The sequence below is a fragment of the Onychostruthus taczanowskii genome, unplaced genomic scaffold (genome assembly GCF_017590055.1).
Source record: "Onychostruthus taczanowskii isolate IOZ18803 unplaced genomic scaffold, ASM1759005v1 scaffold21, whole genome shotgun sequence".
NCBI classification, from domain to species: domain Eukaryota; kingdom Metazoa; phylum Chordata; class Aves; order Passeriformes; family Passeridae; genus Onychostruthus; species Onychostruthus taczanowskii.
This window is the reverse complement of record NW_024499351.1, coordinates 1,850,389-1,920,083: the sequence shown is the minus strand read 5'-3', so window position 1 is coordinate 1,920,083 and position 69,695 is coordinate 1,850,389. Positions and strand designations below refer to the sequence as shown.

The 69,695-nt window shown below is 47.2% G+C and overlaps 3 protein-coding genes across 10 annotated transcripts; 1 reads left to right on the top strand and 2 right to left on the bottom strand.

Annotated features, from left to right (window-relative positions):
* Positions 1-5,901: 5,901 nt before the first annotated feature.
* RAB1A (RAB1A, member RAS oncogene family) lies at positions 5,902-19,210 on the top strand. Its single transcript, XM_041404473.1, has 6 exons — positions 5,902-6,302; positions 12,212-12,284; positions 14,266-14,361; positions 15,703-15,798; positions 16,785-16,916; positions 17,176-19,210. Exons 1-6 carry the CDS (start codon positions 5,917-5,919, stop codon positions 17,371-17,373), a joined length of 981 nt encoding a protein of 326 aa, XP_041260407.1. The 5' UTR covers positions 5,902-5,916; the 3' UTR covers positions 17,374-19,210.
* A 749-nt stretch (positions 19,211-19,959) lies between these two features.
* On the bottom strand, positions 19,960-28,903 carry CEP68 (centrosomal protein 68). 2 transcript variants are annotated; one of them, XM_041404469.1, is made up of 7 exons: positions 28,460-28,903; positions 25,240-25,668; positions 23,283-24,734; positions 22,070-22,192; positions 21,748-21,844; positions 21,158-21,289; positions 19,960-20,453 (listed from the first exon to the last, which is right to left on the bottom strand). In XM_041404469.1, exons 2-7 carry the CDS (start codon positions 25,621-25,623, stop codon positions 20,422-20,424), a joined length of 2,220 nt encoding a protein of 739 aa, XP_041260403.1. In that variant the 5' UTR covers positions 25,624-25,668; positions 28,460-28,903; the 3' UTR covers positions 19,960-20,421. The 2 variants fall into 2 exon arrangements, with proteins under 2 accessions (XP_041260403.1, XP_041260401.1); XM_041404467.1 differs by lacking the exon at positions 28,460-28,903 and adding an exon at positions 27,689-28,441.
* Positions 28,904-34,629: 5,726 nt separating this feature from the next.
* SLC1A4 (solute carrier family 1 member 4) lies at positions 34,630-68,554 on the bottom strand. Of its 7 annotated transcripts, none has more exons than XR_005952637.1 (9): positions 67,853-68,554; positions 58,660-58,702; positions 57,496-57,558; positions 52,335-52,501; positions 49,408-49,641; positions 48,017-48,211; positions 46,463-46,597; positions 40,364-44,232; positions 34,630-39,617 (listed from the first exon to the last, which is right to left on the bottom strand). XR_005952637.1 is itself a non-coding variant. In XM_041404270.1 (8 exons), exons 1-8 carry the CDS (start codon positions 68,380-68,382, stop codon positions 43,998-44,000), a joined length of 1,602 nt encoding a protein of 533 aa, XP_041260204.1. In that variant the 5' UTR covers positions 68,383-68,554; the 3' UTR covers positions 34,630-43,997. The 7 variants fall into 7 exon arrangements, 2 of the variants coding, with proteins under 2 accessions (XP_041260204.1, XP_041260205.1); XR_005952639.1 differs by having other exon boundaries at positions 34,630-40,558; positions 42,148-44,232; XR_005952640.1 differs by having other exon boundaries at positions 34,630-40,558; positions 42,244-44,232.
* Positions 68,555-69,695: the final 1,141 nt, after the last annotated feature.

Genomic DNA, 69,695 nt, shown 5'->3' with positions numbered 1-69,695 from the left:
GGTCAGGCCATGAAACAAGGGAGGCATTCTGTGGTTGAATTTCATGTTGCAGGCTCCTGTAAGCATGCAGTACAGAAAGTATTGAAGATGCTGTGCAAGGCAGGTGTGTAAAAAGGATGAGCAAAGAGAGGAGGATCGTGAGCAAGGAAAAATTGAGAAGAAAGTTTTTGAAAGACGAAGAGGTCAGAATAGAGCCTGGTGGCACAAAAGCTGATAGGGAAGAAAAGGGGCATGGCAGCAGAATGAAGGCTGAAAGAAAGCACAGTCATTGATTTAATTTGCTGCTTTTCATTGGAAATGTATCCTTTTGCCAGTTCTGGGTGCCATGCACATGTGTAAGAACATATAAGCTTTTCAGCTTGCCAGGGTGAAACTGCCTTCCAGAACTCTGGTGTCAAAGGCACCTACAAGAGCCAATGAAACAACCTTCAGCATGAAATCAATGTCACTATTCAATAACATCCGGTGCCAGGCAGGGAGATGCCAGCCCAGCTGGGTGAGTATGTGCCAGAGCATTTGGATGGCAATTGGATGATGAATCGAACTCTTAAGCAAACATATACCTAGGCAAAGAGCAGAGCAGCCAAATTCCAGGGAGCACTGCCCTGCTATCTCCACTGTGTTGCAAAATCCAGTCAGGTGAGTCAGAGGGAGAAGACAGCCCCAGGCAGTACCTGCAGGGAGTACTCTGACCCCCCACTTGTGCAAACCTTGTGTTTCTGGGCCCTTTTCAAATGTGCTTCCAGGCAGGACTCTGCCCCGATGTCTGTGAGAGGTGAACCAAGGTCTGCAGCAGGAACAAAGGGTTCATTTGCTGAAAGGAGATGAGTGCTGTGAGCAGAACATCAGGAGACAGCACCCTCAAAGCCCAACCTCCTGTTCCAGAGTTGTGGTCCAGAGTCTGAGCTGTCATTATAAAAACAAACAGGCCAGATCCTCAGCTGGCACAGAGCCACAGAAACTCAGCACAGTAGCTCGAGCTGCATGTTCTTTATTGCTTGGGGCACTGAAGATTATGATTGAAAAGATGCCCAGGATGTCACAGATGAAGTAAAGTGTACTGAATTTACCAGCAGCCTTAAGTAAAAGCCTAAGTTGCTTAATTTATCCTTGGAATCATTTTAGCAGTGAGCCTTTTTTACCTTTCTTGTGGGTGCTGTCATAAATGGCCTGTGGGAAGAGTGGAATTGTCATATCTGGACATTTTCACGAATATCACTATTGAGATTCAAATAGATGCAGCTGAAGCAGAGGAACTTGAGTAGATCATCTCCTGGAGTCTCTTCCAACCTTCTTTTCTGCATGATTTTAGCAAATCTGTTTAGTTGCTGTCCTAAGCTGGCAATATGACTCTGCTTCCAGAGGCTTGTGGCTCCCAAACCCCTCTACTTCCTCCATGGCTACTCATACAATATAAAATGTGGTTTTGTCAGTTTTGCAAAATATTGTGAAATCAAGATCTGAACTGTGGCAACAGTGTGAAGTAAAACAGAAAGATATCAAAGTTAATAGGTAACCTGCTTATTACAGTGTTTTGTGTCCTGCTCAACATAATTTTCTACTTCAAATTTGCCTGACAGTTGCCCTAAAAACACAAGTGTGCTCACAGCAATACTGAAGCAAACTAGGCTTGAAGAAAGGAACCAGAACAAGGAAAACTTCTAGGAGTTCTCCAGAAGAGATGTAGCTCACCACAGTTGGACATCTGCTCCCAGAGCATCCTGCTATCACTTCACATCCAAGTGCTCCTGACACTCCACCCTGCCTGTACCTCTTGTCTCCTGCCTGTGACTGGGACCAACGTGAAACCTTGGGCTCCATTCCCCTCGCTGTAGGAGGGGAAAGCACAGGCCAGATGTCCAGCCAAAGTGAGAGGTAGAGCTGGACATGAGCTGGTTCCTGGTGATTCACAGACCACTAAATTCCCTTAAAGCAATGTGTGATAGTGGACCAGCTTTGTTGAACAGTTCCAGAATACCATTGTCCTGTCCATGACTATTTTCCAGATATCTTACTATGTCTGAGTATGGATACATTGTACTTTCCCTCCCAGGAGTACCACAGGTCCATCAGCAAGTTCTCCCTTGCCCTTGAGTTCCTAAATCAAGAATTAATAGGAAGAATTTGTTGACACCATTTTAGGTGTGCTGCCAGCACATCTGAAATGGCCTGGTTATATTGTCTAAAAAACACTGGTAGCTGACAAGTCCTGCAGAGAAATGATGCACATGGGAGGACTGTGAGCGAGGCGAGAGAGACGCTGCTGTTGATAAGCTGCAATCAGTGTTTGTTCCCCAGCACTCCCAGGACCCAAACAGCCAGTTGCAATGTTGTGTGCTCCTGGTGCCTGACCTTCTCCCGAGGCTGCTGTGCATCTGTCAGCCTGACAGCTTCCCACTTCACGGACCAGACACTGAGAAGGGGGAGGGGAAAGGAAAGGCAGGAGGGCAAATAAATACCTGTATTACTTTTTTTCCTGATTTTATACAGGATCCAGGGAAAAGGACCTAGCAGGGGGCAAATGATTTCTGAGCACTGCTGTGCTAACATGACAGCTTTATGGAGAGGCAGTTCTGGGTCAGGAGCCCAATTCCTCCTACCTTTGGTTCAAGAACTGTTACGCAGGGGAAAGAAAGACATTTCCAGGGTAAAATTATGGTAGGGTGCCAGATAGCACAGCTGAAACCTTCCTTTGCCCTGTGACTGTGTGGTGTGATTATATAGCTTAAAAATATGGACGATTTCCTAAAAAGTAAGGGCAGAAAAGAAAGGCAGAATGGATCCTGTGCAGGCTGGTGCTCTCTGCAGGTAGTCCCATCCCAGTCTCACTGCCAGCCCCGTGACATGGGGGAACTGGGGCTCTGTACTGCTATGCAAAACCTGTGCTCATGCAGCTGTAGCATTTCTCCTCCACCATCTGTGCTACTTTTCCTCCTTCCTTTCCCCCTTTACAGCTGACTGCTTTCTCCCTCCCATCCTCTGTCCACTTGTCCCTTCATTCCTCAGAGCTCCTCTGGGAAGGGCCTTTTGTGGCCTGGGGAGGAGAAAGATGGGAGCAGGAGAGGGCAGATCACCTGAGTGGAACCAGGAACCAGCAGAGTACAACCTCAAAAACATGAGTTAGTGGGTCAGGATGCTGCCCCAGGGTGGACAGGACTGAGGAAGTTGCTTAGAGGTGGAGCCAGTCTGTGCTCATGGCTTTTCCATGGCTGCTCTGGCAGAGCACTGCAGTCCAAGCCGGAGGAAATTGTGCAGCTGATTTTACTAACAGGATGAAATAAACCTCTCTTTTCACAGGCAGAATTCTGCCTGAAGGTACATGAATAATGTCCCCTGGACTTGCATCTGATACTGCTCCCTGCATTAGATCCTGTTAGCGGGGAAACAAGCGAGGCCCCTCTGACCTCCCAGTGGTTGGTGGTGTTCAGGACAAACCACAAATAACCCCTGAAGGCAGGAGGAGGGACAGGACAGAATGTGGTAGAAGGGTATAAATCATCACTGCGATCCCAGATAGAAACCAGGCAGGGGTCCTGAGCCTGCTCATCCAGTCAGACAGGTACCCGTGCAGACAGTGACACAACAGCACCAGGTGACACCACAGCAGCAGGTGACCTCAGCCCGCCGCATGGGAAGCAGAAAGCCCCCCTGCAGCTCCTGCAGAGCTGGAGGAGACCCACTCCTTCCCTCGGCCCTCACACCCTGCAGCCGTGGGCTGCTACGGCTGCCACGCTGCCCGGACAGTCACACAGATTAAATATGCTTTTAGACATGGAAGCTGTTATTTCTATGAAATGAAACAGCTTCCCACACTCTTATTAACCTGTGCCCTACTTCAGAGGTAAATCTAATTTGGAATTTCATAGTTAGCTGGTGCTGATGTTGGTTTGTCCCTGTGTCTTCTCTGATTTGGCTGGGTACATTTAGCAGCGCCATATGTGGCAGAGTCCTGCTTATTGTGGCTTTTGAGCATCATTCTTCACAACAGAGTAAGGAATTGGGGTGGTTGGAGCTTTTTGTTTCACAGATGTAGAGAAAAGTTAAAGCACATACGTTTAAAATGTCCCTGCAAAACCAATTTTTGTGTTCAGCAGAGAATGAATTGCTGTCTGCTAAATGAAGTTTGTCATCTGGGGTATTCCTGCACATCTGGTCACCTTCCATGGAGTGCCTAAAGAGAACTACTGTACCAGAGAGGAGAGCACATTTCAAAGGACTCGCTGGATTTCTGATAGCAAACATCAAACAAAACAGGCGTTGTTTCACAGATACACAAACTGATGGAGAAAGGGAAGTGGAAACTTCAGCAATGACCCCCACAGAAACAGCAGAACATACAGCAAGTTATGTGGTAGATTCAGCTGCAGATTGCATTACCCAACCAGCAGAGCAAGAGCTGAGAAAACCCAAACCCTGTGCAAGCAGTGCTCAGTGTTTCCTATTGCAGCCAGCACACTTCACCAACTTTGTCTAAGGAACTGAACCTAACTAAAACCTCGAAGATGTGTGCAGCATGAGTGGCTTTTCTTCATCTTATTGTGGGGAGAAAAAGGGACTAGAGCGCAATTTCAGTTCCTCTGCGGCTTCAGCTCTGATGCTGTCCAAGTGAAAGGCACCCCATTCCTGTGGGTTATTCCAGTAGTCCCTGGGCATGGAGCACATTTAACACCCCGATGTCTGCAGTAACACCTCCTTGGGCTTGTAGCCCAAGTCCTGCACACACACCCCTGCACAGGTGTTTCGGTGATCTCACAGTCCATTTGCAGGTTGTTCCTCCTGTCCTTTGAGCTGGTTGGAAGATAAACTTTGGTCAGTGTATTATACTGTGCCCTTTGTAATGAAATAACGTCGGGTAATGTGTATTAGTGGTGGGATTTAAATTCCCGAGCTGATTACAAGGAGCTGTTGTAAGGTTTAGCAGCGCCCTGTGGAATGATGCGTACTGTTGCAGTGCTTGTGCTCTCTCTGATGCTACTGAAAATGCCAGGGCTTTGCTAGGAACAAACCTGAGATCGTCAACAATTAAGTGTCAGCAATACAACCTGACATATGGTGAGACTGTTAAAAGTGGTTGACCACAAACCAGTCTCCCATACTGTGAAATCTTCCAGCTTTAACAGGTCGCTTGCTCAGAGATCCCAGGCGTGTGGCAGTCTCTCCATGCCCACTTCCCAGCAGTCACTAGAGCGGAGAAATATTTACTGTGCCTGCAGAATGTAGGGAAATGTGATTAATGCTTGTAAAGAAGTTTAGGTAATAGATGCAATGGCAAAATTTTTTGATAAAAGATGCAAAAAGGGACAGTGAAGAACACAGGCCGTAGAGGAGCTAGAGATGCCCAGTGCTGCCCCAGATGCGCTTCCCACGTTCCAAGTGGGAAGCCTCAAAGAGCACAGCCTGCCTCGCTGTCCGCCACCGGCCGGACGGCAGCGCCAGCACGGGCGGCGCAGCGGGGTCTCCCTTTCCTCGCCGCCTCCCCGCAGCCGCAGGCCTGCCCGCGTTCCCAGCGAGCCCCGTTCCGCACGCCGGCCCCGCCGGGTGCCGCCCCCGCAGCCCCGGGCACGGGCCCGGCTGCGGCGCGGGCAGCCCGCGGAGCCGGACCCGCCGGGCCCGGAGCCAAGGGGACCATCGGCCTGAGGGGCCGCACCGGGATGGACGGAGGGCTGCTGCCAGAAATGGAGGAAGGGACGGGAGGAGGGATTGGGGCAGGGAAGGAGCCCGGGATGGAGCCCGGGCGCGGCCCCGCCCGGCCTCGCGCGCCGAGACCCCGCCCCCGCCCCGCCCGCGCGCTGACTCGCCCGAGCTGCCACGTCTGCCCGCTGACGTCACCCCCGGCCGGCGCCTCCCGGCCAATCAGCGGCGCCGGCCGCCGCTCCGAGCCGACGGGGCTGAGGGAAGAAAGGCTGGCTACTGCGCATGCGTCGCCGCCGCCGCCGTGGCCGCCGGGAGAGCGAGTCCGCAGGAGGGGGCGCGGCCGGGAGGAGGCGGCGGCGTGGACTCGGTTTCCCGTCGCGCCCCTCGGCCGCCCCCCGGCCATGTAAGCGCTGCTCGGCGAGCGGCCGCCCCGTTTCCTGGTCGGGCTCCGGCGGCCATTTTGGGCTGAGGCGCAGCGCGGAGGCCGCGGAGCGGGCGCGGGCGGACGGGCCGAGCCGAGCGCCGGGCGATCGCGGCTCCCTCGGACCAGCGCACCGCGGAGCGCCTGCCTCGGCGGCGGGAGGTGCCGCCGCACCGCCCCCTCACAGCGCGCTCGCCGTCCCTCGGGCCGCGGGCCCCACGGACATGTCCAGCATGAACCCCGAATAGTGAGTGCGGGACGGGGCGGCCCCGGGGCCGCGCTGGGGGCGCCGCGGGGCGCGGGGGGACCGGGAGGAGGAGGAGGAGGAGGGGGGCGGGGCTGGAGGCAGCGCGGCCGCCCGGGGGTGGGTCCGGCGGGGCCGGGGGGGTTTGTGGGGTCCCTGCTGGGAACCGGCATCCGCCGCCCGGCAGCGCCGTGGGGCGCAGCCACGGCGATTTTCCCGAACCTCGGGAATGCACATCGGGGCCTTGACTCCAACAAGTGACCGGGGGGACACCGGCGCCCTGTGAAAGCCGATCCCCCGGCCGGTGGCGGCTCCGGAGCCAGGGGTCCACCCTTCGCTTTAGCTGCAAGTCATGTGTGTGTCACATGGCTCTTGCAAAACACTTCTTGCCTATGTAGATTTTGCAACGCTGTGACTTGATAATAGAACGCTCTTGAGGCTGTTTCCAGCTGAAATGGCACTTGCTTAGAAAGCCTGGTGACAACACGAGGGGTTTTTGGGAGGGTCGTTGTGTGAGTGTGGCCTTTTTCTTTAGTTGGCCTGCTCGGGAGTTGAGCTGTCTGAGCTCTGCCCAGGGGTTGTCTCTGTTCTGGAAGCTCGGGGAGCTGTGTCCTGCCCACCAGGCTGTCGGGAACAATAAACTTTATTTTCAAGACTTTCTTGTGTGAGATAGAGAAAGGATTTAGGCTTAATTTAGAAAGCAGTTCGAAAAAATCAGCTGCTGCTCTTCCAACCCTTCAGCCTTGCAGGGTGTGTTTAGGAGCCTTTCCCTGTTGCTGGCTTTGCTGGCACCCCAGTTTGGGGTGATGAAGCCACTGTCACATCTGATGCCACTGGAGTGGCTCTGGTACTGAAATGCACATGTGATGTGACATTGCTGCTCTTGGAAGACACCCACAATTTTGTCCTCTCGGCTGGGGCTCCTGACTTGTGTGGCCATGGCTCCTGTGCTCTCCACTTGCGTCAGTGGGGTTGGTTGCAAGCACTCTGAGTCCATTAAAATCACCTGAGGAGCAAACAAGTAGTCATCAGCTAGCGAGGGAGTTGGTGACACGCGGGAGGTACAGCCAGGAACTCGAGTTACATCTTGGCAAGATTACATCACAAACTTGCTCGTGTAGCTTTGGAAAACACCAAAACAGTAGCTGGAGGTGGGCAGTGGAAGAAAAACCAACAAACTGCTGGTGCCCCATGGTCCTAATGGCTCTCAAGAGTTAAACTCAAATTTACCCTGCAGACTGTTGAGTTTTGTAGCGGGAAAGCTGCCTGCAGAGTGTTGGGCCGCTAAGAGAAATGAGTTGGAGGGGGCTTTTTCCACAGCTTGTTTTTTGCCTTTCTTGCAGTCCATCAGCCCTCTAGACTGATGCAGAGGGTGGTTCCCTGCAGCCAGGTACTGAGTGCTGAGGACAGTGTTTTCAGAGAGACTCAGTGAAGAGCTCTTGGTCCTGGTGGTGAGCACAGCCGAGCTCTTGAAAGTGAAACAAAGAGGAAAAGCTGGAGTTGGAGATTAACTCGAAGTGTTAAATTGCCACTTCCTGAGAGGGTGGAGTCGGCAGGAGGAGGGGAGGAGATGGGAAGGGTGTGGTGAGACAGTGACAGAAAATACCTGTCACTGTGATGTGTGTACTTGGATCCCTGTTAAAACAGGAATAAGATTTAAGGGATTACGACATTGCTCCTTCTGTTCCCTGTGAAGAGAGATGTCCATTTGGCCTCTCAGAAGTGCCTTACATATATTGTAACACATTCTCACTTCCCTATCACAGCTTCAGATCAGGCTGCAGCCCCAAATCCTCTCTCCTGGGCATGCCAGAACTCCATCAGAAGTCAGTGGGATGGCTAGTTAAAATTTCTAACTAAAGACATACTTCCTTCAGCTTTCCTGATAAAGCTACAGGGTTAGATCCTGCTCATGCAAAGGTTTGAAGGGGAGTTGTGCTTCTGAGAGCTTCCTTGAAGCTTCAGGGCTGTGGGACAGCCAAGTGGACTGTTAGTTTTTAGATTGAGTGAAGGAGCTGAAGAGGGCTGGATGTGATACTAAAACTAGTGTTTGGAAGCTAAATTCTGAAAACATCTGCCCACCCAGCACTGGGATGTGTTCCCTCTGTTCCTCCCTGCCTGGCGGTGTTTGAGTGAGCAGAATGTCAATATTGACTCTGTTGTGACTACATCGTGTCAGGTTCAGCATTTCCTGCCCTTCTGCCGCTTGCATGTGGCATAAACACGCTGGTGAAGTGCCCGTCCAGAGCAGCCAGGTGGATCTGGAGTTAATCTTGATCAGATCAGTGCTCTGCCTGGATCTTGTTCTAGATCTTCAGAAGTGTTTGGGAATACCAGCGAGGTGGCTTTCAGTCTTGGGTGATGGTGGTTAGGAGATGGCAATTGAGTGGCAGCTCCTAGGTTGCTGGAATCATCTGAAAGTGTTTGTGTTCTAACCTTTCTGAACAGCAATCTGCCATGCAAAGCGGCAGCGTGTCTTCCGGGCTCTGTTTACCTACAGAGTGACACTCATGCACCCCTTCAAAATGTCTGGGGTGGTAGAACAAAGAGTGGGGATTGAGGCTGCTGTGAGTACCTGTTTACAGTAAACCTGCAGCTGACTACCTAGCCTTGTCTGTTTTGGCATAAAACCTTCCAGGCATTTAAAAAATCCCCACATGCCTCCTTATATAAATTAGATAAACAGCTCTATCTTAGAGGCCCAAAGATCCCTTGTTCCACACAGCTTTGGCCAGGTCTGTCCTCGACTTGATTTGGAGGTGCCTTTTTTTTTCTTTTTTGGCAAGAAGCAGTTACATTTAACATCTTTGTCCTTTATCTCTCTGGCAAGAGGAAGTTATGGGGAGGATTTGAAAGCCTCACTCTTACTCACCGTACCCACCTGCCTTGCTGCACATGCTCTTCCAGTGTGCTCTTTTAAACGACCCAAGTATGCCTGGCTTATGTAAATGGTGAGAAATAATTGAATGATTAACCTGAATTCCCAGTGTCTCCCAAGGAGTGTGGAGAGGGCTGTGCTGCATAGCTCAGCCAGCTTTATGAAGGCTCCCTCAACCAGAGGAGCTGATGAGCTTCCAGATTTAAAGAGCAAAATTCAGTGGCTTCAGAAATGTTTGTGTGGCTTTTCAGGAGTAAATACCAAATAACCTGTGTGGCTTATTGGATGCCTTGCTACAGTTGAACCCCTTACCCAAATATTCTATTGGTGTAGCTCAGTCTAGAAATAAGTTTCTGCAAATTTTTATAGATTTTTAAAATTTTATTTGATTTAAACTGTTGCTGTACCCAAGAGCTGTCTCAAGCATCACACTCTAACAAACTGCACATTTGGTTCTTATGGCCCTAAATAGGCACCTGCTGTATTTTAAAAGGCCTTGGGAGCTGTATGTTTTAAAGCTTTAAGCTGTACTTGGAAAGGAAGGCCCTATAATATTGGAATATGGAGTGTTCCAAAGAATTAAAACCCTAAGTTCCTAGAGTCTTACTTATAGTATTCCCAAACTGATGAAAGTCTTACCACCAAAATTAGGTTTTTGTGACACAACACCCATTTCTAGGGTCAGAGACAGAGCTAACTTAGTAAAGGCTGTTTCCAGCTGTGCACCTGGTGCTGGCCCTGGTTTTGGTGGGGCTGAGGCAGGTGGCTTAAGACCACTGTCTGTCTCTGTGATTCTGGAAATACTGAAGCCCAAAGTGAGGGGATAGCAAAGATACCAAATCCAGTGTTTAAGGCTTCTGAGGTCTTACTGTGTTAGCTTAACATTTGTTCTAGGTACCCACTGTTACTGTTCTTGTTTGCTGCTGAAGAGTGAGAGATGTAATGGGTAGGTTTGGCTGGGAGCTGCTCTTAGCACGAGGAGTAACAGAGGAAGGGAAGTTTTCATGTTTGGGGCCTGGGGGAACCTGAATTACTCTTGGAAGCAAGTGGAAGTTTTTAAGTGGATCTCAGACCCATGGCTGAAGCCTTACCTCTACCAGGAAGGCATTACTTTTTTTCCATTAATTTTACTGAAGGCAATACAGTGCTAATATTCTTGTGTTAATATTCTCAAGGGGATTATAACATGTTACAAGCTGTAAGTAATAATTTGACTTCAGGATTGCTGAAAATTCTGTGTTTATAGGGAACTGAGCAACCCAAGCTTCCTGCTGGAGTTGGAAGGAGCTGAGTGAAAGCTGAGGCACAGCAGTGGGGAAAAAGGCAAGGCATAGGTGTAACAGTGGAGCAGGTCCTGGAGCCCTCATACTTTACTTGGATCTCCAGGTTACAGAGTTTCTCCTGCTCTTGGGGACCAAACTGTTATTGGGGGTGAGAAGTTTTCTGGTCTGTAGTAGTGCTACAGCCACCTCAAACCTACTGAGATGTGTGGGTTGTGGGGCAATGTAGTTTAGGTCCCCTGAACAGTTTGGGTTAATTGTCATTCTCCTAAACCCATCTTGCCTTGTGGTAGTACATGACTTGACAGGTAGAGTGGTGAATTCTGTGACTGTAAACTGCTAGGTATCCTTTGACTTTTTTTTTAGTGCTTTTAGCTGTACACTGTTAGGAAAGGTTGCATTTTTAAGGACTGGGTTATTAGTTGCTACATTTAGCACTTCTGACTCCTCTCTGGTCTTGGCAGAAGTGCTGCAGGGACTGGAGGTTCCAGCTGGGTGTGTTCTGCAGCCGGGGCCCAGCCAGGTGAGAGGCACTTGAGCAGAGAAGTGCTGAGAAGCCGTGGTTGGCCATCTGCTTGGCTCTTATCAGCTGGGGATGGATGCAGTTTCCTGGCTGGATTCCTGCCAGCCAGAGGCAGTGGCGATTTTAGGGAATAATAGGTGGGGACAGTGGACTTCAGGCACTCCACATATCCTTAATCTTTACCTCTCCTTGCTTAAGTGGGCATAAAAATATGGCTGTTGAACTGTTGTGGTTAAGTGAGAACAAGACTTAGTCCTGGGCCATTACAGGGCCGAAGAGTTGTTAACTGAGAATGAGTTAGTGTAGTACTTGAGAGGCAAAATAACTTGTGTAAGTGGTGGGTTGTTATTTTTCTCTGGTACTTGTTCTCTAGCATGAAATTTCCCCATTAGTCTTAGGACCAACACAAAACCTCCTGTTTTGCCAACCATGAAATCTTCACTACTCTTTGAAGTGTAAATCTAGGCTGGTTGGTGAACTGTGCTTATTCTTTAATGTTGGGAAAACTCAACATTAAGCAAAAGGTTTGTCAGTTCTTCCAGTGTATCTTGAGAATTACTAATACCACACCTGACATCCCCCAGAGATGTATCCTCATCTGGAAATGACTTGAGCTTTGCTGTAATTCCTGGAAGGCAGGTGTGGTATTGGTCACCGCTCGTAGTCTGTTGTGGGAGGTGGGTATTCAGTTGTGCTGTTGGATTCTGCTGGAACTTAAATATGAGTAACTTGAACTGGGGAAAGAAATGGCTGCATTTGTCAGCTCCCTGGTGTTGGTGAAGCTGAGCAGTGGGATGAAACCTCTGAGTCCAGAGAAACAAAGATAATGGCCCTGGAGGGCAGCAGGCTGTTACCACCACGTGTGTTACTTGAGTTACTCTGCCAAACCAGGGGCCTTGCACTCACTGCAAGGCACGGTTTTCATCTCAGCTAGACCACAAAGGCGAGGTAGGACTGTGCTATTCCTGCTGCTAGTCCCTCTGTTATCCTCAGAGTAACTTCCCAGGGAGGCACAGTTCCACAACAATGCTGTGCTCAGAGCATCTACCTCACACTTCCCTTTCCAAGTAAATTGTGACTTTCTAAACTGAATAGAGGAGCTTGGAGTTGTAGGTGATTTCCCTAGCAGTGAATTAATTTACCCGTCTCAAAAGTCATAATATACTGGCTGTAAGGAACTTCTTTCTTGACAGTGTTCATTAAGTGACCTATTTTTTTTTTCCTTCTGCAGTGACTATTTATTCAAGCTACTTCTGATTGGAGACTCCGGTGTTGGGAAATCTTGCCTTCTACTTAGGTTTGCAGTAAGTGATCATGCTTGGCAGCTATGTAAAAGAGGTACTTAGCAAGAGCTTCCCTTCAGGTAGCAGGGCTGATGTCTGATAGGCCTGGTAATACCAAAGAATAAGTACAGTATTGCAAACTCCTCCTGTCTTCTGAATTTGTGTCTGTCTGGTGTAATTGTTTCACTAAATTGGAAAGAAATAATATCAATAATATGTCCAGCTAAGATTAATTCTAATTTTCCTCTTACTTGAGAACAAGGTACCTGAATTTAACTTCCATCATTACAGTAGTGATAGAATGCTGAGGATGGAAGGAATTCTCGGGTGTGTCCTTAGGCATGAGGAGTGCAGACCTTGATCAGTTACTACTTGATAAGAACATTTCAGCCTGATGAAGTTTGGTATCTGCAGTAAAAAGACCTACCAGTTTAGGTAGGTCTTGTTTAGTCAGAGAAGTAATGTAAATAATACTCTAGGAATAATAAGGCCTCCTGCTTTCTTTAGTGAATGTTAAAATTGCTGATGAGCTGTTCTGGCTCTAGTTTTCCTGTCAACAAGAAAATGTAAAATGGGTTTGACAGGCCTTAGTAGAAAAAGCTGAAGTCCAGTGAACTTCTTATCTCTGTCTGTGCCAAAGTGCAGCTTTATGTGTCCCTGGGAGGAGAGGAAGGGAAGCAGGATATGGAGCATGAACCTAGAAACTTGAGTGTGGCACTGCTGCAAGGTGATGGCTTTGTTTTCACAGCCTGAGCAGTTCCTCTGGGCACCTCTGGAACAAGCCTGTTGTACCTGGTGTTATTAATGTGAAGTGGTGGCCTGGGTGTCCAGACAGCCTCAGTTAAAGCCATTGTGGCTGCTGTTGGAGCAGGATGAGCAGTAGGAGGATGTCACCTGCTGTGCTCACAGTATGGAGGCAGTGGCTTGGAAGTGACACCACAGCTAGAGCAGCATTCCCAGAGTGGTCTAGCCTGCTCCTCTTGCAGATACTTTTGAATTAATTTTGGCTTCATGTAAATAATCCAACTTTTCTTTTTTGATAGCCAGCTTAAGTTTGTGCTCTGTTATCTGATGTTTCTTCACCTGAGTAGCCTTTTCCTTTTGACATGTGTTTTTCCAACTAAACTGTTTTACCCTGACATAAGGAATTACCACAGCATACCATACCTGTGTTTTCTTGCTGCTGTACGTTAAAATGTCATGTCATTCTGAAAGGCTTAATACTTTATTCTTACTTGCATGTATTACCTAAGATGTCTTCCATTCACAGCCCAGAGGAATCCCTTGCTTTTTCTGATACCTACTGGTTGCATAAAGCCTTTTGTGGTACATTGGGTACTTTAGGAGTAGAAACTTCCTTCATGCTGACAATCACTAGAAGGCAGCAAAGACTGACCCAGCAGTTTCTGTGTGCCTTAAGGCCTGTTGGAGACTGCAGTCAGGTCCCTGCAAGCTGCTGAGGCAGTGCTTCCCCTCTTGTATGGACACGGGCTGCAGAGCCTCAGCACGAGTACTCCAGCTGTAACTCTAACCTGCCTTAGCAACCAGCTGCAGCAGCAGAGGATCTGACACTCGTGTGTGACTGAGACAGAGCCTCTGGCTTGTTCTAGGTAGCTGCTCTGTAACACAGATGAAAAGCCATCGAAGGAAAATAAAAATGTGATGTGTTTCAGTAACTCTAGTGGTTATTCTAAGTAGCTCTTCAGTCTGCAACACGAGCAAAGACTGTTTTTTACACTGCAGCTCACAGGGCATTGACACTATGGGATTTCCAGAAAAGAGGCTTTTTTTTTACTGGTTCTGATTGGTGCTTTTAAAAGCTGCAGAATTTTTGAAAAGTAAATACTCAGTGGAAATGCTTGGCCACCTCCTGGACTTTGCTATGAGAGATCAGGCTGGTTTTACAAGGAAATTAAGCACCTTTGTCTGACTGGTGCATAATGAAGTAGGTGACTGCAGAAGAGGTGCAGCTGGCTTGACTTATGTTCACTCTCTCTCCTAGGATGACACGTACACAGAAAGTTACATCAGCACGATTGGTGTGGACTTCAAAATCAGAACTATAGAACTAGATGGGAAAACAATCAAGCTTCAGATAGTAAGTAGTATTTCTCAACTCCTGTGTGCTTCAGTCTGTTGGAGCATGAGTTATATCCGTAGCTATTGGTGGTCATCTTGGTACTTTAAAATACTCGCAGATACAAGGGGTATTTTCCCTGTTACAAGAGGTGAGGCAGTTTTTGCAAGACTTACCTGTCCTTAAAGAAGGGTGCTTATTATCAAGGCTGTTTGCCTGGAAGAGGAAATTCTGTGCTGGAGTGCTCTCATATCAAAACTGGTGTAGTTCCAGTGTAAGTGCAGGAATACCACACAGTTGTCCAAGATGCCTGAATTCCACAGCAGCTGTTACTACCAGGCTGCAGTGTCTTTAAGTGCTGGAAACTACTTTTGTTGACCTGAATGGAAAAACTGACACAAAGGCTTGTAACTGGCCTGGCTGCCTTAGCACTGGACAGTGTTTTCTGGTTATGCTTTTGGCCTTTCACTTGGAATAAACAGGGGAAGAGACTTGGCAATTCTTTAATCTTGAAGCACTCTAAAAGGGTGACTGGTGTGATGAAATCTAATATCTGTGCAAGGTCAGACAATCCTTGTCAGCCACTGCTTCCAGCTCAAGCAGAGGCTCTCAGGACTTGAAGGCAATGACTCAGGGATTCAGTGTTGTGGAGCAGAGTCCAGCTTACAGCCAGAAGTCTGAGCTTCCAGACGCTAATGTAACTGTCCTGAGTGCAGAGCAGCCCACTAGGAGTGCTGTCACTGCTGAAATCTGTCTGTGAAGTCTGTTTTTAATACACAGCCAGGCCTATTCTTGACACAGCTCCAGGGAGAGAAATGTTTGGGTGAGTCCTGTTCCCGTCCTGGGTGGGAGAAGAGATCAAGTGCCTTCTGTCCTTTCTTAACTCTCCCAGCAGGAGAAGGGAACCAAGTTTGGTTTGAGTTGTTGCCTTTAAATACCTTTGCTGAAGCCTGTGTGCCAAGGAAGTTGAAGGGAGCGGTCATGTTAGAGACCTGCAGCTCTCTGACCTTATTCCTAGCAGGTTTTCAAGCCCTGGCTTGTGTTTGCTTTTCTGACCATTGAACCATGGCTTCTTCGTGGGTCAAAACTGCTTAATGTTTTCCCCAGAGAGATCTCTTGACTACACTTGGCTGAAATCAAACAAAGGAGCACTTTAGAAAAGTACACACAAAGTGTATTTCTCAGTTAAAATACGTGCTCTCCTCGATCCCGTTTGATGCGTACAGCTTCAGAGCTGCTGTAGCTGTAGCATGGATGTGGTTGCAGTTGGATGGCTGCTCTGCTGAGCTGTGTTTCTGGAAGCTGATGTAGAGCACTGGCTCAGCCACGCTGCAGGAGCTGACCCTGTCACTTGTCTTGCAGTGGGACACGGCGGGACAGGAGCGGTTTCGGACTATCACTTCCAGTTACTATAGAGGAGCTCATGGCATCATAGTTGTGTATGATGTTACAGATCAGGTATGTGTTAAACCTGTGCCTGCAGTTTCTCCAGGCTGATGAGAACACTGGGAATTTAACAGCTGGGCACCTCTTGAGGGAGACAGTGACGGAGTTCTGCAGGCTGTGTTAAGGCTTATCGAGCTAAGTGTGTGTGTTTGCCTCTGGTTTGGCAGAAATAAAACACAGAAATAAAGAGAGCAGTGGGATTTGTGGCTCCTAAGCAATTGTATCTTAGGCTTAACCTAAAACTTGGTGAGCAGGTAACTGATTGTTCTGTGTGAACCCTCTCGCCCTGCCTTTGGTAGCAGGAAATCTGAGTTACTGATGGAAGTTGTTGAAAGATTTCTGAATGTACTTGAACTGTGGTCTGCAGTAAAGACCGGCATTTGGAATAGAAAATTGTCAGCCTGTGTGCAAGATACAACTGAGCCAGTGTTTTCTCTGAAAGGATCTCTGAGCTACTGGTGCAGTTGTTTGAAGGGCACTTGGGAAGTATAGCGTTTCCTGAATAAATAAAAAAAGAACACTTGTGTTCAGTCACTAACTGGAGTATCAGTCCAGCATTTCTGGAGTCAGAGGTTGTTCCACCATATCTACAACAAAGTGGCTTGCATCTAACACCTGATGCTTAGTAAATATGTGGGATGCATCTGGTGCCAGCTGTGTGCCACATTTCTTATCTCTGCTACAAGAGGAGGAAGAAGAGCCCCAGATGAGAGAAGATGTAGAATATTCAATATATGGAGCAGGGAAAAATAATGGGAGGAAGAGTGCAGGAAGGGCTGATTGTGTAGGGCTGGGAACAGGACTGTATGGCCCCTGTGGTGACCGGCCTGTCCCGAGGCCATCAGGAGAGTTGGGCAGCATTAGAGAGTCCTTTCCCATGGTTGTGAATCACATGGATAAGTGCAGTGCTTCATACTCTTTCCTGGTCATGACCAAAGGGATAGTGCTGAACTTTCCCCTTCATCAAGGGCCTTGCTTACAGTTCTCTTATCTCGTAGGAGTCTTTCAATAATGTCAAGCAGTGGCTGCAGGAGATAGACCGCTATGCCAGTGAAAACGTCAACAAGTTGTTGGTGGGGAACAAGTGTGATCTGACCACAAAGAAAGTAGTAGACTATACAACAGCAAAGGTATGTCAGGACTTGTGTGTTTGCTTGGCTGAGCCCCTGCTCTGGTTTGTCATGCACAGAGGTTCCAGTGCATGGAGGTGTCCTGGTGCCACAAATGGGGGCAGGTTAATGACCTCCTGCCCTGCAGCTCATCCTCAGACTGGAGATGGGGTGTGGGGCGGGATCCAGGAACTTGTGAGTTATCCTGTGGTGCTCCAGGAAATGAGGTGAGCTATGAACCTGTGTATGAGCTTACTGTTCACTGTTTCTCGATTTGCAGGAATTTGCAGATTCTCTTGGAATTCCGTTTTTGGAAACCAGTGCAAAGAATGCCACAAATGTAGAACAGTCTTTCATGACCATGGCTGCCGAGATTAAAAAACGAATGGGTCCGGGAGCGACAGCTGGTGGTGCAGAGAAGTCCAATGTTAAAATTCAGAGCACTCCAGTCAAGCAGTCTAGTGGAGGTTGCTGCTAAAACTTGCCTCCCCCCTTTTGTCTCACAACAATGAATTTGCAATCTGAACCCAAGTGAAAAAAAATTTGCCTGAATTGTACTGTATGTAGCTGCACTACAACAGATTCTTACCGTCTCCACAAAGGTCAGAGATTGTAAATGGTCAATACTGACTTTTTTTATTCCCTTGACTCAAGACAGCTAACTTCATTTTCAGAACTGTTTTAAACCTTTGTGTGCTGGTTTATAAACGTGTAATCCTTGTTGCTTTTCCTGATACCAGACTGTTTCCTGTGGTTGGTTAGGATGTATTTTTGTTTTGATGTTTCTATTGGCATGTTTAGATGTCAGGTTTAGTCTTCTGAAGATGAAGTTTAGCCATTTTGTATCAAACAGCACAACAGTGTCTGTCACTTTCCATGCATAAAATTTAGTAAGATATATGTAAGATCTGATTTGCTAGTTCCTTCTTGTAGAATTATAAATGGAGAGATCACACTATCTGATTAATAGTTTCTTCATACTCTGCATATAATTTGTGGCTGCAGAATATTGTAATTTGTTGCACAATATGTAACAAAACTGAAGAAATGTTTAATAAATATTGTACTTATTGGAAGTAATATCAAACTGTATGGTGATAAATATTGTCTTAATTTGTATGGCTAAGGGGGAAATCAGGCTTGCATTGTGCACAAAACAACATATCTGTGTGTGCAGCCATGGCTCTCAGACCTTCCCTGCAACTCGCCCAGTGACTGTGGCCCCAAAGCCCGAGCTGTCATGGTGCTTAAGGCACGAGTGCTGTACCAGAAACACCCAGCCAAGGTTCGTGAGGCATAATGCACTCTGAATGTACAACAGTTCCCTAACTTAGTCTTGGAACTTAATTTATTTCTCAAGGACTCTATGTAGGGAATTCCCATCAGCTTTGCATAGCAGGGGAGAGAACTGTATTTCCCTAACACGAATGATTTCAGCGAAACCTTGAGGAGGAGGTATGACTTTCTACCAGTATATTATGTCTTTTCTATATACTGTTAATTCCATCCTCTTTTAATCAGTACCTTCTGCCGTAGTGCAACAGCTTAGCTTCTGTTCCCTTCTGCAGCGAGGCACCAGGAGGGTGACATGGGGATAGCAAGGCCCCCACCATACTGTTGCTCAAAGTAGGCGCTTTCTCAAACAATTTGGAACTAACCAGCAGCCAAGAGGTTTTGGATGGTGTGTGATTCTTTGTACAGAGCTAATCAAATCATTAGTGCCTGATGTCTAGCTAAAAGCCACAGGAAAGCTAGCCTATAACACTTCCTATACATGTAAAATTGTTCAGCTTTATCTAAACTCAAATGTTCAGCCTATTCTGTAAATAGTCTCATGTTTGAAAGACCATGTAACATTCCCCTAGTAGTAAATACACCCTGTGATAGTAAAAATATAGCCTAGGTATGTTGTGAGGTATAAACTAAAACTGGTGCAAATATCCTCTGATTTTTTTTGGGGGGGGGTGACTTTGGCTAACAGCTTTCTTCAACATAGTTGCATAAATCAACAGGCAATTGTAATACATAAAGTATTGTCATGGTTAAGTTGAACTCTTCCACTTGAGACCTTCACAATAAAGTGATGTGCTTTCTAGTAGAGATGTGCTTGTTGGTATAATTCATTATAAATGTGACCTGCTGCTCTCAGGAGCGGTGAGTGCTGCTGAGATCAGGAAGTGAAGCAGAAGGAGGTGTGTTGAGGGTAAAACATCTTCCCTGCAGAGAGTGCACAAATGAACTTCAATGTCAGATGCCTGCTACATACTATCCAAACCAATGTTAATATATACAGTAATAAAAGCATTGCAAAACCAGTTGGGCTACACCAGGTGTTTGGTGGTTCTTTGTTTCCCCCTCAGTCACCAATGGGTCACTGGGCTGGTGCTGTTCCGTGCTGAAGCCTGGGGTTGTCAGGCTGAGCTGTGTGATGAGCAGGCCTAAAATTCCTGGGAAAAGGCGCTGTTGTTTCTTACCTGTGAGCTGAAATATTGAATATTTTTGCCGCAATGGGCCAAAAAAATTTGTCCTTTAAGCCAAGGATGTAGAAGATGGGAGAATACCAACTCTCCCCCACAAACCCCAATGAATTATTTGCTGTAACTGCTTCAGTTAACTTTGCTTTCACTTTCTACTTGTGCAGAACAGAAACCTCTCTGCTCTGTTCACAGGAATGGGAGGAAATCATCGTGTTCTTGTGCAGAATACATCATCACCATTCAGGTTAAAGGTTAATTAAAGCCAAGTACCAACATTCTGTAGCTTTTTTTGGCCACTTACCTTATGCTGCTTCAGAGCTGCCCTTTTTCTGTTGCAGAAGGGGCGTGGAAACCCTTGATGAATGTTCTCAGGAGCAGTAGCTGGAAGGGGGGAAGGCACAACTTCACCCCAGCAAACCAGCACAGCACTAACCCAGCTCCTGCCAGCAGCAGGTACCAGCAGCTTACACGGAACCTGGCTCCTCCCTGCCTGAACTCGCTTGTTGATTATTTTATTTGGATTCAGTATTAGTGCTTTTTGTGTTTATGAATAACAAAATTGAAAGTTAAGTAGGCTCTGCTTCAGCAGGGACTGGTAATTATAAACAGGCCCTCAGTTTGCTCCCAAGACCCAGAAGGAGTTGCTATTTCTTGGCTTCTTGCACCTATTTTTGATGAGCATAAACAAACCATGAGAACAGGGCTATTAAAATCACACGGCTTTACTTAGCGAGCGCACGGCACACTATGGATTGCTCAGTTAAAAAACTCTCCCCTGACGTTTTGCTAACACAGAACAGCCCACTTCAATTAAAAAAAAAGGAAGCTATGTTAAAAAAAACAAACTAGAAAAGGCCAACTGTACATTCCTTACACAACTCTGGACATCCCAGCACACCTGCTGTACGGGACACCTTTCTCAAGCCATGGCACAAACCCACACTGAAATCAGCCCCGTGGGCAACTGGACACAGATTTTGGCATCTCTGGCGAGGTGATGGAGGTGGTTTGGTGCTTGCTGCAATTCTTCTCAGCCCTCCTGAGATGGGCTAACGCAGCCTAGGTCTGACAGAGGCAGCACCTGAAATAAAATGAGGGGTTTGGTGCTGTGCTTTGCCTGCAGTCTGACAAAGAGAAACCCCCATGCTCTATTCCCCCACTCACCCCTGCAGAGGGTACAGCTGGGTAGAGGCAGCAATTCAAAAACCACAACAAACCAAACACTACTTCAGACACTGGTTTTGTCTTCTAAGAGGCTGGCACCCCTGAAACACTTGCCTCCAGTTTTTTTCAAGGGAGATGGTCAAGAAATAAGCAAACAAGTTTTCCAGCCCCTATACCTGAAATCACTTGCTTCCCTTTCCCACCATTAATACAGCAACCAGAATGTTTCTGAGAAAATAGAAAACCAAAATGTATCCCTTCCTCATCTCCCCTGTGCTGTGCAAGGGATCCGGGGAGAGCAGGTGTCTGTGCTGGACTGCTGCCGTGCCCCAGCCCTGAGTGACAGGGACCTGCCTGCCCAGTCCCTGCGGAGCTGCCATCGCTCCCCTCGTGCTCTTGGGTTTCATCAGCTGGTTCACCCGCACTGCTCTTTCCCTGACATGGTTAAACACGACAGGGCATCTATTCTGAGTCTCCCTGCTGCCTTCTCAGGCTTTCCAAACAGAATCAAACAAATAACAATGGAGCCTGATGTTTGGTGTTTGCTAATTCCAGTGTTTCTCTTCCTGCGCTTCCTCCCCTCTTTGCCCGCTGCAGCAAGGCTGCTTTGCCCCTGCTTACCCAGGGAGCAGCCGTGTGCTGCAGCCGCCTTGTCCTGCCCCACAGCAGCCAGGATGGACTTGTACAGGTGCTCTGCGTGGCTTTCGAGCTCCTCCGACTGTTTGGCAATCAGAGCCAGCGTGTCTTTCAGAGCTGGAAAGCAAAAAATGCCTGAATGGAGGTGACTGGAATGCCAGAATTCAGTGTCTGTCAGAGCTGACAGTTCTGCTCGTCCACGCAGACTTTGGAAGGAAATCAAGTGTTAAAAATCAATAATGTGCTGTTCATCCCATCCCCATTGTGATGTAGCATTTGCAGGGGGAGGGGACTGACCCAGGAGGCTCCAGGCTCATAATGAAGATGCAGAAATAGGGGGTCTTAGAGAAAACCTTTGGAAAGCCCATCCATAATGCAGCACTCGACCTCTAAAACCCCGTTGGTGACTGCAGCTACAGCCCAGCCCTTAGAAATCCCTTCTTCTCAATCACCAGAGCAACCACTCTGCGTGTGCTGTGGTGCTGGCCAGGCTGGGCCAGGGATTCTGGGGGGGCAGATGCCTTGGCCAGCATCACTGTGTCCATGAGCAGCCCCACACAAGTGCTCCTCCTCACCTGGCGAATTCGATGCCATGCAGTCCAGGAGGGCTTCTCCCCTCTCCAGCACACTCTCAGTCAGACTCCGGTGGTCGGCCACATCCTTCCTGAACTCCTGGCACAGCAAGGACAAGAGCAGCGTTTCTTAGGAGGGTTTTTGAAGCACACACCTGTGGCAGGTTGCCCAGGGTGCAGTTTCTGCCAAGCAGGTTCCTGGTGCTCCCAAATTTGGCTTGGCAAACCCAGTGCACCCTGGCCCATTCCAGTGATGCCTGGCTTCCCACTGCTTGCTGCCTGCAGCACAGCAGAGGGGAGGAAGCAGAGCAAGGGTGACACCCACCAGGTAGCGGTGCAGCGAGGCCAACACGCTCTCGGCATCCGGCGAGGGTGGCACCCAGCTGCCGGTGACATCCACCACGGTGTACAGCCAACGGATCAGCTCTTCCAGCTGGCAGCAAAACACCTGCTCAACAAAGCATAAAAAAGGGGTCACTGATCTATTTCTGCAACAGAGACAGCAAAGGGACATGAAAAGCTGAGCCAGTGGTGTTTTGGAAAGCGCCTGTTCCCTGGTTTTACCTGACCCTAGCACACAAACATGCCTAAGCTTGGGAAACCAAGGGTCAACGGGAAAAAGGCAAAAACAAACTCCTGAACAGTTCCAGCACTCACTGTGTGGCAAGAATTGAGGGCCACCATGAAATGTCTGCACGGAGAGGTGCTGGAGGCTGGTAGCACTCAGGCTGAAGGAGAGGTTGGTCTCCACCACCTCCCAGCCCAGGAGATATCCTCATCCTCTTCACCAGAGCCATACAGTTAATTTGCAGCTGCTTTCCCCAAGAGATTGTCTCGTTCAGTTAAGTGCTTTCATTTATTTTTAAAGTGTCTCCGTAAGGGATTATTTTTGTAAGATGCTGCATGAAACCCAGGGGCCTCTGCTGGCACCAAAATCAGGCTCAAGACCTGTTCCTGCTCCTCAAGAGTTTGCCGTAAAGCAGTGCCTTTCTCTGGCATTGCAATTTGGCATGACAAATACAGACAAGATGCTTTTAAATCAACAGAGTTATTTCCATACCAGAGGAGGGGATGAGTTTGCAGCTATGTGCATGATACCGCTCCTGTGCAAACAGCCTAGCATCGTTTCCAAATTTGTCCCAGCACTGGGGTGGGAAGATGGAGAGGAGGGTGGGAGCACAGTGCTGGGACAAATGTAATAATCCACAAACCAACCAGGAGAACTCTTCAGAGCTGCTGCAGCTCCTGCCTCCTGCCCGGTGCAGCAGCACTGCAGGACGAGTGGGTTGGGGGACCCAGCTGAGTGCCACATCTCCAGCCAGCCTGGCCTGTGACACAGCCCCAGGGAAAGCAAGATGGGCTCCTGCTCCATCAGAAGGAATTATCTGCTCTGCTGAGCCCCCCTGCATAAATTACCACCAGCTGCCAGGCAGGGCACATCATGCAGAACGGGAAGCTTTAATTAATCCTGCCATAAAGACAGGCACATTTTATGCGAGATCTTCCCAGAATAAAGTTTATTTCTGGTCTCAGCCTACCTTAACACACTGGATAAGGGACTCGCTCTGCTGGCTCTTCTTTGGACGCCCCTTGACCCGTGGTTCATTTAGGCACATCCCATCCGACGTGTCCCTGAGACCAGTTGGTAGATGAAGCCCGCGGGGAGGATCCCTGTGGATCCAGCCATTCGAGTCTGTGCTTTCCCAGCTGGGCTTTTGGGAGCTGCGGTGTTGCCACAGCCCAGCATAACCCTCAGTATTCCCTCTGTCACCCCCACCTCTCACTTCTTCAAAAGGAGCCAACCCAGATGAAAGGGGCTCCTTGCTGGTGCTGTGATGTGGAAGGTTATGGCGGTCATGCCCAGGCGTCCTTATAGTTAAGGAAAGATTGGACAAAAACTGAGCCAGCCTTTCCAGCTCCTTCAGTCTTGGAGGCAGGGAAAGAAATTCTTCATCACTCTCCCACTCCTTCCTCAGGGGGAGCACTCCTGTGGTGGGTAAAAACCTACTGGTGCTTTTCACCTGCCCTGTGTAGTTTGGGCAGGGGCTTCCTCTGGTATCCCAGCTTCTCCCATCGGCAGCAGGGCGCCCAGGTGAGCTTGGCTCAGATGATTCCACCCTTACATCCTTAGCAAAACCTCTGGAAAGGTGAGAGGAAGCACTCCTTGTAAATGATGCTTTGGCAATAGGTGAAGATTCAAAGTATGAGACAGCTCCTGAGCAGCCTCTTTTTCCAGGCTTCGGGGTGGAGAATCTCTCTGAAGAGGCCACAAACTCCCAAAGTCCATTTTCTCTGCTTCCCCGAGCCTGCCCAGCTCGGCCGTAGATGCTGGTGGACCTGGACATGCCCTCAGGAGAAGCAGAAAAGCTGTCCAGACCTATTCCTGAGTCATGGAGGAAAGGCTCCGGTATCCTTCCCAGCTTGTACCTCGGCTTCAGTGGGTAAGCATAGTCCAGCAAGTCCTCGTATTCCTTGTTGGGGTTCCAGTGGGGTGAGCTGCGGTCCGGAGATGGGGGCAGTGAATCCGGAATGGCACAGGCCCAGTAATCGGCTTGGTAGGAGGAGATCTCCCGGATGCGCCCCACGGAGCTGCGGTAATCGAGCAGAGCGCCCGGGGGCTCCCGCCTTTGCAGGGCCCTGCCTTCCACCCCCCATCGGCAGCACAGGTCCTGGGCAGCCGTGGTGGCCGCAGAAGGGACATCCGTGCTGGCTGGCAAGCTTCCGGACGGCTCCTCGGAGGGGCCGTTTCCTTCTGAGGACAGAGCAGAGAGGCTGAGCACGGAGCGGCTCCGCAGGGCGCTCTCGGGGCTGGGCGGGGTCTGGGGCCGCAGGAGCTCTGGGGTGGAAGGACACGGGGACTGAGCTCCCAGACTCTGTCTCCGACGGCCAGCATGGGCATCGTGGCGGCTGCCAGCAAGGACATTCTCCTCGGCAGAGCTGCGCCGGCTGGGAGGGCTGGACACCGGGTCCCAACCGCCCGATGCCTTCACCTGCTCAAGGATGGGATAGAAAAGGAAAGGAGAGAGAGAGAGACATGCATGAAATGAAGCACAGCATCCAGACAAAAGGGTCCTTTGTGCTGGGATATGGAGAGAAAAGCCCAGCCCCGGACCTGCCATGAGCTGAGGCTGGAAGTGAGACCCTGTTCCATCTGTGGGATGGCCGGCAGCTGCTCAGAGCAGGGCTTGCTTTTAAGGAAAGGCATCTCAAGGGCTTGGGAAGCTGCATGAGTGCTCTGGCAGCAGGAGGCTTATCTAAAGAGCACTGTCCTGAGCGAGTTCCCAGCTCTGCACTGGCCACATGGAATGGAAGCAACAGCTTGGGTGTTGGAGCCCAAGCCCTTCCCCACCACACATCTTAGCCTGGGCAGGCGTGGGCACACTCTGTCTGGGAGAGATGGAAAGCCCTTGCTAGGAGAGCCCTGACAAACAAGTCCCCACCTCTCCTGGGACTTCCCGGTGGTGCAGCAACACCTGCAGGTACAAACCCTCTCACCTGCTGTTCTTCTGAGGAGAGGAACCAGCGGCCAACTCGACAAGGCACCGGCCCACCATCAGCAGCTCTATCCACTAACAACCCTTTCCCCGAGGAGTTCGCTCTTGGTTTGGGAAGTCCGGGTGCAGATGCTGAAGACACTTCTGGGTGGCAGCTGGAGCCTCCGTGGGTAAGGTCAGCGGCCATGTGACTGTGCCTGCTCACTGCCACACCCTCTGTCCCTCGCAGGCTGGCCTTGGCTTCCTCTGTCCCTAAAAGCTGCTGCAGGCTCCCTGCCAGCTCCGGGAAGTCCGTCTCCGTGTCTGCGCTGTCCCACCTGGCATCGCCCTCGGCCTTCCTGCTCAGTGACTCCTCAGAAGGTGATTTTCCCACATCCACGGCCATCAGGACAGAGCTTCTTCCGCAGGACTGTGCTGAGCCTCGGGCTCTCTGGAATACACAGCAATGGCATCTCAGCGTCCCGCCTTGTCTCCGTGCCAAGAAACTGGGATTGCCCAGTAACTAGGAGCTGAAGCATGATCGGGGTGAGACCCCAAAATTCATAAAGGAGCATCTTGGTACACCAGGTGGGACAGTGGTAAGAGCAAATCCTCACATCCCAGCAGCATTTTCTGCTTCTGAGGATGTGACACACAGGGAAAATCGCATTCCAGCCCTGGCCATGCCAACAAGCCTGGGTTTTATACCAGGCACCGGAGTCCTGCAGTGATGGCCAATGTCCCCAGCACTTCGTGCACCATGAGGTCACTGGGCCCAAATGAGACATCATTAACCAGGACATGAAGCAGTTTCTGGCATGGCTGAGCCCTGAAGGCCACTGGGGTGGAAAGGTGGGTGTTTTTTAAAGGTACAAACCCAAAACCTTGAAGTGGAAGCTGCCCAGAAGCAAGAAGCAGCTATAAAAAGTTGGAGAGGGAGGTAGGAGGCTGTAAAACTCAAACCTGGAGTTCAGCTCTGCAGCTTCTTCCTCAATTAATGAAATTAACTCTTTGGGAAATTAATTAATGGAAATACTTGCACTGACTGGGCTTGAGTGAGGAGCTGCTGCTGGATAACCCGTGAGCCAGTTGAAGGAGACCCAACACAGCCTCCTCCAGCAACTCCAGCCCAAACCAAGGTGCTGGCAGCAGGGAAACGTCAGCAGAGTGGTTCTGCTGGTGCTGCCCCAGCTGGTGCCAGCAAAGAGACCAGCCAAGGGAGCATCTACAGCAAACTCAACTAAAATGAAATCTAAATTAAAAAAAAAAAAAAAAAAGTGAGAAAGAATTCCCAAACAATACTTGGAAGTGGGAAACAAGATGATGCTCCCTCCCTCCACCAGCTCTTTTGTCACGGTCTCGTTTTATGATCCACCCCTCCCTCTGACAAGCGGGGTTTTCCCACGGGCACGGGAACAAAGAGCGGCGGGAGGACGCGCCGGGTCTCCCGGGGAGACCAAATCCCCAGAGCCGGCAGCTGATCCCGCTCGGGGGACGAGCAGAGCCCCAGGCACAGCTGGACCCCCCAGGCCACTCCTGAGATTGCTGCCAAAGCCGACCCTGAGCACAGCACGTTATCCGAAATGGATCGCACTGCTCTCTTCGGCCCTCACAAAGGTTGGATTTGCACACGAAGAGGCGGCGTTGCTGTAAAAAATGCAATCAATAAATCTGCCCTCGTTACGTGACTTAAAAATATATGTAAAAGAAAGAAAAGATAACAGGGCATCCAAGCAGCCTCTAAAGTTTAAAAGTGAATGTGCTGTAACCAAAAGTCAGCCTCAGGACAGCTTTATTTTAAAGAAGCCACGTTAAATTCAAAGGGATTTGAACATCGTTACCTGCACCAGGTTTGCTGGTTTGGGTCAGGTGTCACCCCAGTAAAAGCAACTGTAAAAAATATTGAAGTTTGACCTTAAATCTGAAAATCATGCATTAAGCAACATAAAACAAAACTTACAGGTCATGACCCGTCTGTTATTTTCCTGACTGTGGGGAGGAGGACAAATATTCTGAAGTTAAGATCATTTGTTATCTTACAGAGGCAACATGCAGTGATTTACATTTCCACGATGCCATTGGTCTTTAAAAAAAGAGCAAGTGCTGGTTCACAGGTTCATTAAATCTCCAGAAGCTAATTGGATGCTAAAGAGAAACCAGGAAACCTGCCAATACACAGGAGTGAGAGTAAATCTGCTTACTGCAGGATTTGTAAGGGTATTTAAAGGGACACCAGAGATCTCACTGCATTTTCCAAAGTCTCTAATTCAGGCAGCTGATTTCAATTAACTTCAGAGGCAGCTGAAGTTATACCCAAACCACACCCAGACACAAACGAGACGGGGATGTCGCACACACCCCACACACAGAACAATCGGGCAGAAAGTCATATTTAACAACAAAGTGAGAACACTACTGCCACTAAGTGCAACTCCCAGCTACACGAGCGTCTAGAAAACGAGCTTTCTCACCATTTTCCAACACGCCCAAAAAAATTCAGAGGTCAGGTTGCCAGTGGCAGCGACGCATCCAGAATAACTGGCGACAGGAAGAAGCAATCCCAAATCCTCGGGCAGGACTGAGGAGGGGTGTAAGACCACAGCTACAGGCACGGTGGAAACTTTCCACTGGCCTCAAAAGCACGGGAGAACAGCCCAAACACCCAAGCCCTCAATTGTCTCACAGAAGTGATACCCGTGGCAGTGTTTTCCGATAACAGAAGACAGTGGGGCTACTTCATTCATTTCAAAGGGAAGGTCCGCGGGGATGTCTCCTGAAAAGCGATCCCTGGGCTTTTTCACGCCGCCAGAAAGGAGCCAGGCCGCACAGAGGCCGGCGGACAAGGAGGGCTCTATCCAGGGAGCGGCCCCATCCCCCGCGGGGCTCGCCTGGATGATGGAATGCACTGAGAGCAGCGGATGCTGACGGAATTTCCGTCTCCCGCCAGCTCCGCTTTGGCTGGGGAGCATTTCTGGGGTTGTTTTGGGGAAAAACCCACACCGCTCTCGCCCCTCAGGCCTGCGGGACTCTGAGAGTTGCTATTTTCTGCTCCTCTCTTTGCCCGCTTTCTGTCCGCCGCTGGTTAAAAAAAACGGCAATTAACCAAACAGACAAGAAGTAAAGGCAAAGAGGCCGAAGAGACGCCGCACCCGGGGGTACCGGGATTCCAAAGGGAACGTGGACCGGGACCCCCGGGATCCCCCCCGGGGCCCCCCTCACGCCGCGCCCCGGCCCTCACTCACCGAGCGCCGGCCCCGCCCCGCCCCCTCCGCGCCGACAGCCAATGGCAGCGCCGGGTGCGTCAGCACGTGCGCCCCCGCCGCCCGGCAGCCAATGGGAGCGGAGCTCGAGGGCAGCCCCGCCCCGCGGCCGGCGCTGACCCCGGCGCGGGAAGACCGGGGGCGCCACGAGCCGGCCCCGCCCCCTGGCCCGTCCAGGCCCCGCCCCCTGTCCCGCCCCCGCCCCTCACGGCCCGGCCCGGGCCCCGCGGGACACCGGGCACGTGAGGAGCGTCCCGGGACGCCCTTGAGGAGCTTGTGTAACAACAGGGTGTTTCCTTGTACCCCCGTATTGACCTTGCCGAGGCGGAGCTGTGCCCTGGCAGCGTCACCGCGCTGCAAACCGACTGAAACGGGCCCTGCGGGAGCGCCACGGCCAAGGGATGCCGGTGTCCTCCGGGCACAGCTGCGGGATGCCGTGCCGGTGCAAGACCTCGCCTAGGGGTGATCCCTGTGGGATGCCGGCCATGCCCTGCCCTCGGGGCAGCTTTCTGGGAAGATCCCCAAGCCACGCTTTAAAGCAGGCTGCTCTGGGCTGTGTACCTGGCCCGAGCCTTCCTTGGTGGCTGGGGTGGGCACATCCTGACAAGTTCCCATATCACGCAGAAATACAAACCTCTCTCCTTGTTGCTGTCCATTGGCTGATTCTGGTTTTTGTCCATGTCTCCTGCTCCTGGAGATTATTTCTTAGCTAATGCTGAGATTTTGTAGAGGTAAGTGTCTGATAAAGCACTTTATGGGACAATATTGTTCCCAGCTTTAGGCCAGGAAGGACCAAAGAGACATCCTGGATTTGCTTATCAGTTTGGCAGCAGGGTGAGGGGAACAGCACAGGTATCCCAAGTCCCTGGCTAGTGCTCTGGTCCTGACCACGCTCCTTGGCCCTGCAGCCTGCTCCAGGCCTGCCATCCCAGTGCTATGGTCCAGATTCCCTGGCTAGGAACTGGGTTTATTCTGCTGCACCCAGTGCAGCCAGCCCCATTTACATCCGGGAGCTGGCCCATTTACATTTTTCTCCCTAGAGAAACACAGTGGGAATATCTTTTCCAGGGTTGCTTCAAGAAGTGGAGCTGTAAGCCTGCAGTAGAACACGGTGGGTGCTCTCAGAACTCAGAGCCAGGACAAATCCAGGATCATCTCCGTTCCTGTGCAGCATTTCTGTATCGGGGGTGTCTTTGATGAATGTTACATCGAGCCTCCCGGCAGGCTGCACATCCCTCTGCCCCGGATGCACACATCCTAGAGTTGCCTTTTTATTGGCGTTCACACGGGCAAAGCCCTTGTGAAAGAAAATCCCTTTAAAATGTTGTTTACTGCTCGTTCTCCAGGGAGCCGCTTGCCTGCCAGTAGAGGCCGTGCTGATTTCAGGCCTCTGAGTGGAAAGGCGGACGCAAACACGGATGGCTCATGATTCATCCCCAGGCTGGGCTGTTTTTAGCCGGTTTAAATTACTCGGAGCTGCCAGGCATTGTTCTGGGAGCTGAATAGCACCCGGCTGCGGCCCCGGCCCGGCAGGAAAGGTCTGTGTCCTGTTCCACCCCCGATCAAACGAGTGCCAGGATGTCTGCAGGAACAGCCAAAGCGCCGAGAAACCTTTCCCCTCCCCTTGGGCTCGGGCTGAGTGGGTGTCAGCAAACAAGGGGGGAATCAGCTGGTGATCTAAAGGAGAGGTTATCAAAGAAATTCAGGGGGACAATACTGATTTTCTTCTGCTGGCATCTGGCTTTGTTAGGAACTTTGCTGAAGAGAAACTGGCTTATTTGATCTATAATACAGGGTCAACCCAGCCAAACTCCCACCCAAACTCACTCAAGGCTGGCAAAGAATAACAAGGATATTTTCTTGCTGATTTGAAACCTCAGGATTCTTTCAAACTTGGGTTTTTCCAGCAAAGACAACGGATTCCTCTGCATCTGTGGATGCAACGATTCAGCAGTAATCTCTATATCTATGACAGGAACTAGACCTTCCTTGTGATGATCAGATTTGAAAGCAGTGTACTTCTGATATATGAGAATATGCCTGTTTTTTGCACAGAACTGGATCCATCCTGAACACCAGCTGTTTGTATTCAGAGTTTTAATATGCCCCGACTGCAGTGACCTGCAGTTATCCAGTGTCTTTGGCACTTCAGTTTGTTACTTCTTTCTGCCCTGAAGGGTTTCAAGCTACAAGCCAGTCAGTCAGCTCTTTAGGATGAAACCTGAAGCCTGGAGGTGCACCATATGTTCTTGCATAGCATCTGCACTATCTTGAGCATCAAATTTCAGTCTCGCAATGCAAATGTTTGGGATGGATGAGACGTCAGCAAATGCAGGGCTTGGGCCTAACCTATCTGTTCCCTGACTGATAACAATATTAATTAGTCTTTGTACAAACTGCTCAGGACTCTGTTTGGGCTGCCTAACCCTCCTTTGAAAGGTGTTTCCAGGTGTCTGTCCTCCTCTTCTCAAGGCTTGTTAGCCTTTTCCTTTCCCCCGAGGTCAGGATTTCCACATCTTGGACCTTTCTCTCTGTTCTCATCTTCATCCTTTGGGCCACATTTCTTTGAAGCTCACCACTGATCCAAAGCTCCAGCATGGGCTTGGGTGTACTTAGGCAGAGCCGGTGTGGTAGTCCAGGCTGTGATCCTGTTACACACCCTGGAACAGGATCTGCCTTATTCACAGCACAGGACTCCTGCTTCTGACTGCCTGTAATTTCCTGATCCTGCTCCTTCACACACTGTTTCCCACCAGCAGAAGTGCAGGTAATTACTCCTATCTAGATAATTCTTTCCAGCCTCTATATTTCCCAGACTCTCTCTCAATTTTTCTGATGTTGCTATGAATTTCAGCTCTGCAGTTTTCATTATCCCAGACCTTCTTCTCCAGCTAAGGCCTGCATATTTTCTCTGTTCTGACACTTTATGTCACTAATCAGTTACTTATGGCCCTGGAACTACAGTAGGCTCCCAAGGAATCCAGTCATTCAGCTGGACAGCTGCTCTGGTGATGCCTCCATAAGCAGGTTCAAGGTCAGCCATGTTGCTTTAACTTCTTTATAAAGTTTCTTATGAGAAGACTTGCCTGAAGCCTACACACTTCCCATTGCTCCTCCAGACCATCACTGCACTATTACTGAATATTTCCTAATAAAGGTAGCTGCAGCTTTTTCTTCCTGACTTTGGAGAACCACCTGAAAATACGACTTAAGCACACCTGTGGCAGCCAACAAATGAAATATGTAAGGCAGAATTAAGGAAGAACAGAGGGAAAACTGGAGTGACAAGTATTTTAACGTCAGCATGGACGTGCTGAGTTGGGTGTGTTGTCCAGTGCTAGCAGCTGGGCTATTTGAGTCCTTTTGCCACTTGTTTGCACAGCTGGACCGAGTGGCAGGATTTATTAGCTCAGGGAAAAGGTCAAACACAGAAACTGCACTTCTCCTCTCTGGCCACACGATGTGCCCATCACACCACGAACCCAGCCTGGCCAGCATGCCAGCAATTGCAGACGTAGCCACAAAGGCAGGGGGTTCCAGGGGTTTGTATTCCTTCACAGCACCCCCTTACCTCTGGCCAGGCCCCCTAAAACACTCACACAGCTGCAGACCAGGGCCAGGTGCCGTGGAGCAGAAGGTGGTGGAGCTGGTGTGGTCCGGATGCTCTGCCTTTGAGGAAGGTGACAAGCTGCTGTGAAAAAATAGGAGTCAAGTGGTCAAGAGGCAGTGGCAACTCTTCATCAATGTGAATTATAATGGACAGTGAATAATTGGAATTAAGTTTACTTACTAAATGTGAGATTTACTTCTGCTTTTGTTGGGAAAATGTGAGCAAGTTCTTTTTCATTCTAACTGCTTGGGTGTCTTGGGCCCCTGTCATTTGTATGTTCTCTGAGCAGAACCAAGAAACTCTTCAAAACTAGAGATGGCATCTGCAGGAACCAGTCATCAGCACAGAGATTTGTAAAAGAAATATTTGGATTAGCACAGATTAAAATCTTTTTATGTAAGTGCCAGAAGAAATAGAACTGGGGGACTAAGAATGGTTTGAATTTATAACAAATTGCACCAGAAAAAAAGTTTGGGACTGATAACCACTGGACACACAACTCACTTGAGGGAGAGCCTCCTCCCTGACAGCGGAGGATAGACATCTCCCATTTGCCTCCCTTGCAGCCAGGCAGGAAGAGAGACTGCAGCAAAGGATCATCACAAAACAACTATTGTTTGTTAAGGATTACTAAACAACTGCCCCAAAACTGGGATGTTTAGTGAAGAATTCACAGGCATCACCCCTTGTGATGTATGTTGCACACAAGTGATTGGGGCTGGACAGAACTTGCTGCATGACAGTGAATGAGATCTGTAAGAGAACCAGTGTGGGTGGCTACAATGAGCATAAAATGTAAATAAATGCCACAGTCCCCTTCTGTAATATCTCCTACAATGATTCAAAGAGACTTTAGTGCTTATAATGGGGGCATAGCAGAGATCTGACTTCCAACAAACCTACACATTTTAAAGGTGACCAGTTAGTGCAGCTGTACCACACAACCTGTGTGAATCAAACCATTCATTTCAGGTCAGAATAAATGATATTGTCTTCTGTTTAACTCACAAGGCACTTTCCTATAATTCTATCTACCTTAATCAGACAAACTGGGGATTAAAAAAAAAGGACTAATCTGCTCGTTAGCCATAATTGCATTTCCTCTGCAAATATTGAGTTAGAACAATAGCAGTGGCTTTTGTAATAAATTTACTTTTAAATGCTTTTCATGTGAACAAAAGAAAGGTGTGTTGCCTGCCTAGAGCTTAGAAGAAAGAAGTGAGGAGCACTTTCTCAAAAAATGCTTCAAAAAACCCCCAAAAAAATTAAGAAGTAGTAAAGCAGGTGGCCAGATCTGTAGGTGGTGGTAGAAAAAAACCAGAATAAAATCAATAAACTTTAATTAGAACTTCTCCAACTTTTATCTCTTTGTTGAAATATTATAAGAAACCATCTCTTTTATCCATAATAATGCCTAACAAGGGCTAATAATGTCTGGCTGGAGGCACCTGGGACTCAGTCTAAGGCTTAGCTCAGCTCTCATTAAAGACAAGCAACCATTCCACCCTTTCCATGGTCTCACAAGGCTCCATGGGTTTCATATGGCAAATCACTATGGCTCTGACAGCCACCCCAGAAGACTTCAGAAAACCTGTATGGCAAAGCTGACATGTGAACGGCTCCAGGCTCTGGTCCCAGAGGACCAGAAGTGAAATAGTTCAGCTAGGAAGTGAGAAGCCAAAGACACAACCATGGAGTCAGATAGGCTTTTTGGAAACCACCACATTGGTGGTTTTGTAAGATTTACATTCCAGGGCATAACACCAGTCACAATCTGTAAATCATAAATGGGCAGGTCCTTCAAATTCTGCTTCTTTCTTCTGGTGCTTGCAATTCTTGTGAATTTTGCCCCCTTGTTTATTTGTTCTGAGAGTTTAATGCTTGAAGATAACCCACCTACACTTACATAGTAGATGTTTTTCCCTGGATTTCTAATGTTATGTGTGTGCATCTCAGGACAGACTCCAGCCTTTGGTGATATATAAGTTTTTGATAGAAAAGCTGTATCGAACCCACTTAGATGGCAAGCCCAGGCCCTCAATTCTGAGACCAGCACATTGCTTGGATGGCTATGTGGCAAATCTAAAACTACCCTGAATTTACCAACCTGCCTGCCTATTGAAAAGCATTTCCTAATGATTACTCCCACTCTTCAATCCTTCTCCAAGGAACAAAGTCAATTAGCTTGGCCGAAGGGCAGCAGGTGTGTCTGTCAGCCCTTCTACCCCACCACTGCATAGCTGCTAATCCAGGCTCTCCCAAAGACCCTTTATAGCCCAGTAGCTGTGCAGAGGGCTTGGAGAAATGCCAGCAGGGAAAGGGTTAAATGCTGACAATCAGTGACACCAGCATGCCAACAAAGGGCAGGGTCTGGGAAAGTGGAATCGAACACCAAACTGCACAATTCTCATGCAGGGGCATTTGCAAAGGAGTCTTTCCTCAGGTGACACAGCCTGATCCAGCAGGATGTCCCACTGCCTCTGCAAGGCTGATCCAACTGAAAAGCCAGGTCTTCTCCAAACAAAGATGGAGACTTGAATTCTGTTTGGGGTGGTTTTTATTTTAGATTGAGAAGCTACACAAAGAGAGAACAAATATACATTTCCATGAGAGAAGGGAAAAAGAGAATATCCCATTGTGTCACCCTCCTAATACAACAAACCATCCCAGCCAGAGCCACAGGACTGGTTGCTCCCCAGGTAGGCAGGGAGTTCTTACTGCAAAGGTTACAGCACACAACAAACATCTGTAACATCTGCCCCAGGGTCACACACCCCCAGACACAGCGGGATGGTCTGTTCTTTGCATTTGTGCACCTACATGTTCTTGGCAGACAGTGGAAAGGTGATACAGAGGGGTGAAACCCACAGCTTTGAAAGAGGAACAGCTACTGATGGGCACAAGGGCCAACACACCCACATGGCACAAACAACTCCTCAATGGAGTGGTTACTCTAAGCACAAGGCAGATACATTTGTATCAGTGATACTGGATTGTATTGGAGTGGATGGCAGTAAATTTCAGAGTTCATCTTTCTTTTTATTAAAGTAATTAAGCAAACGGTTTAGCATATAAAAATACAATAATACTCCCTCCTAATTAGAGCAATTTGTGTTCAGGTAGAAATAAAAGCACACACACACATACACACCTCAGGATTGCTGCCAGAGAGCTCACAGGATAAAGAAAAGAAAACCATTTTCCTTGTCTCACACCAGGACATCACATTCTCCCTCCTGTCTCCAGGAATAATGGAGTCTTTCAGCTTTGGTGCATAGTTATACTTGAAAGCCAAACAGCAACTTGGAATTTGTCCTGAAGGGAACCAGGACAAGGCACCTTTAAGGATAATAAGGCAGAATGGGACTCCTCATGTGCAGGGGCAGCCCTGCTATCCCTGAATCTGAGGGATTAATCAAAACCTAATCAAAGCCTTCACCCTCACGAAGTGTGAGTGAGTCAGTCTCAGTTTGCTGTAACCAAGAAGCAGTTCAGGAGCAGAGGTTTGCTCAGCTATTTGCAGTGCTATGCATGCTCTCCATCCCACACAGCATGACCTTACAAGAGTGCAGCCAGGATAGTAACTGAGGAAGTCTAAATATGACTGTGTCCTTAAAAGAATGGAATTCTCATGGATGGCAAACACATCACCTCCACACTGGTCTTCAGGGAAGAGAAGTCAACAGAGCATCTGTTGTGGAGCAGAGCAGGCAAGCAGCGACAGCTGGGCCACCTTGGTCACAATTATTTGACTAATTAAGTGTAAAATGTCATTAAGGTATTGCCTTAATGAAGCAGGGTTTGTTCAGTCAGACACTCTCCAAAGCTGAAAATTTGTCTTTTTCCCCTCCCAACAGGACAGGAAACAGTCCATGTCCTCAGATGGGGCCAGAATATCTTTAAGTTCGATCTATGTACTATAGGAGCCTGATCCTGCTGGGATCTGGGCAGACTCCAAGGAGAACAACAGACTCTGCAGGAGGGATATAGAGAAGGCAAACTGAACAAAACATGAGGAAGTTTCCTTCTGCATCAACACCGACCACTAGGAAAACACTTTTTTACTAGAGGCACCACATCATAAGAATACTCTGAGCATGTAAAATGCCTTTAGTTATAGTCAGGAAAGATTGCTTTAAAAACATTGCTTTACTGCTGCTTTGTTGAGCATGATCATCTTAAAGGGCCCAGACCATTCCTCTATGCTGCTACAAAAGTATCTCCATCAGAAATCCAGAAACCACAGAAAGCTCAGGAAATTACATCAATGCACATCAGTGAAGGCCCTGGCCTGTCCTTTTTGCAGCATTCCTTCTGGCTCTAAAAAAAGCTACAATCCAAACCACTTAATATCTAGAGTATTTTTTATGTGGGAATGTAATCTGGGGGATTCAGATATTGTAAACAATTCCTTGAGAGAAGAGTTCCCTTAGTAATTTCCTTGTGCAACATGTAACTGCAATTAAGTTGCACGCACATGCCATATGCAGTTTAGTTTCAATTACTAAACACATGCTTGGCAAGGAAGAGCATTACTTTCTCAGTGTTGTTTTACCAGAAGGAGCAAGTGAAAACTATCCTAAGGAACATCTAATGCTAAATTTCTCGGTCTCTGTGGCTCAAAACCACACCGTTAACTTTGCATTACAACAGAGTAGCCTCAAAATCCATTTCCTCATGCTGGTTCCTGTTGGTAGCCCTGCTTGCCTTGCAAGCAACATCTGTGCCCTTGGGAGAGAAGTATAAATGTTTCTTGAGCAGGATTTTACAAAAGAGCTGCTGGCCAGCTGAAATGTCCACAGTCCTTACCTCCTGCTGGCATCGAGATCTGAGGTTAAATCCAAATGAGATTTCATAACTGTTAAGGATGATGCATCTGCTGACACTGATACAGAATTTGATAAGTAACCACCCTGTGAAATACTGACGATTTTTTTTTTCCCTCTCCTATTAAAATCTCTGTGTGGAATCAAATATATTTATAAACCCTCAGATGTGGATTCTTTTAATGAGGTGATAGTTGTTAGCTAACAATGAACCTGGCTTTGGGACTTAGAATCTGCTCCTAGCTGGCTTGGCAACTCTTCATGTGACTCAAGAGAGAGCTCTTTCACCTTTTCCTGTATTCATTCACTTGTGCAGATGTGAACTGATGCCTGCTGGTCACACATGCCTGTAAAGACCCCATGCAGAGAATGAATTCTGTGTTAACATTAACTTCCCAAGACAGTGCTCAGATGTGAAGACCTACGTGAGCCAAGTAAGGCTCTTGATCACTTATTGTCAGAGTTAAAATATTCAGGGGCAACTGTCTCAATGTCTTGCCCAAAGTCTGGAAAAAGTTTTAAATCATTTGTCAAATGTTTCCTTTTCCCTCCTGCCAGAAAACTGAAGCAGCAAGTGAGCATGGCTTTCATCAATATGCTCCCATAGATAACAAGTTGGTCTTTGTCCTTGGAGAATAATGGTCTCCATGCATTTATCTGAGGAGCATTTGTCCTAGCTATCCTGCAAGCAGGAATGTGGGTCAATCCCTGATCCAGAACTGTACTGCTGTTCCTCTGGTCATGGCCAGCAGCCAGCAGCAGCTTATCAGATCTCCATGCTGGCCTTCTGCATGCTGCCTTGTTGCATTTCAGAAACTTCAGCACTCCTGCCTCTCCCTGCAAATCCCGCCCAAGCAGCAGGCAGGGATTTGCATTGTCTCTGCATGTGCCAGACAAATGTCTGCAGCCTCTTTGACCCTATCCATATCAAAATGCCAAGGAAAAGATGCTTCTTTATCCTCTTGCTTACCCTGTGCCTCTGCAGCCTTCCAGCTCTTCCTTCTTTTTCTCCCCCTTTGTCACCCATACTGACAACAAGACAACTTGTTCTTTGAGCTGAAAAGCTCTTTCTCGCACTGAAACTAGTCAGGAACTAAGCTGTCAAGACTCCCAATTTAGATGTTGAATCCATGGTGATGTCTGTTAATTTACCTGAGCCTAAGCTTTCATGGCACGTCAAGTGGAGATGGAAGGAGGCAGATAGAACAGGGCACTGTGTTGTCCTTGACTAAGTCACATCCCTTTTCTGAACTGCAGCTCACACTGACACCAGCTCCCCTGCTCCCCCCGAATTTGCCCAGCAAATGCATCCACCTGATCTCTTTTCCATCAGTCATTCCTCCTCTAGCATAATGCAACTCCACATACTTTGATTATTTGATTCCTTTCAAATTTTTGAAAAGCTCATTATTCTTCAAGATTTACTGCTCTGTGTCTTAAGAGTGCAACTCACTATGTTCCACACTATGGCCTGTGAGAGACATGTAAATATCTGTAAACCTAATTTACAGAAAAGGAAGCACAGGTATAGGATTTATGCAACCTGCCTAATTCTGTGCTGTTCATCTGTCACCAGATCAGTCATTACAGGCAGCTCTGTCATTATGAACTGCCAAGGCTCTGTTAAGATCAGTGAAGATGTAACAATTTTTTTCTTTGGTGAGAATTTATATTTTGGTCTTTTGACTTGGTACCTGAGGCCCACTGCTTACTGCCTGTGGGAGGGTCAGGATTAAAAATTATCATTTCCAACAGGATGATGCTTTACAGTGGCTGCAGAAATGCTCTGTGTTAGCAGAGGACCAGAGTGAAGATTTAGCCCAGACTGTTGACCAATGCTGCAAATCTTTGCAGAAGAGGTTGTGATTTTGTCCCTTTTGCAACCTCTTGAGGACACAACCTACAAAATATGGCTGGGTGGTCAGTCACAGAGATGACAGGGACTTTGACTTGACTGAAAGAGGAACTGCATAAACACCTCAGATTTCATTGTTCTTGCTGCAAAATAAGGAGGAAGCACAGGAGAATAGGAATGGTGACACTGGATCAGGTCCATATCTGGCACCGGTCACAGCAAATGTCCAGGGAAGAGTATGGGAACAGAGCAAGCACCAGGAAAGCCTGCCCCTCACAGCCTCCCCCCAGTCTCTCACCACCTCAGGGCCACTGCCTCCTCAGGGCTGCCCAGAAAAGACAAAGCAGAGACTGTTTCACCAGCCCATGTGGTACTTTGGCTGGCTCCACATCTCTGTTATGGCTGAGGGACACAGTCCTGTTTGTCACATCCTGGCAGGGGCAGCCCTGGGATTTGCTCTAGTCTGTTCTCAACACAAAAGCCATCCTGATTGCAAGAGACATCCCCAGAAGGGGTTGAAGTCCTTTGCCATTACCCAGGCTTGTAGAGCAATTACCAACACCAAGACTCAGCTAAAGCTCAGTTCTTAGGAATACAAGATCTTTACTTAAAATATCCTACAAGCAGTCAAGTCCTGGCATCTTCCACTGCGCACTACAGTTTTTCAGGCATCACACAGCACAGAACAAGCACCCTTCTCAATATGAGAGACAGATACTGCTTGGCACTCTCAGAGCAACTCTAAATTACCAAGGCTCGCAAACCTCTGCTGAGTCCAGGACAGGAGCAAGGCAGAATGCAAACCAGAGCCTCAAAACTCTGTCCACTCTCCCATTTATTTCTGAGCCACTGAAACATAAAAAGAACATAGGATGTTCCAGGAAACAGGATGAGATCAGGCAGTGATAAATAAAGCATGAAGTGAGAAGTGAATCCTAGAGAAGAAATAAAAGATGGTGCAAAATGGTCAAAGAAACTGCACTGCAAAAAGGCTTGCAGACTGTTCAATATTTCACAGAATCCACTGAGTTGGAAGGGACCCAAGAGGATCATCGAGTCCCACTCCTGGTCTTGCACAGGACACCCCAAGAAACACACCATATAATTTCCATATCTTGCTCTCAAAAAGCAATTCCTGTACTAGAGGGTAGCACGTGAGCTGAGGAGAGAACTTGTACCTTCCAGGAAAAAAAACAAAACCACAAGAAAACCAACCTAAAATCAAATAGAAAACAGTGTTTTCTGAAAGTAGTGTTTTCTATAACCTCCAAAAAAAAAAAAAAAAAAAAAAAAAGTGCAGCTGACTAAAGGTTTCCAATTTACAGTTATGCGAGAAGAACAGAAATATATGTCCAGTCAAAGACACTGGAGTTAAGTACCACACTGGCACCAGATCTGTGGAGTGCCTGGGTGAAAGCAGAGCAGAGCAGAGCAGGTACCCCTGGCTGCACCTGCAAGGCTCCTGAGCTCCTTCTCAGCTCACAGCCTCCTGGAACAGGATGCTCCCAGTATAACACATTACACTGCAGGTCAAGAACAGCATCTCATATGTACAACCCACATCTGCCCTTTCATTTTTCTCCCAGCAGCCTTACCTGAAGACCCTGACCACTTAGAGCAAATGGCAAGTCTTCCACCTCATCAGGCTTCCCACCAGGATCCACATCATTACAGTGGCAGTTGTTGGAATGTACCACATTTTTTACAGTCTCAGAGAGTGCAATACTGGATCTTTCATATTCCTACCTCAAGATAACAATCCAGGTAGAGAGTTCTAGAATGCATCACGGCTATTGTGAGGAATGGGAACATCACAGAAAAACAAGAAATGTAAATTCTGACACAAATGATTAAAAAATGACCAAGAAGATGTTCTGACAAGCAGTAATTATCCAGCACTACTGCTTCCATAGATCCCTCTTCTCGTGCACAAACAACAAAAGACCTGGCACATTTTTAAGTCTAAATCATGGTTTCTGTAAGACTACATATTTATGGCAGCTTAAGAGCTGAATACTCATGGTTAATATAAATTCTACAATAGCTGTCTCCAAGAAAAGTAATGTCAGATTTCCTTGATTAAATTCCTGATATGAGAATGATTTGACCTCCTTAAATCCAACTGCTCTAACAAGCTTCACATGGGACTAGACATTCACATTGATGCAAAATATGGCAACCCACTAGTGGGGACTGAGAGAGGGAGTCAGTGAAGACTGAACTTCTGCATTGCTATTGGAAAATTCTAATACTGGGGTATTTGCTTCAATTTTCCATTTCCTGGGATCCCCTGTCAGGAACAATGTACCACAGCCTATGGCACACTGCTACAAGGATGAAGCACGCTCCAGTTGCAGCACCATAGGGAAGAAGGATCATATGGCAATGGCAAGGTAGTCCAGCCTTTGGGTTTGCCCAGGGCAGTACTTCTACCTGTGAGCAACAACAGCTTCAGGGTGAAAAAAAAATTAAAATTGTGATGTCTTCTCTGAAATGGTGCTGTGATGCTTCATGGATTGTCATGTTAGTACTGCCCTCATGTGCTGATCCTGGCTGCATGTGTGACAGTGAGGGAGAGCAGCACAGAACCACAGAATGTTAAAGGGTTGGAAATGACCTTAAAGATCATCCAGTCACAATTCCCCTGACATGTGCAGGGACACCTCCCACTAGATCAAGTTACTCAAGGCCTTATCCAGCCTGGCTTTGAACACTGTCAGGGTCGGGGCATCTACAACCTCCCTGGGCAATCTGTTCCAGTATCTCACCAAATTTCATCGCTTTCAGTTTGTATCCATTGGTCCTTGTCCTACCACTACAGTTCCTGACAAAGCCGCTCTCTGGCTTCCCTGTAGGCCCCCTTCAGCTACTGGAAGGTTTTTTTTTGTCAGCCTGTCTTTGCAGGGGATGTGCTCCCATCCTCTTTGTGGCCCTCATCTGGACTTGCACCAACAGCTCCATGTCCTTCTTATGCCGGGAACGCCAGAACTGTACACAGTATTCCAGGGGGTCTCACAAAAGCACAAGAGCTAAATGTCTGATGAGAGATAAAATTACACTACAGAACCCAGCCCACAGGGGACAGTCAAGATTTTCAGCTTCCTTGAGACATCCATATACTATTTTAAAATCAAAGTATTTAGGGTTCTGGTGCACTCAGATATTTCAAAGAGATGCTTAGACTTAAAAATGTGCTTTTGGTTTCCTGAGTTGAAAGGAGCCGGGATGATTCTAACAGGAAGAAATGCGAAGTTGATCTGCTGGGCAAAAGACATCCCTACAAAACTGTGTTTGTCTCCTTCCATTTTGAAGGTGAGCCAAAGAATGACCAAATTTTGTGGACATGGTTACAAATAAACTGGTTAAGAAGAAACTCCACCTGCAGTTTCCCAGAGGGCTGACTAATCCTTTCCTACTTGGATTGTCAGCATGGCTGCAGTGCACCGGATTAACCAGCCAGTCATGACGCACTCACTGCACTCAGGGGTGGCCACATCTCACTCTGAGTGTCTTCCTGCAAAATTCATTGTGTCCCTTTACCAGGAGGGATGCTTTGCAAAGGCAGGCAGCTGCTGCTATGGAATTGGAGTTCTCTTCCTAGTGCTGATATCTTTCCAAGATAGATTCCTCTGAAGCAAGAGAGGAGAAAAAGGGAGACTTTAGCATTACTTTATATCAAAGCTAAGGGTAAATATATATTGCTGAATTAACAGTGTGGAGATGGACCATATGCAATCTCTTGTTGAAAGAAGCCAAGGGAAAACATCACAAGTCCAGGCAAATCTTGGCATGCATAGTCATAATTTTCTAACTATTAGCATCCAAAGAGCCAAGATAAAGCAACAGGATCTTTGTAATGAGTTTGCCAGACTTTGTTCAGGTTTGGGATGTAAATTCAGGAAGGACAATGTAAAGGCAAAAAGGAGGAGTAAGAATCCAGAAGCGTTTCGCTGAACTGCAAACAAAGGTTACCATCTGCCATGAAAGCATTACCACCCAGCACCACCCAGAATTACTACAAGTAATCTGCTGCCAGAAAAACATTTATGACAGGACCAAACTCCTAGCAGGAACAGGTAGCCAGCTCCCAGACAGAGATCACTGGGGTTATAAACTCACCTCTTTTCTTCCCCTTTCAAGCCAAGACTCAGAGCTGCCTGTCATCAGTTTCCACATGACAGAATTTTTGTTCCACATGTTCAGAATTTTTCCTCCCCTATTCAATTTTGCTGAAAGAGAGTATGACTAAAGTTGTTTTGATTGACCCATTAAATAAACATGAGCAGGACGTGGTGTGCTAACAGAGAATCATGTGTGTTTTCATGAAGGGAACTGACTTCTGGATTTATGGATGTTGTCACAGGCAAGCCTCTTTCAGACATACTAATGCTGGAACAGACTCTACATTTTTTTCAGCCCCAAAGGGATTACTTTAACAAAATTTGTTCTTCCTCTGGATTTTTTCCTTAACAGCTTGGTTAGAAGAAAGGAGGAAACCAACCCCTGATCTGCATGAAGATCTCCTCTGTTTGGTCCCACAGTTCGGGAGTTACTAACTAAGGAAAGCTGCTATGAGCTGCAATGCAGAGAGAATGAAACAAGTCCATGTAAGCTATTAATTTAGGTATGAAACAAAAACAAATTAAAAATAGAAAACAGCTAGTTTTAAGGACATATTCAATGTTTTTAATGGATCGGAGAACATGAGAGGAAGGGGAGTGGGAGAAAAATGTTGCTTCATATCATGGCTGTAATGGTTGGTGTTTCCAGGCTAGAAAACAAATTTAAGCAACATTTTCACCCACTCTGGAGTTTTTAGACTGCTTCTCCATTCAAACAGCAGCAAAAAATTTTCCCTACAATAAGCACATACTGAGTTTGTCTACCTCTCTATCTTCAACCCATCTGAGCCTTCCCTAATTGAAGTCTTGTTACACCAGAAGCCTCGATGGCAGTTCTCACGTACATGTACACAAGTGTGCAGCGCAACACGTATACATGTACACACATAAACTATCAAAATACTATTATAAAGCGAGTGTTCCTTCTCAACACCCCTTCTCTGCCCACCCCACCTCCCTCCCCTTCCCCAGGCCAGCATATCTCAAAACAGACTGGAACTGAGCACTTCCAAGAGCCATCCAGCCCCCGGTCGCACTGCAAACGTCTGGGTGCGTTGACAAGTCCCTGAGCCACCTCTAGGACTGGTGTTGACGAGCGGCCTCGAGTTCACAGTACTGATTCCTTGGATTCAGGGTCTGCTGTGCTGCTTGTGTTGGAGACTGGGTTTTTGTGGGTTACCAAAGGTGACGTTTCTGCTTCAGACTTGCTGTTAGCAACTGCTTCTACAGTGACTTCCTTGAGCTCCTGCTCTCTCTCTTTCTTGTCTTTTTCATTCAGGTAATTAAGGATGCCCGCTCCCAGGGCATCCCCTTCCACGTTCACAACTGTGGTGGTTCGGTCCCTGGTGAAGATCAGAAACAAAAACCAAAGCAGCAGGGTTTTAGTTTTAAGACAGTTATAACACAATAAGGGGAGCTGATTCACCCCTGGTGAACCACTAACATCAGTGGAACTAGACAGGGGAGATGTAGTTTTCACAGGTATTTTCCACAGAAGTATCATCTCTATTTCAGAACTAAAAACGCACACCAGAGCAGGTTTAAGGTCAGTCAGACTTAATATCAGCTGGTTCTGGTCTCTGTGAGTTGCAGCAATGGTACTACTCTTTCTCAGGTATCCTGCTTTTCACAGTTCATCTCCTTCCTCTTCCCTTTCCCCAGGCCAGCATTTTTCAAATGCATGTTCAGAGTAGGAACTTACTTCAGGCTTATCCAGTAAGTGACTCAGAACACCCAGCTCTCTTTTTTAATTACTGTGACTGGTATCTTAATCCAAGCACCTACTTAAGGGATCCTTCCAAAAGCAGGCAGAATGATTTGTGTTCTCTGCATTTGTTCCCCATAGCACCTGCCCTAATTTTTGGTCCTACAACACAGAAGTAGTGTGCCAGGGTGTAATGGAAGAGATTTATGAGTCACAAAGATGAACGAAGTTTTTCATGTGGCTTTTGAGACTTGCTAGTCATTCTACAGCCTAACTTTAAGAGGCTCAACTTGTAATTGTGGTCCTCTCTGGTAATTAAACAGCTGACATTAAAGCAAGACATGGGACTCCTTCGTCCCTCTCTTCCCCTTTTGTTACCACACAGCTGAGCTCCTTGACTAGAACACTGCTGACCACAGAGGGATGCTACCTATTTTAAAAGGAAGGCAACCAGCACAACACAGGCTTGAGAGCAGCCCAGAGTGTAAGGAAGGGCAAGTTTTTCACTCTTGCCTCAAAGCACTTGCAAGTACAGGTGTGGAACACCCAGTCACTACTGTACTTCGTAGGAAGACAGGATACAAAGGGCTAGCCAGTGCTTTGCCTGTCCTCTGGAGGTGGCTGATCCCCAAGAGGTTACAGTAAGAAAGAGTGTGATGACCCTATGGAGGTTGTAGGAATATGCTCCACAGACATGTGTTGTGTGGGAAGGTAAAATACAGCTGCCACGTTCCCCAGTGTCTGAAATTCAAGGGTGTCCTCAGGCATCCTAATTTCCACATCTGCTGTGGGAATGCACCATCTGCACATAGAGGCTGGTGTTTCCAAAAGGCAATGCTGAGGCATTATGTGCAGTCCAAACCAGGAGCTGCCCAATAATCCACCAAATGGAAACAAATTATTTAAGCAGGATTCAGATCACTTGACCCATACTGACCTCTTACTTCCTTCCCCAAAGACGGAAAGGAAAGGTGGTAATACTGTCTACTAAACTTGTGACACTCAGCAGTGTGTTCCAGCCATGACAGTGCCCACGGCAGTGACAAGTGTCACAAACCCTCTGTGTCCCTGCCCTGCCAATGGACAGCACCCCTCTATGACACTTGTGGTGGTGCTTTGACCAGTCTTGAAACTATTAAAAAAGTTCAAACAATAGCTGACAAGAGCTTCTGATGGAAACTGCTTCCCACATGTGACTAAGGAAGTTTTCCACAAATGATGTTCAGACTCAATTTCCCTTGTCCTCCCATGCCCTTTTAGCGTCCAATTAATTTCCAGCAATATCAACACATTCTAAATGGACTTTTAACAACCATTCTACTGGGAATTGAAGCCAAGAAGAAACACATTTCTATAAAGGCTGAATAAAAAAGCTGAAGATGGACTTCAGCATACTGACTCCTTTAAATGGGAAAGCATCACCTTTTCCATTCCCCATCACAAGTTACCTGTCCCGTAGGCAGACATCTTGTAGGGTCTTACTTCCTACCCGGTTTTATTTTCTTCTGGGTTATATTCTGTACTTTGACCACTTTTTCAGCTAAACATGCTACAGAGATGCTGTAGTGTGGTGGATGTCACTCTCTTTTCCCAAGTAACAAGTGACAGGATGAGAGGAAATGGCCTCAAATTGCACCAGGGGAGATTAAGATTAGATATTATGAAAATCTTTTCATGGGAAAAGTTGTAAATCATTTGAACAGACTGCCTAGGGAAGTGGTGGCATTTCCATGACACGGCTTAACAGTGAGCATGGTGGGTGGTGCCACATGGACAAAATCTGAATGTTTTTTCCTAGCCTTAGCCATTCTGCAATTCCATGTTTCTATGCCTCCCAAGAGCAGGTAGGTGAGGCCTGCAGTACTCACACGATCCAGTCCACGGCCAGTATGAGGGACAGGTCGTTGGTGGGCAGCCCGATGGCCTCCAGGATGATGGCGATGGTGAGGACGCCTCCGGCAGGGACCCCGGCTGCTCCCACGCTGGACGCCGTGGCTGTCACGCTGCAAATCAACGTCCATGCCTGGTTAGAGGATTCACAGCTGTCCTCTGCTGCGCTCTGTCACGTGCTTCCCCGCTATGGGAACTGTAAACAAACGCTCCAGCATGGGACACACGGAGCGTTCCCTTCCCAGGCAAACCCCTTCCTGCCTGCTGATGCAAAGGAACGGTACAGAGGACAGGGGCTCAGCAGGGATCCGCAGCAGTTACCATGGTGATGGCTCTGGGTTCAACACCAGGACTGCCTTTTCAGGGTAAGAAACAACCAACACAACTGTATCCTGCTGCCTGACATTCCCAGCTCCAGTACGCTGAGGGATTTACACCTCCTGACCCCACGTGTATAAGGGCAAACTCTGCCATGCAGGGCACAGCACCTTCTCCGTGTCTCGTTTGCATCCCAACACAGACCCTAAACCAGGAGCTGCAAACCTGCAGTGCATGTGCTCAACACGCCTTTTTGTGTGCAGATGTCTGCAACTGAGCTCTCCTTGGGCATCATCCTCAGACCTGTCTTCACACCTGATTCACTGAGAGTACCTGAAAAGCTAATTTGGCTACCCACCCAAAAAAAAAAAGCAGTGCCCCAGCCCTGCCTTAAATAGACAAACAACATACTGGGAAACACAATCAAGAGGAAAATAAAACTTGGCCAGGAAGGGTAAAAAATGCCAGGAACCAGCCCTAGGAGGCATGTGGTGGATGCAGCTGTGGCTGCTGGGCACAGTGAGGATCCAGAACTGTTTGTAGCATCCTCCTTTAAGGGATTTTGAGGAGAGAAATGAAGATAATGACACTTCATGGGATATGGGACATTGGAGGATATTCCAGGCATAGTGGGGAGAGAGTCTTAGAGAAGGAGGTAGGACTGGGATGGTGGAGGGGATAATGGAGCAAAGCAGTTAGAAGGGGAACAACAAGAGATCTGATCAGGAAAGCCAGCAATGTGATGGCAGGAAGGACAGAGATAAGCAGGAACAGAGTCTTTAGTACTAAATACATGCATAAGGAACCAAGGAGCTGGCAGGAGAATTTTCTAAGACATCCAGAGGGGGAATCAGGGGCTGCTTTCTGTGCAGTACAGAATGCCTCAATTACCCAGCCTAATGGTGACTGAAGGATGGAGGAGTGAGATGCTTAAGGAAGGAGAGGAATTTTATGTGAGAAAGAGCTTTAAACAGCTCAAAGACTGTTTCAGAATTCAATTACCCCTCCCAGGTTCCACCTTTCATTACATTGAGACTCTGGCAAATCTTGTAAAGGTTTAAAGACTCCATCCTTTAATCACCCTATAATTATGTTACATAGCAGTTTATAAGCTTTAGGTCAGAGATGTGGAATGCTAACAGTTAGGTATTAACAGAGAGACCACAGCCTGGATGTGTCTGGGGGCCAGAAGAATGTGGTTGCAAGCAACTTACAGAATTGTGAAGATCTGCCCAGGGTTGAGGTCGACATTATTCAGCTGAGCAATAAACACAGCTGCCATGCACTGGAATATAGCAGCTCCATCCATGTTTACAGTGGCCCCAATGGGAAGGATAAACCTGCTGATCCTCTTGTCAACTCCGTTGTTCTCCTCGATACACTTGATCATGGATGGGAGCGTGGCTGAGCTGGAAACAGAACAGGGAGAAATGAAACAGAGCACCAAGGTGCTCTGAATGCCCCATCACTGTCTCATGGCTTTCACGTTTCTAGCATGCTGCAGGCAGGACTGTCAAGGCAACAATGGCATTTTACAGTCCCTCTCTGGAATGATGGCAATGAGGGACCCTCCTTGTTGAGTTTTGAGCAGAGGTATTTAATAATCTGCTTTCATCCAGAAATAGCTGATAAGGACTTTAATCTCCCAGAAGCAAGAACTCATGACTTAACACAGTATGCAGCAGTACATGGCTGTAGAATGAACACGTCTCAAACTACAACCATGCAGTAACAGATGCAAATACAGCAGGGGAGGTTGGAACTAGATGATCTTTAAAGTTCCTTCCAACCCAAACCACTGTACGAGTCTATGATAATATAAACACAAGAGATGCAACAGCAATCTCTGTTAATGCTGTATTAGTATGCTCTCAAACAAACAGAAAAATAATTAAAAACAAAACATCACTCTTGGATTTATTTCTTGCATTATAAATTACATGGTTTTATTCATAAACCCTCTCCTTCTATGTAGAAGGAGAGAGTTTATAAATAGTACTTTAGCTCCACTGACAGACATGCAACTGCTTTTGGGGATGACCTGAAATGATTTTATATAATATGTCATTTGATCAGGTGTTTGTACTTGAGAAAAGTGTAAATGACACGCTCAATCATTTGGTTTTGAAAAATAAAAGCTGATCAGGCCAGATCTTTGAAATAAATAATGCTAAATGCCTTTACACTAACAAGCAAGTCTGCTTTGCTCCTACAAAATTAGTCTATACATTTGTTCCATATTTTTCTGAACTTAAAAAGTAAACTTCTGAAGACAAAGTCTTCACTACTGACCCTCACTTCACTTAAAATTGAAAGGACAGCTGGCAGGACCATTTAAAAACAATAATTTTCTTTTTTTCCCCCAAGATATTTCCAACTAAGCATCATGCTATGGCCTCAATATTTTGAGGAATTCTTCTCAACAGCTGATAATCAGCATGTGCTGTGCGGCAGGCTGATGACAGCAGTGAGACTCTCTGTGCTCAGAAGACTCTTTCTGCAATCTCAGGAACAATATTCACACCTTAAACTAAAACTGGATACATCCAGTTTATGGTGACAAACATAACCAGGCTATAGTCCCAGAAGTGGCACAGAAACCCACCTGGAGCAAGTGGCAAAGGCAGTGGCAAGTGGTGTGATAAGTCCTAAGAGAAAACGATACGGATTTTGCCGTGTGGCTGCAAAATAAATAAGCGGCAGAATGATTCCTCCGTGGATGACGTGGCCCAGGATAGAGGCAAAGATGTATTTTCCCAGACTGGTCACCAGAAGCACAATATCTTCCATTTCCACAATCTTGCTCCCAACAAGGAACATAATGCCAATAGGTACATACCTGTGTAAATGAAATATCGGCTGTCATGAAGTACAAACAAAAAGCCTTGGAAAACACGACATTTTGTGTCCTGGAGATAATATTCCCCTAAACAATCTGCTGCTCTTACTGAAGGGTAGTTCCTCAATCACCACACGCTCAGGTTAGGCAAATTTGGAAGGCTTTTCTAAGACTCTTGTTTGGTGGATGGTAAGCAGTCAAATTTTAAAAGGTCTGGTCACTTATGCCCTCAGAGACAGACTAGGAGAGTGCCAAAGGGAAGGTGAGTGGGAAGCAGAAATGCTGCCAGGAGCTACCAGGACAAGACACCAGTGAGGAGGGGAGGGAAGGGAGCAGCATCACATCTCTGGAGTACAGAGAGGGGTGAAAGAGTTGGGTCTTAGACATGCAGAAACTCCCAGCACGAGTACAGAGTCAGGTCATTAAAATCACAGACACACTATGTGCCAACTCTGTGGAGGTTAAGAAAAAGCTGTGCACATACCAGAGAGCTCAGCTAAAGGCTGCTGATGCATGTGCCAAAGACAGCAATTAACTCAGCTATTTGCCTAAAAAGGACTAGGTTAAATCATCAGGTTTCCAGAGCTTCCCCCAAGCCAACAGCCAGGCACACACACATCCATGGCTCCTATCTAGAAACATGCCACGTCAGCATTTGTTTGAAGTTTGCTTTGTCGAGAGCAAGTGGAGCTGCTCCAGGGGAAGGGCTACCTGCAGGCTACAACTCTGGTCCCAGCAGCCCTGAAAAGGCTGAACTGCCCTTGCACCAACAGCACAGCAGCTCTAAACAAACTGTGTGAATCACTGCAGGCCCAGGGCCAGCTCCTTCCTACGCTCTACTGGGATGTTTGCATCGGAGTACCTCTGCTGATGCTGTCCACACTTCATCCCTTTCTTCTAAGGTTAAGAAATACTAAAAGATCACCCAGCTCCCTAAAATCCTGCCCCAGGAAAATGTGTGACTAAAAAAGATTTACCTGTACATCTCAGGAATAAAGAATCCAATGCCCATGTTCAGAGAAGCTGATTTGTGGAGTCAGGACAAACTTCAAAAGGTTTGATTAAGCATGCCAAGGTCTGGAAAGGTGGGCAAGCCTTAAGGCTGCTCAGCTTACTCACTTCTTCCTGGCCTGCCTCTCCCTCAGTGGTTCTGCAGCTTCTCTGTTCCATGCAGAGAGCATCTCCCTATATCCCAGATCCATGTGAGCGTCCTCTGTCCTCCCTTGGCCAAATCTCTAGGGAGGCCTCTGGAACATTCCCCACTTAGCCTATGCAATTCTGCCTTTGAGCTGTGTTTCTGAAGACCCTGATTAACCAGATCCAGCCGAGCCCTGGTCCTGCACAAGCTCTGAACACTGAATTCCTCCTCTTCAAGAGGGAGGCTGGAGAGGAAAGAACTGAAAGTTGAGATCCAAGTGCTGCTAAAACACAAAAGTGGCTGTTGAATGGGACCAGATACAAGCTCAAGCTGCCTTTGCTCCAGTAGTGTGATTTCACCATTCCAAAGTATCCCTTGGGAAGCACATGCAACTTTACAGATTTTGAACAAACTCCAGGACTACACAAGAGCCTTAAAGAAGGAAAGAGAACAAGTAAGGGTTTCACTGTTAAGGGTCAGCAGTAGTCCCTGTAATCCACAAAATGAAGGATTACATACCAACTGATTGGCTTGAAGTGCTAGCACTGTAATAAGCTGAATACATGAACTGCCTCTTATCAGTATTCAGTGTCCAAGGAATTACACTCAAGAGCAGAAAGCTTAAGCTGCTTGGAGACTGATTTTTTCAATCCCTTATGATAGCAACTAACACAGAGATCTGCCTGTTTAAAATCAGGTGTTTTGTTAAAACCCTTCTTCTTAAGGAGAGGAAAACAGTAGGAATGAAAAATGCAGAATGAAGGAAGAAATACATTTAAGTATACATTTAATACATTAGATACATTTACAGCTTTTTCACCAGCTTTGGAAATGGACTGAGAAATGTCCCACTGTTCATTTGTTTGCTAGCCATCTTTATGAATATTTTAAAGTTTGTATGTGAGGTATTAGTACTGTTGGTTTCACAGGAGCAGCCTAACTCCATACAGCTACCAAGGACAGCCATGATACTGCTCTGAGGCCCAGGTTCATCCCACCTGATGGAAAACCCAGCCAGGAGGCTGCTCCTACCCCAGCTCAGGGGGCCTGACCACCCTCTAGAGGTGCCTGCCTCCTCCAAAGCTGGTTTCTTGCCTAATGAGAAAGTTTAGTGTGCTCCAGTTCCTAACTAAGAGACTTTTTTTGGCATCAAAAGCTTTGTGGGATTGATCAGAGCACTAGTCAGCCCATAAACTTTTCCAGACTCTAAGGACTTAAGTACAATAATGTATTTGCTTATTAATAGGCAAGAGAAAAAAAAAATCAGCATTAGGAAACACTGCGTTTTCTTTCCACTAAATAATCAAAATGGAGTCCTGGAGAGGATTTATAGACAACCCTTTGAAGTTCTCCAGCCTGATACCTTAAGCTATGAGTGACTGTCTCATTACAGGGCACAAGCAAGGAGAAAAAAACCCATTGTGTGACATCACAACATTCACTTTTGTTGTGATGAGGGATTTCACAGGAAAGAGCTGGACAGAGAGATGAAATGTAAGTTTGCTGATCTGAGCATAACACTGCAGTGCAGACATATCTGCAGTCACACACTTACCACATAATCCAGGTAACCAAGACCATTGTTGCCTCATTAAATGAGTTAAAGAAGCGAATCAGATCTTCCCCCTCCGGGCCAAGCTTTTTAAGTGCCACTCCTAAAACCAGAGCAAACAGCACCAGTCCCAGGATGTTCATCCCTCTGATATCAGTACCAATAGGGACCTGCAGAGACAAAAAAAGAAGGCTTGTTACATATGAGAATAGGACAAAACCAAACAAAAGGGTAATTTCATTTTATTGTTGTCTGATTGATCTGAAATCAACAAGCAGAACCTATTTTGTTGAAGGGAATCCAGGAGATCTGGTACAAGATTCAGTTCAGGTACAAACCTCCCTAGTTATGAGCTGGCACGGATTCACTGAGAAGGAAAGGGCCTGCTGCTACCTCCCCATGTGCCCTTCAATATAATAGTTGTGTTCTCAGTGACCTGAAGAAGAAAACTCCCCAGTTTACTCAGGACTTTAGTGCAATGATGATATCAAGGCAAAAACCATGAGAAAACAACCAATGTCATGAAGCAGAAGGAGGGGAGAAAGACAGAGAAAAGCAGCAAACTGTGGCAACCTACTCCTTCATCTGTCCATGACAGCTGTGGGAGAGAGAGAACAGAAAGAGAGATACCTGTTCCCCTTCTCAGAAATCTCTCACTGTCTGTGAAAAGAGAATAAAAACAGGATCCACCTATTGACAAAAACTAGTCTACCCACAGGTCTCCTCTGTTAGTCCTTCACGGCTTGCTTCTCAAAGAGAGCTCTCTTTGGCAATGTAGTATCATATGAGCTGAATGAGTACTCTTGTGGCTACATAAAAATATAATTGTTTTGACAAACTGGGATTTTTTTCTCTCCAACTTGGCAGTACAAACATGTCAAATTGTTGTTTTATTTGGAAGAATTTCTACAAAAGATGAAGTTTGTGTACAAGTTTTGGCCTTTTGGCTAATTTAAGTGGACACTAGCTCAACACCAGGAAAGAAAAATACATTCTGAGCTACAAGTTTGAAATGAATATTGACTAAAGAACTCAGGATACTGATCTCCTAAATCTGATAAAACCAGCCTGCTTAAGATTGATGTTTTTTCTGGAAGTACACTGCTGAACTGGACTGTCTCTCAATGGCAGGTGGAAACAAAGTCCTGCAGGGAAAGGGATAAAATGTAAATCATACACAAAAGCAGGAAGATTAAACTGCTGTTAAGAGAAGTGTTTACAAACAGTAAAGGTGCTGGCTTTTTTTATTCACTAGGTAAAAAAAAAATAGATATGGAATCTGCAATTTTTATGGTAGTTCAGGGCTAAGCTGCCACTATTTATTTGATTCCTGATTGAAAGAACTGAGAACATAGACATATTAAGCATGAGGCACATCAGAGATGTCAGAGGAAACATGCTGTCATACACAGTAACACTTTTCTGTCTGGATAGTTTTGGCTATATTCTGGTTTTTCTGACTGAAAGCTCTAAATTCTTCTGTGGCTAGAAAAGTTAAGACAAAACAAATGACCCCCTCCTATTAATTAAACAAACCATCTGTGTATATGGGATGTTATTCTATAATATATATAATTTTATACTGGGCTCGTTTGATACAGGGGTAATATGAAAAGTTCAGCTGGAACAGAATTTTACTATAATGGGCCCAAACCAGTCCTCAAAAAAAGTCCTAAAAACAGTGAATACTCTCTTGTTTTGGTTCCCATTCTGAAAAAAAAAAATGTATAAAACTTTGCCATGAAACAGAAATTCAGTGTTTCAGTGCTTTAAGAGCCCAGCATTCTGACCTGGATGTTGCTGGGAGAGAACCTCTGTACTGTCCAGAATGACAGTACATGGTCTTTCACCCTTGGAGAGGTCTCTGTCCACCTTGCTCCCAGCACTGTGGTAACTGTTGCTGCTGTTCTCCAAGTGCTCACACTCACCAGCACTTCAAGCCCAGATTTTGTGACCTGGGGACCCCCTGACCTCTTGGTGACCAGAAGATGACTGTGTGTGCCACTGCCAAAAGCTTGTGAGCTGTCTCCCTCTATTTGCTGCCATCCTGTCCCCACTTTCAGGCCTTGCTCTCCCCTTGTCTCTCTCTCACTGATTTCTTTACAACACACAGCACTCACCATCACCTCCCAACACTGCAGATGTAAGCAGAAGATGCACCACTTGCCTAGAGTAGTAACTTATTGCAAGAAATTCCTCCCTGCAAACCCAGGGCACCATCTGCAGCATTCAGGGAATTCCACCTCGTTGTGACACCATATGGAATGAGTCCAGCAGAAAATCTTCAGCGGAAGATCCTCACAATCCCAGCCTCTAAAACTGGCAGATGCTGAACAGCCTTTTTGTACTCTCACACAAGAGTGCATCACCCCAAAGGGGCAGCCAAACCAAGCAGCATTGTGGATACCAAACAAAAACAGCTTTAATGAGAACTTTGTTCCTGGACAAACTGTGGGACACGTTATTGTTTGCCTGAAATTATGCATTCTCTTAGGAAGATTCATGGAGTTCTTCTGGTCCTTGAATCTCTCTGAAGATCCCATTGTTTTTTAGCTCTTGAAACAAAATGCTTATCAAGGAAACAACTGCTGACATTGAACAGTCCCAGTAGTAGGTGGCTGAAAAGAAAACGCAGCCATGTGATGTGAGGAAGAAGAGCAACCACTGGTTTGTGTATTTTTACTCCTGTCCAAAGAGGAACTGAGCCCCCCAGGCTCCCTGTGCTGCAGATGGTAAAGTGAGATAGTCTGTGCCCCAGGAAGTCTTGCTGCCAATGAGACAGAGAGGATGTAGCCATAAAAGCTGGGTAAACATGAGGTGAGCATGTGAAACAACACAAAAGGACATGGCTGAGCAAACAAGTACGTGTCCCACTATTCACTTCATCAGTGACAGAAGACAGAGCCTAATAACCAGTGGGGGTGGGGGGGGAAATATCAATGGAAATTTTTGCTCTACACTATTCAGATGAAAAGTTGAAGGAAAATATTTCTCCTCTTCACTCAAATACTCTGCTGATGAAAGAAGAAAGTAGATAGGAATATGACCTTATTCCTCTGGAACCAGACTTCTGTCACTATGATATCCAAAAATCATACTCTTCTTTCCAAACTTAATCCTCATCTACCCATAAATACTATGGTCAGACCAGTACTAAAGCTGAGTTAACAAAACTGAGATGATGCTCTCTTTTTATTTGGTCTGTTCTTCCCTAGAGACAGTAGGGCGTCTTCTGGAATTAAAGAAGCTCAGTCTGGTTTTGCTCCAACAACTCAAAAAAGGTTTTGGAAAAGTAATAGCAGAAATAACCTTTACATCATCACAACTGTTGGCAAAAACAGATACCACTGGCATATTCAGAATATTTTTTCTGATGTTACATCAAACAGGAGACTGATAAGCCGGAAAAAGAGAGAGGAAAAATGAAAAAAATAATGTTGCATTTTAAAGGGCCAAAAGATGCATTCTTATCTCTTAAGGAAAAGTGATGGTGTTGAACAAGCATTTAAAAAGTACTTGACAGCAGCACCATTTTCAATGGATATGGTTAGCCTTAATCCATGCTTGGTTGCTACGGAGCTCATATCAAACCTGACAGTGAAGATAAATAAAAGACTTAATTCCCATTTCACTTACCCTTGCTTAAATGTCAAATAACTCAGCACTCTGCAAAAAACACACAAATCTAAGTGCACGTTGCTACAGCCTCCCATACCGAACGAGTTTCAGCAGCACGACGCTGCAGGGGCGTGCCCTGCCCCAGGGCATGCAGAGACAAAGTGCTCTTTTGGGATTCCACAGTGACCTCGGATCCGGGCTAAGGCGATCCAGCAGGCACGGGCAGGGGGAGCTGCCTCCTTCCCCAGCGGAGCTGCTCACCCTGTGATGCCAGGCTCTCAGGCAAGGCACAGCTTTGCCCCTGCTCAGTTCGTGCGTCATCCCAGTCACCTGTCACCCTGTCTCCAGGGCTGGGGAAAGTTCAGGTCAGGGCTGGAAGCAGAGTTCACAAGCACTGTTCTGCATCACCTGCTCACACACCATGCATGGGGAGGAGAAGGTAATGAAGCTAATGCTTCCTGTGCTCAGGGATAGAATCCAGAGTCCCTCTGGGTGAGCATAAACTGCTTTTTCCTTGATGGTTTTACAAACTGGTGGGCAAACCCCAGCTGAACCCTTCCATGACAAATGCAAACATTACAAGTCTCTTGCCCTAGGGGAATTCAAATCATATTAAAAACGTGGTAACCCAACATCTAATACTGAGCTCAGACAGCCAGAATGAGCCTGAGGAAGAGAAAATCACCTTGAAAGTAATTTCTCAGACCTGTCTCCCAAAAATCCCATGGCAGCACATGAGATACTTATTTGGAGCAAGGTGACACCTTGCAGGCTGGGACTCTGGGTCTGTTTCACAGCGTGCTGCTTGTAAAACAACAGTAATTACTGCTGGGCCTGCAACATGTTGGCTCTGGCCAATAATAAACATGTTTGATAGCCCTGTCTGCAGGAGAAATGACACTTAGTGGGATACAGAGCATCTCTGAAAGTCCTGCCATCTACATATGGAAGATAACACTCTCTACTTTGTCTACACCTGCACACCAGCTCCCTTTTTCACACCATTGCAACAATAGCCTATTTGTAACGTTCTATCCATAATTTTTACTCCTTCAGACCACTTGTTACTTCTTCAAAATTTCAGCCACCAGAAAAAATTCTCAACCTAACAAATCTCTCTTTTTTTTTTTTTTTAAAGAGCCTTGGGTAGAGGGAAAAAACCTCATTCTCTCCAAATTCTTAAGGAAGAGTAAGGTTTAAGGGACATACTCAGCCAGCCTGATTGCTATTTAGTTCCAAGTCTACAGAAGGTTATATGGAAACATTAGATAGACTGTCTAAAATTTAGATCAAGTGAGCCCTGGTCTAAGAAAGCATGGCATAAAAAAAATCAAGTATCAAGGGTCACATCAGTTGAACTCAACTCTCCTCCCAACCACAGCTTTCTGTTGTGGCTGTGGGTACTCACTCAGCTTGTGCGTGTCTCAGTTCCAGGCAAATAAAAGTACTTGTTTCTTTCTCAAGGCTGCTGGAAAGGATTAAAGGCTGTGAAGTAGTCAAATACTACTGACAACAATTTGTTTAAAAACCTAAGAAGTGACCTTACCTTTTCCCATGTGACATTTCCAGAGGTTGTGTTCCTGAGCAGTATCTGATAGTCTGTCGCATACTGCAGGTAAGAAATAAAACACAACCAAACAAAAATGGTGAGGCAGGCATTAAAATTGTCAGCAAAATATCTAAAATCTAGGGCAACAATTTACTTTGATAAACAAACTAGACACCTCACAAAAGCAGGGCACTTCTCTGAGCTTCTTTTTTTTTCAATACAAAAGGAGGGAAGGAAAAGCTTCTGTCCTTGTCAATTCCCTGTGACAACAGCAGCACAGAGGAAAAGAGGACTGCTTTATTTCATCTCTGAATTCACATAACCCTGACACTAGAGGCATCACAAAATATCCTTTTCATAGTGTTATTTTTGTACTGCTTCTGGTTTTACTCATGGAATATTGACCTGTACTGTGCTGTATATATTCATGCAAAATGGAACTTGATTTTAAGAGTTTGCCCCTGGTTTTGATGCAAAAGCAAACCCACCATGAAGGCAAAAGCTATTATTCTGCTTCTGTATCATAAGGAATGACTCTGCCCCATGACAATATTCTCAACACTCTATATCCTGACATATAAAATTAGCATTGAGAACTAAATCAAAATCTTTTTGGAGCCCTACAGCTCCAATCCACCACACTATGTTCTGGTGCCAGTTATCATCCCACCATGCTGTCTCTGTTGGAGAGAAACCAGGCTGAGTAATTAATCCAGCAAGGGATACAATGGAAACTACTGAAAAAACCCATCAAGCAACAGGTAATGCTTACACACATGGGAGCCTAAAGGTCTTCAGCCTTGTCTGTTCTGAGCCCAGCTCTAAACTACAGAGCCAAAGGATTCTCAGGTAGCTCCTGCAACATGGTAAGCAGCCTGGTACAAAGCAGGATTGCCACTGCTGCCCAACATGGCACTCAAAGTTTAAAAAATATTTTTGGTGAAGGCAGAAAAGATGGGTGTTGAATATGCTTTTGTTTGAGGAATATTTTTCAATAATTTGCCAGAGAAGTTGTATATCTGACTATATCATGTGCTTTTAAAAACCCTACCTTCTGTAAGTAAATTAACTTCTGGTATTTTCTACACCATCTTTCTAGCCCTCTTCCAATAAAAGAGCCTATGCACTGTAGCTCCTGTCCAAAGCCCACACAGATCTTACCGTTTCAAAAGCTGCAGCAACAAGATTTGCAGGGAACAGGTTTCTGTAAAAGATGAACAAGAAAATGAATTATGTCTTGGAGAACTTCTAAATTTATGCAGCAATGTATCTTACTCTTAAACAAAATGCCTTTTTCTAAGACAAGCACTTTGGCACTGGTGAAGTGTGTAGCACAGAAGATTCTCCAGCAGCATGGAGCTTGCAAAGTGTCCAGAGGTGTGGATGACATTTTCCTTGGCTCACATGAAAGAGATGACAGATGCTTGCTGCCACACCTCACTTTTGGGCAGGGCCACCAGAGGCAATCACACACTGTGCTGGTTTTACACACCCATTGCCCAGTGGCTAGGGAAACTGCTTCAGCCACACCATCTGCAGCACCAGCTTACGGCCTCCAGTGTCAGGCAGGTTTTTAACATTGCTCACGTGACTAAACTCCACGCACAGCATCAACATGAAGGACAATCCAATCAGCAAAATCCACTTATGAGAATGGCTTAACCCTTCAACAAAGCAAGGCCAGCTTCCCTGATTCCCAAGGCAGAGCAGAACAATATCATAAGCCAGACTTCTCTGCAAGGACTTAGACACCACAGATGGAAAGTACAGACAACTCCTATGGAACATCTGAATCCAGTAGTGCCTTCACACAGAAATGCCCATCTAGCATCAGCTTAGAGCAGAAAGGAGAGCATGCAAAGTGATGTACACTCTTTCTGACCATCCAGCATGTATCTGCATACAGGAAATTAAAGTAATGAACTGGACCAAGCAGAGCATTCTTCCAAGCTTCTTGTGGTATCTTTTAGTTGGTTTTAATGCTCTAATTCCTTTCTCCCTTTATGGACAAAGAGCACGTGTTCCTCTAGCCAAATGACAGCTCCTGGTTTTCTGTGTCAGAAAGGAAAACAGGAATAAAAGCTGATTTCTGGGGTCATGGCAGGACCACAGCTGGGGAGGGCAGGAATGTGATAGGTATCAGCTGAAAATACTGCCAGTAGAAGGCATCACAGAGGCACAAGAACTCTGATGGTAAGGAAACAGAAGACCTTACCCACAGCCAGTTAATTGGATAGCTGCTACCCATCCTTTGCTCTTTGTGCTGCAGGAAGCTGCAGCTCCCTCCAGGCTGTGCCCTGCTAACTTCCCCCCATTTTTGCCACAGTTACCCAGGCAAACATTAAACCAGGCTGCGGTCATTCCACGAATGCCATGGAACTTGCAAATCCAAACCACAGCAAGAAAAGGAACAGCAGAGTAAAATCTTTGAAAGCAAGAGGGAGATTAAAATGTGGCCAAGATAAGGACTTTGGCCCTTTTGGTTGCATGGCTGTGTTCTCCTGCCACACAGGGAGTTTTCCCACAGCCTTGACAGCAATAGTAAAGGACATGGAACTTTGTCAAACACCTGTCTGCTGTGAAATACCTCGGCTTCTCTCTCCCTCATGCACTAAAAATGTATTAGGAGGATTGCTGCAAGAATAATTTGTCTTCTGGAGTCTACATTCCACCAAGCATGAAAGAAACAGCAACTTTTTCTCCTCATAAGCTGACAATACAGCTGTCTGTCTGGAAGCAGGAGAGTGAGCTCTCACTCAGCAAAGACACTCAAGAATTGGCCAAATAAGATCAATGGAACAGCTAACATGCATCAGCTCTTGCACAGCTGGAACTCTCTGGTGGATAAAAACCTTGAGCAAAGTAAAAGCAAACTTGCTTTTATCAGGAGTAAAATATCACATATACAAATGGGCTCATGCTGTTGGGAAAAGAAAGATATTTCTTTTCAGGTTTTCATAGCAGGATGATTACTTTTCTTAAAAAAAGAACTGACTGGACTTTGAAGAAGCAAAGAGATGAAAAAAGACTGAAAACCAACCAGAAATCAATTCTTCTTCTTTTTTTTTAAATCAGCTTTTCCATCCTGATGAAAACAAAACCAAAGGAAGCAATACTAAAGCCTAAACAACATGGTTCTCCAATGTTTAAATGTGGCCAGGAAACCAAACCCTCCATAATTTGCACAGTATGTCAGGCAGGGGCCTCAGTAACTAAACATTAACTTATCTCCAAGCATATATTTAAAGCACACAGTTAAGTGATGCCAGCAATCCTGTTACGGCAAGGGGCAGGTTCTTACTTCAAGTGTGAATAGTGCTAAAAAATAACCTAGACACTTTGCTTTATTCCTCCAGCACCAGTCGCAGGACTTGATAATTTGCCAAGCAAAAAAATGTTGATCTTAAGCAGCTCATAAGGAGTTTTATGTTCTGTTCAATCCAGCTTCTAAGTACACCTGACTGCAAAATACCAAAACCACATAAAATAAAACCAGAAAAACAGCTCCTCTGTTTCAAATCCCAAAGCTTAAGAACAAAATGTGTCGGGTCATAAAAAGCAATCTACAAATAAATGGCTTATCTCAGAGGCACGCAGTCTGCACAGAGTATACTTACTGCTCACCTAAGATTAGTCAGCATGTGAACCAAATTAAACTTTAATTACAGGTGGGTCAGATCACAAGTTCTTACCTTTGGATGGATTTGTGCAAGAACACTACCGCAGTGCCTGAAAAAGGGGGCAAGATGCTGCGTGCTATAGGGAGAGATAAAAGCTGGCTGGCGACCTGCCTGGGCCCATCATGGACTTGTGCCTGCAGGGTTTGCTCCTCACGCCTGGCAAGGTGAAGCTCACCATCACAGAAACACAGACATAGCTCCATCCCTGTGAGCAGAGGAGCTGTGTGGGGAAGTGTGGACATCCCTCCTGTGAGGGTGAACCAACAAACAGGAAAGCTGATGAACAGGGTAATTGGGCATGCAAATGAAATTTGGGTGCCTGCCAGTTGTTTTTTCTGGAAGGACCAAAGGTTTAGAAGGTTTTTGTGCTTTGAAAGCCTGTAGCAAATGTGAACATGGAGTTTAGGGAAATCACCCTGGTTGTATGGCTGGATTGTTGACTGTTCCTGATGGCCCCATCCCCATGACCTGTGCCAGAAAACACCGTCGTCTTTCTGAAGCACATGTGGATTATCACAAGAACACGGTGCTGGCCAAACCCTGGGTCTGGGTGATAAGGAGCCCAGCACAGCAGTGTGGGATCAGACAGCCTTGGCCCCAAATGCAGGGACACAAACTTGCTGCACGTGGCACGAACGAGACAGGCCAATAACACACCAGGGCAGGGGGACAGATGTGCTGCCTGTACCCCACATGCTCCACTGCTGCTGGCACCTTGCTCCACACACGCACAGACCCCAGCTCCTCTGTGCCATGAAAGTGAGGTAGGTGGCACAGAGAGACTTTACTCCCCCCACCAAGCACCAGGCAGGAAAGCCTCTCTCTGCCTGCTGCAAGTTGTGCAGACAGCCCCAAAAAAAGCCGTATTAGAAATCCATCTGACAGCTGCCAGTGGGGACAGCTGTGTCCTGGGGCTGAAGCGACAGCTGGGCTGAGCCAGGAAACCTCCACGTAACTGCACAACACACAGGGTGAGAAAGCACCCTTCTCAGATCCTCTTAAAAGAGGAACAAGAAAGTAGCAGCACCGAGGGCAGGTGTTAAGTGTGTATTTCCTGCTTGAATACTGTGCTCATCACACCACCTCTCTATGCACAGCTGGATAAATGCACCTTTCTTGCCGTGAAAAGCTACTCCTACCAGTCAAAAATGGACCATTACTCCCCAAGAAGATCCCACTGTATTTCTGCTGTAATAGAAATCTTAGTTTAGCTGCAACATCCACTCTTGGGAATCCTGGACAACCAAGGGAACCTGGAGCTGGCAAATGGAGAAAAGGGGGGCTGTAACTCTCCTCCTTCTCCATTTTAATATTATGGTCAAATTGCTGTCTTCTTTACAGGTCTGTATCTTTCCACCAGCGGGATGAGGATTACACAGGAACTCCTCCATTGTACGTGTAAGGGATTATTATTAACAACTGTTTCTAAATGATTCGTTTGCTAGAGCTCTGCAAACAACTTTGCTCTGGCAGCAAAAGCGTGAAGGGAAATCCAGACAAATGGAATGAAACCCTAAAATACTATGCATTCCTCTCACATTGCTTCTTACAAAAAGGTTCCACTTCTGAGGCCAAAAACCTTGCTGTTGAAAAAGATACTTTTTTGAGGAAGTCTACAAAAAATATTCTGTGTTATCTCTGGTTATATCCAGTTTATATCTAACTGGTTATCTCCAGTTTTCAGTGGTTTTTTCAATGGTACAAGTCCACTCACAACAACTTTATTGCCATCTGTGGCAAAATGCCAAGAGCCCAGTTTGAATTCCTCCAGTACCTGTTTTTTTTCTGTCCCAAGATTTTCATTCAATACCACACAGCAATTTTCCTCATCTGCTTTTTGATATGTGGACGCACAACACATGCCCTGTACATACTCATATTTGTGAGTGTGTGCATTTGCTTTAACAGAGAAACTTGAAAATGTGTTTACTTATAGCAGATATTTGACACTGTTTTGTCTTAATGGTTCAGTCTGTATTTTTGATTCTTGCAAAATAAAACATAACTGGGGGGAGTCAGTTGTAAAAAGCAACAAATGAAAGGAGCAGAAATGTTCAGAGGCTTACTAACAAAACCCTGTCAAAGAGTGCAGGCACATGAATGAAAACACTGAGCTCTTCCTACAGAACTCATTCCAGACTCAGAAAGCGACACAAGCAAAGTGGGACAGTTGTCTTCACCTTAAGAAATAGCCATCAGCTTCAAACCCAGAGGTCAGCCTGTCTCCTGGTGTAACTGCAGCCATTGCCTGGACACTTTTTATTCTATTTATGAACTCAAAGGTGGCATCTCCCCCTCCTCCTCTAACAGTCACATTTAACTGTCTTTCCACACTGCGATTTCAGAGATGGCCTTCATGGCTGCTGGTTTTGAGTGACTCACTGGGAAGACCAAGGCTATAAGGAACAAGTGCTACTGGAGCAACTGGTGCCCAGGACAGGGTCACTGCCTGAGTGGCCCGCTCTGGCCACCTGCTCTGCAGCCCAGCCAGCAAACACAACAGATGCTTCTCCCTGGCTCATGTCTGCCCTCCCTATGGCTCTGAAGACACTTGGAGTGAATACACCCACTTGCTGTGGGTGCTGCCTTTGGCAGCTCAGCAGGTAATATCTAGCAGAGAGACAGAAAGGGCATTGAGAAGCAGTAAAATTTAAAAAGCTTTTGCAGACTTGGCTGGCAAACTGGGAAACCCTGACCTTACTGATTGGGGCAGACATGTGGACCTGTGTGTACTCCTGCTATTAAAAAAAAGGGATTACCTCCTTCACTTCCCATATTCTTACAGCTAGGGTTGGATTAAAAACAGAATTCACTTCCCCAAAGCCAATTTCACAGTTGCAAAACATGTTTTCATCCCAAAATTGGGCAAAGAAAGCCTGTTTTAGATCCTTTTTTCCACTAAAAAAAATTTGCAAAATACTCTGTTGAAATGTTCCTTTTTTGATGAGTGAGAGTCTCTACTTAAGTCCTTTGTATAAAATGATAGCAAAACATTGACCTCACTGAAATGAAGTGCCACGATCACCCACTGATGGAAATTTGACAGGATCAATAGATTCTGTTCAATTTTGTTGAATCAGCAAATACAAATCAGAGCTAGAACAAAACTCTGACCTTATTGAAACATTCAGTCGTGACAATTGCCCATCAAAAGTGTTAACAGATCAATAGATTCTTGCAAAACACTTGATCCTGCTGTTTCAACTGCTTTCCAACAAGCTGCAGGTGGGCTCTGCGAGCAGGTGGCTGGAGTCCCATCCTTGGGACTCCCTCTCCCTGTTTACATGCAGAGCACAAGCACAGCCAAGCTGGCTCTCTATAGTGTCACCTTCTCAGGTGAGGGCTGAGCCCCAGAGCCCACCGCATCCCAGCCAGCCCCTTCCTCCAGCTGCCAACCACTTCACAATCAAGCTCACAAGCTCTCTTTGTTCTCTATTGCTTTATCTGCTCCACCAAATAAATGAGTAAGGGAAAATCCCAGAAATTCTAAAATTTCCCTTCATTCCCCTCATCTTCTGCTGACAGACTTAAGGAATTCTAAGATCCTGCCTTGAGTTCAAGGAACACTCCACTTTCTGGGTGTCTTTTTTAAAGCCATCAGCCTTGTGGAAGTAGCTGTGAACTCTTGCTGGATCCCCTCCCATGATCACTGCCTTTGGCCATGCTGATCTTTAGGAAGCTCCAAGGAGCTGCCCACATGACAGACCTGCTTGGGGGCACAAAAGCACCTTATGACAGCTCTGCTGTCCCCACCCCATGTCCTGGGGCAGAGGACAGTGTGCCTAAGCCCTGACTGGACACGCTCAAGGCTTGCTTGCCTCTAGCACTTGCCAGAAGGGTGCTCCAGCATTTCCAGCCAGACAAATCAGACCTGGAGGTTATGGTCAATAGACAAAACAAAACAGACACAGCCTTTGGGCTCACCAGTGAGTCATCTTTCATTTGATACCAAAGCCTAAGATAAATCTTTTTTCCAGAGGTCATTTCTCCCAGGTGCATGTTTGTGGGGAAGGTTTAGACTTTGAAAAGGAAAACCAAGAACTAAGCTGGCTTCCAGGTATCACTGCAACAATGAAAAGCAACATCTTGAATCATTACCTAAAAGACTTCCCAAAGGCAGAAGTGATTTGCAGAACCAAATAGTGACACATAGCTCTGATTTCCTCTTTGCTTGAGTCATGCTTTACATTGGTTTTCAGTGCTGATGTGGGACTCAGTTTACCCATTTGCAACTCATTTTTACCTCTCCTCTCAAACCAAGCAGCATTGAATCCTTGAAGGTCACAGTCAGGCTTGTGCCACACTGAAAACTGAAAAGTTTTCTTGCATCTAATAGAAAGTTTCATGGCCAAATGAGATAAAAGGAGAAGCAAAGAAGAGGATGCTGCAAGACCCACCCACACAAAAAGCAATAATTTTGACCCTCCAGGCCCTACAGAATCAAGCCTTTGTTATCTCAAGATGAGTTTACTAAGTTTCATCACAGCAGGGACCAAGTTCAGCGCTCAAACGAAAACACCCAGGTTTTCAAGAACAGTTAAAAGAATAACATTACACTGCAGAGAAAGAGATCTTATTTCCTGAAAATCACATACTCTCTCCATCCCTCAGTCTGTCAAGGATTTGTGCTAAGACTGAAAGTTTTAGTGATGGCTGTGTCCAAACACAACTTTTCTGGACTGGATTTCACTTTCACTGCTGTAACAACCTGACAGCCCAACAGTGTGGCTACAACAGCCTCTGCCTGGGGTTCCAATAAAAGGCTGTATTCACAGCCCCCCATACATGCACTGGGGGAAAGTTCCTGCCCCTCATCTCCAAGAAAGAAACTCCTCTTCAACCCACCATGCTTTACCCAAGTCTCATCATTATGAGCTCTACTTTGGAATTAGGGACTCAATCCCATCACCATCACAACCCCTTTGAAGAACTCTACACCTGCATTTACAGACCAGACCAAGAAACAGCTGTCTCCTCTGAACTTCAGATCTTACCCACAGCCTGAGGCTCACTAGAACATCCCTTGCCTGTTCCTCAGCTCCATCCTACTCCACGCTGCCAGGTGACACAGGGACATAACACCAGCTACAGCAGCCACATCAGGATGCACTGGGGCAGCCACCACTCCAGGCATCTTCCCAACTCTCCCAGGTGTGCCTACTCCTTTTTTTTTTGGCAGTTTTCCTTCACCTCCCTCCCCTCCATTCAACAACACATCACCACCACAGCCAGACTACGTACTCCCGTTGTCCTGCTACTCCTTCTTAACACACTGTCAGGAACTGCTGGTCCTTAAGAAAGATCCTTAATTGCTGGTTCTTAAGAGAGAGGTGAGCTGAGGACACTGAGTACATGGTTGCCAATGGAACAAACCAGACTTACTTTCTATCCAAAGGGAACATACTTGTCTCAGGGGGAGAAAAGGACATTAACCTGAATTTGTAAATACAGGTCTGGGTTTGCTGTTGGCTGGTTTTTTTTTTTAGAAGATCTTTTTATCTTTATTGACACATTCACTTGTCCAGACAGAGCAAAAACATTTCTCATCTGAAAAACTGGACTCATAAAAGCAAAGCAAACAATCAAAATAATAAATGAAAAAAAACCCAGTCAGTTTTGTAATTACCAGGATATCCAGTAAGCTCAACTTTCCAGCCACTTCGCTGTGACACACAGGCCACCACCCTTATTCTTGTGTTTATACCTGGGTGCAAAGCACAAGGAAATGCAGTTGGAAGCACAACACTCAAAGCACCATCTGGATGCCTGCCTCGTTTGTCTGTGTGCTCCTATCTTATTTAAAAAGCCAGACAGATCTCAACAAGACATGGGCTTGGAGAAAAACTTTGCAAGGAGGAGTAAAGATACACTAAAACACTATCATCTGATTAGAAGTGGAAGCCTTGCTTCCAGATAGATTTGGGGAATGCAAGTCTTGTCTTTGAAAGATGCAGAGGTAAGAAGAAAAGCTCATGAACCTACACAGCATCCTTACACTGGACTATGTTTAAGGTATGTCCTCCACGGAATTACAGGGCTGTGTTTCCATTCCCACATATGTGGGAGGGCACTCTAAGAGGAAGGTAGGCATTTGGGTGAGGAGACCGGGTAAAGTGTTGGAGAATTAAAGAAAAAAGTTTGTGTGAGGGATAAGAAGAGCTGCCCAGCCCTGCCCTGCCTGCAGGAGACAGGCAACAACAGGCAGCAGGGCAGGGGAAGGTGCCAGGGAAAGCCTGCCCTGCAGCCGGCACCCAGGAGCCGCTCTCCCTCCAGGCAGAACCAAAAACGGGCCTAGGCACCCAGAACTCTGAGCAAGCCTCGACTCATCCTTGCAGCCACCTAGGCAAAATTAAAAACAAAGCGGGGAGAAACAGAGCACCAGGCCCTACACCTGATGGGGCTGCGGGTACTTGGGCAGAGAGCCGTGTTTCTGGAGCAGCCAGGATTAGGAGGAGGAGGATGGTAAAATGAAGGAGATAAAGAAGGATGTTGAGGAGAAGGAGAAAAATGAGGGGAAGATATAGGAAGATGAGAAGATGCAGGAGGATAAGATGAAGGAGGTCGAGAAGGAAGAGGAGGAGGGCTCCTCGGCTGCAGCGTGCAACACTGCCGGGTCTGTCATCATCCTCCAGCGGCGGGAGGGCGGGGGAAGGAGGGGAGCGGGGCGGCCTCACCTGATGAGGTCGAGGAAGGAGTCCACCGTCTCCTTGCTCTTGGGTAGCGCGCCCGGCAGCCCCAGCTGGGTGTTGAGCGCGGAGGCACCGGCGCCGGGGCGAATGATGAAGCCGAGGGCGACGGCGAGGCCGGAGGCGAGCAGCGTGGTGCCCAGGAAATAGGCGAGCGCGATGCCACCCAGGCGGCCGAGCGAGCGGGTGTCCAGGCTGGCGGCGCCCGACACCAGGCTGCAGACCACGAGCGGCAGGATCACCATGCGCAGCATCCGCAGCAGCAGCTCCCCGGGGAAGGCCAGGTAGGAGACCTGTGCCGGGCCCAGCGCCGCGCCGCGCACGGCGGCCCCCAGCGCCACGCCGGCCACCACCCCCGACACCGTCAGCAGCACCAGCGCGTTCCGCCGCAGGAACCCGCGGCATCCCCGCAGCCGGGCCGCGCCGCCTCGCCGCTCCTCCGCCGCCGGGCCCTCGGCATGGCCGTTCCGGCCGTGGCCCGCCTTGCCCTCACCCGCCGCCGCCGCTGCCTCCTCCATGCTGCGCCGAACAGCGGCTCCTCGTGTGCCGCTACCGTGCGGCGCTCCAGGCACGGACTGAGCGGCGCTCCCGCCCCGCCCAGGCCCGGGAGCGGCGCCGGCCCCGCCCGGGGGAGGGAGCGCGCAGCCCCCGGCCCGCCCCGTGCCGGCCCGGCGCGGGCTGGCTCCGCGCCATCGCCGCCTCAGGCCCCGGGCTGCCCCTCCGCGCTCGGCCCGCCGCCGTGAGGCCCCTCCGGGTCCTGAAGGCCTCCTCAGTGTCCCCGCGGTGTCCCAGGGATCACGCGTGTCTCCCCACATATCCCCATCGGTGTCACAGAGCTAACAAGTGTCTCCACTGTGTCCACCTTCTTGTCCCTGTGGGTCACACTTGTCCTCCATTTTCCCCCTCAGTATCCCTATTGTTCGTACACACCGCTGTAGTGTCCCCATAATTCACACGTGTCCCCTCAGTCACATCCCTTCAGTGCCCCAGGGCTCACACATGTCCCCTCTGTTCGAATCCATGTCCCGTGGCTCACACGTGTCCCTTCATTGTCCCCCCTCAGTATCATCATGGTTCATACACACCCCTGCAGTGTCTCCATAGTTCATACATGCCCCCTCAGTGTCCCTACAGCTCACACATGTCCCTCTCCATGTTCTCGTGGTTCAATCATGTCCCCTCAGTGTGCCCGTGGCTCACATACGTCTCCCTCAGTGTCCCCATGGTTTGTATACCTCCCCATCAGTGCTCCCACAGCTCACCTGTCCTTTCAGACACCCCCTCAATGTCTTCACAACTCACACATTGTCCCCATCAGTGGGGTTCACTTGTGCCCTCAGTGTCCCACTCTCCTCTCTGAGAACCTCTCATGGAGGCAGGGGCCATCCTCTGCACCAGGACAGGTTGTGTCTGTGTCCCCTGTCTACACGGTCGAAGCCATTCAGCAGGTCCATGGGTTCATCCAGGGCAGGGTGACGTGGACACAGGGACTGTGAGCACCCTTCCTTGAGGAAACCCATGTCTCACCACACAAGCTGGTTGTCTGAGGAGAAGATGATATCTGTGATGGTACATGGGGCTGATAAAAGGCACTTGGGGCTTTCAAAAGCACAAGAGCCTCGTGGGTGCACTAGTGTCATGTTTGCTCACAAGGGCACTTCCAGGAGCTCCAGCTGGTGTTTGGACTCGGTCAGGGGCTCCATTTCAGCTCATTCCCTTGACATCAGCAAAGCACAGCCTAGCAGAAAACACGCTGTGAAAACAGCCAGCCACACATCTGCTTTTCGAGTAGACTGCACTAATTAAGGAGACTGACAGGGTGTGATGCAAC

What these genes read in the sequence shown, in the direction of transcription:
- CEP68 (XM_041404467.1), bottom strand. An exon ending in TCTCCTCAGAAGAACAGCAG is followed by an intron (nt 24,735 to 25,239) that starts GTGAGAGGGTTT and finishes ATCCTTGAGCAG; the next exon opens with GTGAAGGCATCGGGCGGTTG. An exon ending in CATGGCATCGAATTCGCCAG is followed by an intron (nt 21,290 to 21,747) that starts GTGAGGAGGAGC and finishes TTTGCTTTCCAG; the next exon opens with CTCTGAAAGACACGCTGGCT.
- RAB1A (XM_041404473.1), top strand. Translation starts at nt 5,917, where the DNA reads ATGCGTCGCCGCCGCCGCCGTGGCCGCCGGGAGAGCGAGTCCGCAGGA. An exon ending in GCCTTCTACTTAGGTTTGCA is followed by an intron (nt 12,285 to 14,265) that starts GTAAGTGATCAT and finishes TCTCTCTCCTAG; the next exon opens with GATGACACGTACACAGAAAG. An exon ending in TAGACTATACAACAGCAAAG is followed by an intron (nt 16,917 to 17,175) that starts GTATGTCAGGAC and finishes CTCGATTTGCAG; the next exon opens with GAATTTGCAGATTCTCTTGG.
- SLC1A4 (XM_041404270.1), bottom strand. Translation starts at nt 68,382, where the DNA reads ATGGAGGAGGCAGCGGCGGCGGCGGGTGAGGGCAAGGCGGGCCACGGC. An exon ending in TCCTTCCTCGACCTCATCAG is followed by an intron (nt 58,703 to 67,852) that starts GTGAGGCCGCCC and finishes CATCTTTTACAG; the next exon opens with AAACCTGTTCCCTGCAAATC. An exon ending in CTGGCCGTGGACTGGATCGT is followed by an intron (nt 44,233 to 46,462) that starts GTGAGTACTGCA and finishes GATCTTCACCAG; the next exon opens with GGACCGAACCACCACAGTTG.